Source organism: Citrus clementina, unplaced genomic scaffold (assembly GCF_000493195.1).
Source record: "Citrus clementina cultivar Clemenules unplaced genomic scaffold, Citrus_clementina_v1.0 scaffold_2, whole genome shotgun sequence".
In the NCBI taxonomy this organism is placed as follows: Eukaryota; Viridiplantae; Streptophyta; class Magnoliopsida; order Sapindales; family Rutaceae; genus Citrus; species Citrus x clementina.
The window spans coordinates 13,893,664-13,963,759 of NW_006262688.1; the positions used below are offsets into that span (position 1 = coordinate 13,893,664).

General features: G+C 34.7%; 7 protein-coding genes across 13 annotated transcripts; 3 read left to right on the plus strand and 4 right to left on the minus strand.

Annotated features, from left to right (window-relative positions):
- The first annotated feature begins 7,407 nt into the window (after positions 1–7,407).
- LOC112100908 lies at positions 7,408–8,075 on the plus strand. The gene is made up of 3 exons (XM_024190778.1): positions 7,408–7,789; positions 7,912–7,937; positions 8,025–8,075. Exons 1-3 carry the CDS (start codon positions 7,408–7,410, stop codon positions 8,073–8,075), a joined length of 459 nt encoding a protein of 152 aa, XP_024046546.1.
- A 4,997-nt stretch (positions 8,076–13,072) lies between these two features.
- Positions 13,073–15,373, plus strand: LOC18052974 (probable adenylate kinase 7, mitochondrial). Its single transcript, XM_006447045.2, has 4 exons — positions 13,073–13,536; positions 14,233–14,373; positions 14,526–14,720; positions 14,995–15,373. The coding sequence occupies exons 1-4, from the start codon at positions 13,204–13,206 to the stop codon at positions 15,145–15,147; spliced, it is 822 nt and encodes a 273-aa protein (XP_006447108.1). The 5' UTR covers positions 13,073–13,203; the 3' UTR covers positions 15,148–15,373.
- LOC18052975 lies at positions 15,274–24,021 on the minus strand. Of its 3 annotated transcripts, none has more exons than XM_006447049.2 (10): positions 23,924–24,021; positions 23,003–23,044; positions 22,009–22,796; positions 20,424–21,676; positions 19,743–20,040; positions 19,404–19,628; positions 17,254–17,427; positions 16,764–16,958; positions 16,562–16,675; positions 15,274–16,279 (listed from the first exon to the last, which is right to left on the minus strand). In XM_006447049.2, the coding sequence occupies exons 3-10, from the start codon at positions 22,711–22,713 to the stop codon at positions 15,941–15,943; spliced, it is 3,303 nt and encodes a 1,100-aa protein (XP_006447112.1). In that variant the 5' UTR covers positions 22,714–22,796; positions 23,003–23,044; positions 23,924–24,021; the 3' UTR covers positions 15,274–15,940. The 3 variants fall into 3 exon arrangements, with proteins under 3 accessions (XP_006447112.1, XP_006447111.1, XP_024046118.1); XM_006447048.2 differs by lacking the exon at positions 23,924–24,021 and adding an exon at positions 23,641–23,911; XM_024190350.1 differs by lacking the exon at positions 23,924–24,021 and adding an exon at positions 23,588–23,627.
- A 1,798-nt stretch (positions 24,022–25,819) lies between these two features.
- Positions 25,820–29,955, minus strand: LOC18052976 (probable inactive leucine-rich repeat receptor-like protein kinase At3g03770). The gene is made up of 7 exons (XM_006447050.2): positions 28,485–29,955; positions 28,204–28,337; positions 27,594–27,837; positions 26,885–27,096; positions 26,755–26,780; positions 26,553–26,664; positions 25,820–26,397 (listed from the first exon to the last, which is right to left on the minus strand). Exons 1-7 carry the CDS (start codon positions 29,836–29,838, stop codon positions 26,173–26,175), a joined length of 2,307 nt encoding a protein of 768 aa, XP_006447113.1. The 5' UTR covers positions 29,839–29,955; the 3' UTR covers positions 25,820–26,172.
- Positions 29,956–34,644: 4,689 nt separating this feature from the next.
- Positions 34,645–42,136, minus strand: LOC18052978. The gene is made up of 6 exons (XM_006447051.2): positions 40,770–42,136; positions 40,586–40,657; positions 39,560–39,639; positions 37,753–37,850; positions 37,530–37,664; positions 34,645–36,158 (listed from the first exon to the last, which is right to left on the minus strand). Exons 1-6 carry the CDS (start codon positions 41,961–41,963, stop codon positions 34,930–34,932), a joined length of 2,808 nt encoding a protein of 935 aa, XP_006447114.2. The 5' UTR covers positions 41,964–42,136; the 3' UTR covers positions 34,645–34,929.
- Positions 42,137–45,756: 3,620 nt separating this feature from the next.
- LOC18052980 (protoporphyrinogen oxidase, chloroplastic/mitochondrial) lies at positions 45,757–55,582 on the minus strand. Of its 4 annotated transcripts, none has more exons than XR_002907092.1 (19): positions 55,465–55,582; positions 55,302–55,341; positions 54,324–54,459; positions 54,067–54,132; positions 53,639–53,689; positions 53,434–53,490; positions 53,279–53,355; positions 53,126–53,162; positions 52,943–53,008; positions 52,334–52,374; positions 51,708–51,840; positions 50,563–50,739; positions 49,862–49,936; positions 49,210–49,333; positions 49,023–49,131; positions 48,800–48,874; positions 48,545–48,651; positions 47,085–48,109; positions 45,757–46,677 (listed from the first exon to the last, which is right to left on the minus strand). XR_002907092.1 is itself a non-coding variant. In XM_006447054.2 (18 exons), exons 1-18 carry the CDS (start codon positions 55,493–55,495, stop codon positions 47,982–47,984), a joined length of 1,530 nt encoding a protein of 509 aa, XP_006447117.1. In that variant the 5' UTR covers positions 55,496–55,582; the 3' UTR covers positions 45,757–47,981. The 4 variants fall into 4 exon arrangements, 2 of the variants coding, with proteins under 2 accessions (XP_006447117.1, XP_024046291.1); XR_002907091.1 differs by having other exon boundaries at positions 45,757–46,791; XM_006447054.2 differs by having other exon boundaries at positions 45,757–48,109.
- A 9,800-nt stretch (positions 55,583–65,382) lies between these two features.
- Positions 65,383–69,936, plus strand: LOC18052981 (ankyrin-3). Of its 2 annotated transcripts, XM_006447055.2 has the most exons (4): positions 65,383–65,826; positions 67,315–67,590; positions 67,756–67,893; positions 68,277–69,936. In XM_006447055.2, exons 1-4 carry the CDS (start codon positions 65,527–65,529, stop codon positions 69,807–69,809), a joined length of 2,247 nt encoding a protein of 748 aa, XP_006447118.1. In that variant the 5' UTR covers positions 65,383–65,526; the 3' UTR covers positions 69,810–69,936. The 2 variants fall into 2 exon arrangements, with proteins under 2 accessions (XP_006447118.1, XP_024047706.1); XM_024191938.1 differs by lacking the exon at positions 67,756–67,893.
- Positions 69,937–70,096: the final 160 nt, after the last annotated feature.

Here is a 70,096-nt window from a genome sequence, read left to right on the forward strand (position 1 = left end):
ATTAATAATTAAAAAATGCGTAATATGTAATAACCTTTTTGGACTTTGTCAACATAAAATGGGTGGACTATTTTTTTTTTTAAATCGATTCTTAAAAGTAGGAACTAAATATTAATTTCCATTGATTGTTATAAAATTAAAGGGTGCTAATGATGGAAATGGCCATTGGGCTTTCTTTCATTTGAGATGCTTTTGTGACCTTTGGATGTGATTCTAAAGTTCACGGTTTTGCTGTACATGATGACAGCAAAAAGTTAAACAAAAATAAAGTAAAGGTCATTGGATTCAATCCAACAGCTCCAATCCGTTTCCAAAAAAAATTATAATCTAAAAAAATCTCAGATCAGATGATTTTCCCCATTACTGAAACAAGGCTCCAGCTAACTTACAACCTTGATTTGATACTTCATTTTTTTGTCTATTTGTGATCCAACCATTAAATTCAACTAAAGAGTTACAAAATTATTCGAACGGCAAGGATGCAATTATTTGGTTACTAATGTTGTAGCCCCTTTTGTTTCATAAAAAATTTAAAAAAGGGTAGGTTTCAAGATTTTGGCACATAGATCCATTAAAATATTTTATGATCTTTATATGGGTCAAGGATAATTTGGTGAGATGAATATATGTAGATATTAAAAATATGGATGGATTATTTTAACTTGCTAAAATACTTTCCACACCCATTTTATCTAAAATATCAATTACAAAAAAATTCAATTTTTTAGTATAATTTTTTTAAAAATAAAAAACCCATTTAAATGTTTTACCACTTAAGATAGTATTTACTTATAATGATAAATAATTATTTGAATCAGATAAATCAAACTTAACTTTTATTTCTATATACTTTGCTCCACATCAAATAACCTTATAACTCTCATCTCTCTCATACTTTTTATTTAAGATTTTTTTTCTAAATCACAAAAAAAACTAAAACCTTAATCCACTTAATCCTCCATAGAATTAAGGTAGTATGGTGCCAGCTAATAATTTCAGCAGAATATATAATAGTTTATTTGAATAAATTTACCTTTTATCTTTGGTTATGCATTTGATCGATAATCATTTTTACCACTAATGGCATCTGCATTTCTACATTTACATGATTAATTTGTGTATTATTCACATGAAAAATGAAATTATTCTAGCAGGATTGATGAATCTGTAAATCAAAACCTTTTTTTTTGGTAATTTTTTTCCCTTCTAGAGAGATGAATTTTAAAACAAATGTTGAACTTCCATGAATGTTATGATCCTTATTTTTTTTCTTATACTAGAAAGATTAGTTAATGAAGAACAAGAAGATGGAGGGAAAATTTATGGATCTAACCACATTAAAAAAAAAAAAGAATAATATTTGGTGGGCCTGTAGAGGAAATTAAAATCTATAGACATTTTTTAATAGAAAATCCCTTTAGAATTCTTATAAAAAATCTAAAAGCTCGTGTAGAAAGCTTCTTTTCGCTCTTAGTTACATCACTCAAATAAGCCAAGCACTATAATTGGAATGCAAACTTTGTAGATTGGATTTTGCAGTAACCCGCCAATGAATTTCTTGATCATATTTAGAATATAGAAAGTAAACTGCAAATATTACCAATATCAGTTTTTGAAAAGATTAACTAGATTAGTGAAATGACATTTCTTCTATATGTTGACAAAAGTGCACTAAGGGCTGCTGTGTGTGCAAGATAAGATATAATAGGATGGGATGAAATAGGAGATATAATTATATTTAATACTATCTCATATTTGGTGATTAAATTAAATTAGATTACAATAATGTTGTTTGTGTTTAGTTTAACACAGGATAGACAAGGTTTTATGTAAATTTTGACAATATTAAAATGAAAAATAAATATTAAATAAATGCTTGGATAGTAATTTAAATTTCATTATAGAGTTTATAAATAGTATTTTAAAATAATAAATTTATATATTTAAATTTAAAATTATGTAAAATTACTTATTACTTATCACATATATGGAGCTGAGATAATATTTGAGAAAATGTTATCTCAATTATTTATCTAATGTGAAAAAATAAATTGTATAACATTTATTCTATTACTTATATTTAATATATAAAGAATCAATAATAACTTAAATTAATAGATTAGGGAGAACCATCTTTCTAAAAAAAATTAAGATTAACTAATTTTTGGGATTTCCAACATAGTCCTTTTATCTCATGTTGTTAGCATAAGATATAGTCTAAAAAACTCATTCCAAGGGTCCCTTAAGGGCAAAAAACATTATTATCAGATGATAATTTAGTAGGCACAACCTGTATTATTCTTAGTTCACTTATTCATGACAAACGCTATATTGGGATTAAATTTTAGTAAAATAAGTCTATTTCACCATCTTTAACCGCATTCAACATGCCCTAATCATTTAGATCTTGTCAAGTTGTCATAGAAAGCAAGATATACTTCTTTTCTTATTTTGTAGTTAAAAAAAATAAACACAATAGATTTGTTTTAAGAGAATGCAATCATTATTTTGATGAGATTTTTTGTTTAAGAATTAATCTAATTATGTGGTTAGAAGACTATCTAATTGTTTTTTGGTATTTTAGAAGAATTATATGTTTGATAATAAATAAATTAATATTAAAGTAGAACATAATGATTGAGAGAAAATATTCTTTTAGAATTTTAAAATTATCATATTTTAATTGGGGTTCATTATGTAAAATTATTGAAATTTATAGTTTTTAATATTATAGAAAACAATAGAAACTGCTGAAGAAAATGCCAAATGAATTTTTTAGAATTCTAAAATTATTTTTTTTAATTAGGACTTATTGCATAAAATTTTTAAAATTTATATTTTTTATTATTTACCGAAAACAATGGAGGCTATTAAAAAAAATACTAAAATTGAGTGTCTGATACAAAGGGGGGGCAAGATAATTTTGTCCCAATGTAAACTAAATCAAGTATAAGCTTCCGTCTCTGCAATATCAACAACATCAGAGTAAACTGCAATATCAATACATGCTGCTGATTTTATATTGCAGCTGCTGAACTAAACATACCATGATGAACATCCACACCCGCTAAACCAACCATACTAAAATATAAATTAAATGAAGGTTCAGTGATAGTGACGGCTGAAGTCTCTGTTGGGAAAATGTGCTCTTTAAAAGCATATGTGTTTATTTAATTGTAATAAATAATTTTTCTGATTAATAAAATAAATGAGATATTTTATTCAAATATCTTAATTGCATTAATATTTTGATTAAAGTCCATTTAATCATATTATATGTATTTATATGATCACCATGTGGATTCACAGAAGACATAAATACAAGTTATCTTATGATTAATAAATTTAGTTCGCAGTTGATAAATAAAGTTGGGCATTTTATTTAGGTATAGACTGTAATAAATTCATGGAATGATTTGTCTTAATCATGTATGAATTTATTGATGTAGTACGACTACATTGAACATGATCACATATGAGATTTAATTAACTTTGTAATAACTGTCAGACTTATTAAATCTCATAGGCATTGATTTTACTGTAATCTTAATCTTCAGTTAATTATGATTTCATGATTGTAATTGTTATTCCATTTGAGTTACCAATGGGCATGACACATACTTGTAGTATAGATTACCCGGTATCTTGGTGGGAGCATTTATGAGTATTGGAGTTATAAATTAACAATATAAAATTTGTACAACACATTTCTTGATGGGATTTCGGCACTTGATCATAGAATTCTCTGGTCAGAGTGTGTCAACATATTTAGTATGTTGAAAATGATCATTTGAGAAAACCAGTAAGTATCAAGGAATAAGATGTAATTAAATCGATTGGACAGTTGAGATGTCGATTTAATTAACGATGTGGTACAAAGGATTATGCAGTAAAGAAATCGATGTGGCTTGGGACGAATTATTATTCGAGCATACAATTATGGAGGTCAGTTCCAATCTTTTAGTGGAGTAGATTTAGAATTAAATAATTGAGATAGTTTAATTACAGGCCTAATTATTATAGCCACTATTGTATGTTCCCAAATAATCCCCGGGTTAGCTCATTTAATTGACTACACCGCTACTAAATTAATAAGTAAGATAACTAGCTATTTGGGTTAAAAGCCTAAATATATTATTTAGTGGGAGGCTTCATGTAATGTATTCGTGTCTAAGGGGCCTTGTGTTATTTTACAAGATGGGCCCCTATGACAAGAAAGAAGTAACGTTACTTTTGATTTATTATTTTTATTTAAATCAAAATTGATTTAATAGAATTAAATAATATAAAAAATGGAGCCTAGGGTTTCCACTAGATAGAGATATAAAATGGTTTATTTTCTCCCAAAAGAAGAGAGCGGCCACTTTATACAGATAAGAGAAAAAGATTTTTCTCTCTAATTTTGAGAGAAAATTTTCTCGTGCTAGTTGCTTTGGTAGTGATAAAAGTGCCCACACGTCAAGTGTAGATCAAACCTGAGTCATAACCTAGAAGATCATTGGTGACAGTTCGTGATCTAATAAGCGTGGTGGTGACAGATCGTGATCTGCGAGCCTAAATCACTTCAGCGAAAAAAGTCAAATCGGATTTTCAAGGTACGATTTCTAAATTATGTATTCCTATATATTGTATGAGATCGGTCCTAAAAAATTTTATAAAAATTTTTAAAAACAGATTTTTTTCCAACAATTGGTATCAGAGCCATCTCATATTAATATATAAGAAAATGGTATGAAATCAATCTTGAAATTTATATATTAGAGTGGCATAATTTATTCATATATATTCTTTGTTTAATAAATGAAGGGAAAATATTCACCGTCCACCCATTTTTTACACTTTTTTTAAAAATACACAATTTCTTCATTTTTTGGCTGGAATCCACCTAAAGTTACATTTTTTTTTCACTTTTCCACTTCCGTTTGGAATCCGTTAAGAAAACTAACGGAAACTTAAAAAAATGACCATTTTACCCCCAAAACGAAAATTACAATTTCACCTTAAAAATTACAAAAAATAATTAGATTAATTATTTTCCCCATCGGTCAATAAATAAATTAATTCCACAACCATCAAATGCAGGGTTTTTTTTTTAAATATGTCTGTAATTAGAATGCTAAATTATAACAATAGTATTAAAAATAGCCCAATCTCACAAATCATCAATTGAATTTAAGATAAGTAGAGTTTTATTATTAATTGAGTTATAATCTCTAGTAGTTAAGATTTTTTTGTACTTCATTAAAGTACCAATAATGATATTCATCATTAAATCTTATTATTTTTGGTATTTTTTAAAGTGAAATTGTAATTTTCGTTTTAGGGGTACAATTGTCATTTTTTTAAGTTTCCGTTAGTTTTCTTAACGGATTCTAAACGGAAGTGGAAAAGTGAAAAAAAAAATAACTTTAGGTGGATTCCAGCCAAAAAATAAAGGAATTGTGTATTTTTAAAAAAAGTGTAAAAAATAGGTGGACGGTGGATATTTTCCCATAAATAAATAAAACATGTTTTGGTTTGTCTTAATTCATGGTTAGATTCTCTATTGTATTTTTCTTTTAGATCTGTAACAAGAAAGGTGGTTTATTATCACCATATTTCCCTCTTGATTTAGTTTACTGTTATAAAAAAATTGTAAGCCAAAAATTGGCGTAGGAAATTTGTAAATCGCTGGAGAATAATCACGAATGTCAGATCGGAGGAAACGAAGGCCGAAAATTTCAACAGTGGCAACTAACCAGCGCACGCTACAGCAGCGCGAGCGGTCAGAGTGGCCAGCTGCGCGGCCGAGTTTGGTTGGTTTCCGGCGTAACGGCGACGGAAAACTCGACGTTGATGGTGGCTGTCCGGTGACGTGGTGACGGTCGGCTGGCGTCTGAACAGTGGTGGAGGTTTTTGGAGATGGCGGCCGGAGAAGAAAGAAAAGAAAAATATGGATTTTAGGGTTTCATGGTTTTTATCATTGAGGTTCCTATAGTTTCATAATTGTTTTCGTTGGGCAGTCAAGTTTTAATTTTTTACATTTAAGTCTAAAAATAGTTTTGGTCTTAAAGAATCATAGTTTTAGGCCCAATTGAAATTTGGGCTTAATGGATTAAAATGCATATATAAAATTAAACACATTAAATTTATTTTTGATCCAAAAGTTTTATTTTAATAAAAAAATTTAATTATTTATTTATTTCCTTTCAAAATTAAAAATGGACCAATAATAAATTTAAAAGCTCAATTTCCCGTAGTCCATTAACAAAAACAAGCTTATGGAAGATAGACATTGACAAAAATCCCATTGAAGATTAGGCTTAGGGTTAATATATTTTTCATTTTAGGAAAGCTATGAATTAAGATTATTTAATTATTTTTCTATATGTTATGTTTTGGATGATAACATACCATGATAACATGTCATATAGAATAGGTAGTGTCACTCTATGCATAATGATGCATGTCATTCATTAATAATGAATCTCATTATATTGTTTGAAATTTACGTATGCTTAATAATATTGGATATCATCTAGATAATATTATAGGAAGCATGCAATTAACAATATGTATGTTTTAAAAGGAAAAACTAATTTTAAAATATTGAGTGGGAGAGGTAAATTTCAAGATAATTTTTCCCACGGGCTCCATTGTTAGTTCAATAATAAAATTATATATATACATCGACTTCATGATACGGTGATGCTCCATACGGAGGGTATATATATTAGATATTTTATTTGATGAACTTTTTCAAAGATAAAATTGAAATATTTTTTAATCAATTGTTCACCCCAACGGTGACTATTGATATGAAAAATACGTAGATTGAAATAATGGTTATACACTCAACTAAAATTTGTTATTAACATTCCCAACGAAGCTCTGTTAACAAATTTAGGCCCAAAAGGATAACGATAATTATTTATCACGTCTCTATATGAAAGTAAATAATCCAATGGGTAATTGGGTCTAGTAAGTGTAGACATGACTTCCCCAACGGATAACTTGTCAAAGCGGAACTAAATTATCGTTACAATAAATTAAAATGCATTTATGATTTTATGCATTTTTGTCATTTATTGTGAATATTCTTTCAAACTATTTATGTATGGATGTTTTATTTTTCAAAAAATGTCTTCCATGAGCCCACTTACTATTATTTTGAGTCAAAACAAACTCACTGGAGAGAACTATATAGATTGGAAAAGAAATATATTCATTGTCCTAACTGCTGAAAATTATAAATATGTCTTAACCCAGCCATGCCCTCCAGTTCCAGCGGATAATGTTCATAGAAATCAAAAGAGGCTTTATGAGAAATGGCAAAAGGCTAATGAAATGGCAAAATGCTACATTTTAGCCTCGATTTCTAATATTCTGCAGACCAAACATTAGAACTTGGAGACTGCCACTGAAATAATGGATAGTCTCCAACAGATGTTCGGGCATAGTACTCGCTCCGCGAGACAAGCAGCGCTGAAAGGAATTATGAACAGTAAAATGGGGAAGGGCACAAGAGTTCGTGATCATGTCCTTAAAATGATGGACTATTTGAATGATGTTGAGATTCAGGGAGCACAAATCGATAATAACTCAAAGATTGACATGGTGCTAAAATCTCTGCCAGAAACATTCAAGGAGTTTAAGGTCAATTATAACATGAACAAAAGAAACATGACCTTAACTGAATTAATGAACGAACTCCATTCTGTTGAAGAGATCTATTGTTCTGAGAAATCTTTGAGAAGCATAAATATTACTGAAAAAGCTTCTTCTTCTAGACCTAAGTCGAAAGGCAAAGGTAAGAAGAAAGCTGGGAAAAAGTGACCGTCTACCAAGCAAGATGGCAAACTAAAAGGCAAATACTTCAAGTGTGGACAAAAAGGTCACTGGAAAAATGATTGCTCTAAGATTGTGAATCAGGTATGGGAAATCTTTTTGTAATTGAGGTATGTTTAGTTCAGAATTCTATTGACACTTGGGTGTTGGATTCAGGAGAAATTAATCATATTTGTAATTCACTTTATTGGTTTCAGAAAACCAGGAAAATAAGTGAAGGAAGCGTCAAGATGCAGTTAGGGACATGACAGTTCGTGTCAACAGTGAAGACTGGATCTGTTTTATTATCTTTTAATAATGAGACTTTAGTTTTGAATAATTGTCTTTATGTTCCAAACATTAAGAGGAATTTAATTTCAGTAGCTTGTTTGTCAAAGAAATGGTACACTATAAATTTTGGATCCTCTGTTTCTATTTTTTATAATAAAAGACTTATTTGTTTTGGTACATTGGAAGATAATTTATATCATTTAAGTCCAATGATCCATTCTATGCATGACACAATGATCAATAATGATGAGCATACACATTTATCTAAGAAAAGAAATATTTCTTCCAACCAATGTTACCTCTGGCATTTACGCTTGGGTCATATAAACCAAAATAGGATACAGAGAATGATCAAAGATGAGATTTTGGGTCCATTAGAAAATGAATCATTACCACTATGTGAATTCTATTTAGAAGGAAAAATGACCAAAAGGCCATTCTCGGCCAAAGGAGTATGTGCAACAGTACCACTTGAATTGGTACATACAGATGTATGTGAACCAATCAATGTACAAGCTCGATGAGGTTATGAGTATTTCATCACTTTCACTGATGATTACTCAAGATACGATTATATTTATCTAATGCGTCACAAGTTTGAAGCTCTTGAGAAATTCAAAGAGTATAGGGCTGAGACAGAAAAACAATTAGATAAGAACATAAAGAAACTTCGATCTGATCGAGGTAGTAAATTTCTCTCAGGAGATTTCAAAGAGTATCTGGTTGAAAATTGGATTATATCTCAATTGACTGCCCCGGCAACACCACAACAAAATGGGGTAGCTGAAAGGAGAAATAGAACTCTTTTGGATATGGTGAGATCTATGCTTAGTTATTCGTCATTACCAATCTCATTTTGGGGACTTGCACTGGAAATTGCAGTTTAACTCTTGAACTTAGTTCCATTTAAGTCAGTGCCTAAAACCCCAATAGAATTATGGTCAGGTCGCAAACCAAGTTTACGACATATCCGTATTTGGGGATCACCAGCACATGTGCTGAAACCAAAGGCAGAAAAAATGGATTCATGTTCTGAGGTTTGTATGTTTGTGGGGTATCCCAAAGGAATAAGAGGAGGTTTATTTTATAGTCCTCAAAATAGGAAAGTGATCGTGATCACACATTTCACTTCCCTCGAGGAAGACTATATGAATAACTTCAAACCTAAGAGTAAGGTAATACTTGAAGAACTGTCAGGTGATCAGGTTGATGCTCAGCTTTCAACACATGTTACAGAATAGCAACAACCAGCTGATCAACACATGATTATCCATGAACAACCATTACTTTTAGAACCTCGTTGTAGTGGGAGGGTAACTAGGTTACCTGTGAGATATATGTTATTGGGAGAAACATATACATTTATCTCATATGAACATGTACAAGATCCCACTAGCTACAACGAAGCTCTAATAAATAGAGATGTTGAATTTTGGAAAAAGGTCATGAATCAAGAAATGGAATCTATATATTCCAATAAAGTTTGGGAACTTGTAGAGACACCAAATGGGGTAAAACTTATAGGGTGCAAGTGGATTTACAAGAGAAAAAGAGGAGTAGATAGAAGGGTGGAAACATTTAAAGTAAGATTAGTAGCTAAAGGGTTTACTTAGAAAGAGGGAATCGATTATGAGGAAACATTTTCTCCGGTTGCTATGCTTAAATCCATTAGGATTCTACTCTCCATTACTGCAGTGCTAGATTATGAAATTTGGCAAATGGATATCAAGACTGCCTTTCTTAACAGCCATCTTGAAGAAAACATCTACATACAGCAACCAGATGGATTTATACAAAAAGGCCAAGAACACATAATATGTAAGTTGCGGAGATCCATTTATGGATTGAAGCAAGCATTCCGGTCATGGAACATCAGATTTGATCAAGCGATTAAATCGTTTGGATTCATTCAGAACATTAATGAACCATATGTGTACAAGAAAATTCAAGAAAAATATGTAGCTTTCCTAATTCTTTATGTAGACGATATTCTCCTAATTAAAAACGATATATAAGTATTGACTACAATAAAGAGTTGGTTAGCAAAATAATTTGATATGAAAGACCTGGGAGAGGCAAATTATATTCTTGGTATCAAGTTACTACGAGACCGGAAGAAAAAAACTTTAGCCTTGTCTCAATCAGTCTATATCGATAAGATATTGGCTAGATTTAGCATGGAAAATTTCAAGACTGGTTTATTACCATTCAGACATGGAATTACATTATCTAAGGATCAATCACCTAAAACATCTGAAGAGATAGAGAGAATGAGACGAGTTCCCTATGCAGAAGCTGTGGGAAGTCTCATGTATGTCATGCTTTACACTCGGCCAGACATCTATTTTGCTATATGGATGGTTAGTAGATATCAATCTAATCTTGGACTTGAACACTGGACAACGGTCAAACATATAATGAAGTATATGAAAAGAATTAAAAATTATATGCTTGTGTATTCTGGTGATGAACTCATTCCAGTGGGTTATATTGATTCTGACTTTATGTCAGATAAGGATTCCAGAAAATCAACTTCTGGCTATGTGTTTACATTGGGAAGTAGAGCTATTAGTTGGAGGAGTGTGAAACAATCTTGTATCGCAAACTCCACAACTGAAGCTGAATATGTGGCTGCATCCGAAGCTGCAAAAGAAGTTGTATGGCTCCGCAAGTTCCTACAAGATCTTGAGGTGGTACCTGCTGTAACTGCACCCCTTAAATTATTTTGCGATAATAGTGGTGCGGTAACTCAATCTAAAGAACCAATGAACCACAAGAAACAAAAACATATTGAGAGGAAATATCATCTTATAAGGGATATAGTGCAGAGAGGTGATGTAGAGGTTACTAAGATTGAGTCACAGCAAAACTTGGCAGATCCTTTTACTAAGACTATTCTTGGGAAACCTTTTAACTTGCACTTAGAATCCATGGGCATGCGTGAGATGCCAAATATGTTTTGAGAGCTAGTGGGAGATTGTTGGGGAAATGTGCTCTTTAAAAGCATATGTGTTTATTTAATTGTAATAAATAATTTTTCTGATTAATAAAATAAATGAGGTATTTTATTCAAATATTTTAATTGCATTAATATTTTGATTAAAGCCCATTTAATCATATTATATGTATTTATGTGATCACCATGTGGATTCAAAGAAGATATAAATACAAGTTATCTTATGATTAAATAAATTTGGTTCGCAGTTGATAAATAAAGTTGGGCATTTTATTTAGGTATAGACTGTAATAAATTTATTGAATGATTTGTCTTAATCATGTATGAATTTATTGATGTAGTACGACTACATTGAACATGATCACATATGAGATTTAATTAACTTTGTAATAACTGTCAGACTTATTAAATCTCACAGGCATTGATTTTACTGTAATCTTAATCTTCAGTTAATTATGATTTCATGATTGTAATTGTTATTATATTTGAGTTACCAATGGGCATGACACATACTTGTAGTTTAGATTACCCGGTATCTTGGTGGGAGCATTTATGAGTATTGAAGTTATAGATTAACAATATAGAATTTGTACAACACATCTCTTGATGGGTTTTCGGCACTTGATCATAGAATTCTCTAGCCAGAGTGTGTTAACATATTAGTATGTTGAAAATGATCATTAGAGAAAACCAGTAAGTATCAATGAATAAGATGTAATTAAATCGATTGGACAGTTGAGATGTCGATTTAATTAACGATGTGGTACAAATGATTATGCAGTAAAGAAATTGATGTGGCTTGGGACGAATTATTATTCGAGCATACAATTATGGAGGTCAGTTCCAATATTTTAGTGGAGTAGATTTAGAATTAAATAATTGGGTTAGTTTAATTACAGACCTAATTATTATAGCCACTATTTTATCTTCCCAAATGATCTCCGGGTTAGCTCATTTAATTAACTGCACCGCTATTGGATTAATAAAAAAGATAACTAATTATTTGGGTTAAAAACTTAAATATATTATTTAGTGAGAGGCTCCATGTAATGTACTTGTGTCTAAAGGGCCTTGTGTTATTTTACAAGATGAGCCCCTATGACAAGAAAAAAGTAATGTTACTTTTGATTTATTATTTTTATTTAAATCAAAATTGATTTAATAGAATTAAATAATATAAAAAATGGAGCCTAGAGCTTCCACTAAATAGAGATATAAAAGGGTTTATTTTCTCCCAAAAGAAGAGAGCAGCCACTTTATACAGATAAGAGAAAAAGATTTTTCTCTCTAATTTTGAGAGAAAAATTTTCTCGTGCTGGTTGCTTTGGTAGTGATAAAGGCGCTCACACGTTAAGTGCAGATCAAACCTGAGTCATAACCTGGAAGATCATTGGTGACAGTTCGTGATCTAACAGGCGTGGTAGTGACGGATCGTGATCTAGGAGCCTAAATCACTTCAGCGAAAAAAGTTAAATCAAATTTTCAAGATACGATTTCTAGATTACATATTCTTATATATTGTATGAGATCGGTTCTAAAAAAATTTATAAAAATTTAAAAAAAAAAACAAAATTTTCCCCAACAGTCTGCACTAGGGGTATCGATATCTTCTCATTAAGATAACTATAAGTGCACTTTTATTGAAGTAAAATTTCAAATTACGCCCTCCTTGGATTTACCTTAAAAAAATTCGGTAGGCTGAATTTGTAAATACATAAAAGCGTGTTATTAGACGTTCTGGGGTGTCATTAGTAAAATCCGTCATGCATTAAAATAAATTCGAGAGCCCAACCTCTTTGCTCTTAATAAAGCCCACCCTCGAATCCCACACGTGGCAGAACGTCAGGCACGTAGAAATCCTAGAGGCTGCCAACAAGTTCCACGCGTCGGGCATTTAGTCGTCAACTCTCCCTCTCTCGTGGGGTTCAACGTGCCTCTCTCATAATCACCGACCACGTGGCACGCAGGAATTAAACAATGGCAATATCGTAATTCGAAAGCCCTAGCCCTACGCTTGTGACTGCCGTTGTGTGTGTCCCTTTCTCTAAAACCTCGTCTTTGTAAAACCACTAAAGCCCTCTTGCATTCCATAGCTCGCCAGCTTCTCAACTTTTCCAAAAGCAAAAATATCTTTCGAGCGCCGACACGCCATGGCCGGACTGAGCCGACTGAGAGCAGCCGCCGCCCTGCAGCTGCGCCAGCTAGCCAGAAGCCGGGCCTACGGATCGGCGGCTGCGGCTCAGCTGCAGTACGACTACGACGACGAGTGCGATCTCCACGGACAGGCGAGCGAGCCGATGCTGCGGCTCGACTCGGCTGGGTTGCCGCCGAGGAGAGGAGTGCAGTGGGTGTTAATTGGTGACCCGGGTGTGAAGAAACACGTGTACGCCGATAATCTGTCGAAACTTCTAGAAGTTCCTCATATCTCAATGGGAAGTCTTGTTAGACAAGAGCTTAGCCCTCGATCTGCTCTCTATAAACAGGTTTATTTTCTTCTGTATTATTACCTCCAAAACAAAGTAAAGGGCCTTCGCTTTATGTTTTATTTACGTCAATTTGTTATTAATTATTTTAGGGAAATTTTATTTATAATTTGATTCTCCTAAACATGTAAAATGATGGGAAGAGATGAAGGTTGGGGAGTAAGCTTCCTGTAAAAGAAAAATTAGAAATGAGTTGAAGTGAATGTTAGTTACATTCAATTGTTGCTGATCATTTTATTTTATTTTTATATGATTTATTTACGCTGAATTTCCTTGGTCAATGATAATCGAAATTCGTTTCTTTGTAGACAGACAGACGGTTTGGTGACCCTGTTGTCAGTGAAATGAAATTATATCAATAGGGTCAGTTCAATGAGTGACATTGAAGTTTTATCAATGGTGTTAGTTCAATGCAAAACTAAAGCATATTCCATGATTTTTCGCTTTCCTTTTTCTACCTAATGGAAGTTGTTATGATTGCTTGTTTGTCTCTAGTAATTTTTGTCTCCCCTAGTATGTCTTGTTAGTACGACATGCCTTTTTTTCCACTAATTAGAGTGCGAAATATTTTATTTTTCCAATTATCATGATTATATATATATATATATATTTTTTTTTTTTTTCCTATTATCGAGATGGGATATTTTATTTTTTGTTCCTTGTTTTTCTCTTTTTTGCGGTTGTTTGCCACTTTAGATCGCGAATGCTGTAAATGAAGGAAAGCTTGTGCCAGAAGATGTAATTTTTGCATTGTTGTCAAAGAGGCTGGAAGAAGGATACTACAGGGGAGAAAGTGGGTTCATTCTGGATGGAATTCCTCGGACAAGGATTCAAGCCGTAAGTCTGGAGTTCCGTTATACCATGGCTTTAGCATTTCTTTTCTTGTTTCTTTATGGGTGCTGTGTGATTATTGGTTCTGTCATTCTTAATAAGCCAGTAGATGGTTCTTTGTGTCTTATGTGTCCTTGCAATACTGGATGGCTTTGCAGGAAATTCTTGATCAAATTGTGGATGTTGATCTAGTCGTCAATTTTCAGAGCACTGAGGACCAATTGGTTAAAAGGAATCTAGAAAGTGAAGCCTTTTCTCCTCATAAAGAATTTCTTAGCTTGGGCGGTGCCAGATTTTCTGCTGCTGATGCAGCCAGTGCCTGGAAGGAGAAGTTCCGTATCTATGCAGAGCAGGTGCGTGATGCTACCCTCTTTTATTTATTATTTATTTATTTCTTTTAATTTTTGAATCAAAGCTTAGAAGAATATACTTTTGTGTATACAGTAAAACCTTATAAAATAATTATTTTCATACACGTGAGACTGTGGATTGTCTATAAGTTTGGTGATGGCCATTTTATCTTAGTATATGATCTTATTAACGAAGTGCTCATTTATGATTCTGAATAAAACCAGTATGACTTCTAATTTGAAATTTTTATTAATCAGATAAATTTAACCATTTCAGGGTAAGTCATTGGAAGATTATTACAGTAAACAAAGGAAACTTCTTAACTTTCAAGTGGCAGCTGCACCTGGAGAAACCTGGCAAGGATTGTTATCTGCATTACATCTCCAGCATATGAATGCTGTTAGTTCTTCTCAGAAGTTGACAGCATGAAATAGTTTCCATCTGATTCAGAGACTGCTCTATTCTTATTCCCGCGTGATAGTAAATATGTATAACATGAGTTACAGAGCGAATTAAAATTTTGATTTGGTTGATTTGAAGTTTTGTCATTTAGTAGTTGAAGGATGCTCAGTTTGTATTGTAATTTTGTTTCAGAGGTGAAAAGTGGAGAAAACTGCTGGCATATATGAATACTATTATACCAAGACTGCATTTTCCCTTCGTTTTTGGTTCCACTACTCTCTACCTTTTCCCTTATATGAATCCATCTACAATTCTTATATACTCAATTAAGCAATTGGTCTTGCTTTGAATGTCACTAAATCATCGAGCTGCTCTTTAGCTTTTAACTTTGGCAACTGAATGCAAGAATACTTGTGGCCTTGCGGGTGAAATTTCTATAGGAAACGTACCGCACTTCAAAATATGAAAAGTACCCGTATCCATATGCATTTCCAGGCTTTCATTTTCCGTGGGAAGTTTACACATTCTCGGAGGCTCAGCACGAAATATGAAGTTTCCTTTGAACTTTCTGGATTGAAAAGTGAAAAACTGTAAAGACCATACATTCTGCCTCAGGATCCCTTCAGTGACCATCAAAACCGAAATTATCATACCATTCGTACGGGTTCTCCACTTATGAGGGATACAGCTTTAAGTCATTCTCCGAATGCTAAGGTAATGCAAACTTCTTTGTACAGAAAACAGAAAAATCCACAAAACCAAAATTGGACTACAGATTTACATACAATATGGATTATTCATATGTACTAGAGAATCTATATTATATATATTCGCTGGTCATCCAAATGTCTCGAAGGAGTTCATATCTGACAGCACTTTGATTGTTATTTCCCTTGGAAATCCGGCTGGGTCTTGTAGGAACAGGGAAAGACCGAGAACTGCTAATAAAGATTGAAGCCAAAGGAGAATTCAGTTCATCCAGCTCATCATCACTTGTGTAGGATTTTCTAACCACCGAGGATCCACTTCTTCTCAGCTGAGAATTACTTCCAAAATCTCCAATGGAACTGGCAACAGAATCAGCTGAAGGTGGTGTATAGAGTGGTGGAGCTGCAATGCATGGGAAGCTTGTGATAGATTCCTCACCAGCTTCAAGATCCTGAATCAAGTAAAAGCCAGAAGATTAGTTCCAACCTTCACGAAGGCTAACACAGATTTATCAAGTGGATTCTTTGAGGCAACAAATGCAACTGAGATTGCACTCCAAAGTCAGAATTTTGGTCTGGTCTACCAAAATTCATTGCCAAAGTAAACCATCACGACATTTATCTCTCCAAATATTTCATCATGTCACAGGGAATAATCAACCTCCAGCATATTACAGATGAGATGAGCAATTGGAAAAGCAAAATGTTGTAAGATTCATTTAGAATGGACTGACCTCAGAGTCAAGGGCTTCAAGAACAACACGTGGGATTGGGTCAGGACAAAACTCATCCGGGACAAAATTGTCAAGAACCCTCTTTATCAATGGCGCACCAAAGGTGGGGCATACCTTCAAAAAGATGAAATACAGCTATGTGAACAAGGATAGCAAAGTACCGAAGATACACAATTAAGGCTAAAAGAAACCGGGTGCTAACCTCTTTTCTGATGCTTCTACTTAACAGCAGGTCCTTTGGAAGCATCATGAGATCACTCAATGCATTGAGAAGATGGAAAGACTTGAATGATGAATCTTGCCTCTCATCATCAGCATCATGTTCATTTTCATTGTCAAGTGAGTCATCATCATCCATACCAAAAAGGTCACTCAGCCATCTAGACCAGTTGCCAATCTGGGATCCACAGTACCAAAGGAAAGAAATTATGATTAATGTTTCTAAATTTTGTATTAGTTTAAATGTACATAGATAATCTTAAACCCTACCCTCTCCCCTACAACCCCAAGAATAATCATAATTGCATTATTGGACAATATAGGCGTCAAACAACATTGCAGAGAAATAACAAAGAGAGGTTGCATGGAAATGATATCTTGACAAACAAGTCAGAGAACCCCGACCTGTGCACCATGATGTTTGACGATCTGGCATTAAATTTAGGCCAAAAACGAAAATTTGTGTCACTTACCGCATTTTTCAGCTGTGCACCAGCCCCAAAACTTGATTTACCAGCTGGAATAGGGAGCACCTTGGAATCGCTAATGGGATCAGAAACAGGATCAGTTGGGATCTCATCAGCAGATTCACGAAGAATGGCATTGAACATAGCAACATCTAATCTAGCCACACATTGCTCCATTATCTAGTTACAGCATAGAAAAGAATTCTAATGTTAAATTTTTAAAAACTAAAAATCCTCAGCTCAAAAACATGATATGATAAACTTAGCAGCTCGTAAACACCAGAAATTGTGGAAAGGTAAGAATCAATTTAAACAGAAGTTTGCCAGGACCCATGAGACAGCAAAGGGAGAAATTTTTAAGCTCACTAGAAGAATCAAAACTGAGACCTCGATACAACCAAGCTTCAGATCCCAAGCCCTGAGCCTACGGGGCTGCCCCCTTGGGGGTCTAGAAATAGGATGATCAAACGATAGTTGCATTACTCTTTGCATTCCTCCGTTATTTTAATATGTACAGAAAGATTGCATGTAAAAAATTTTAGAAAACAGAAAATCCTTAGTTGAAAATATAACCAGATCACTTAGCGGTTAATCAACAGTCTGAACATTGGAAATATTGTTAAAAGATGCTAATCAGTTTGAACTAAAGTTAGCTACATTAATTTATGCAAAATGCCTGATCTATGGTTGAGCAATTTGGGATCTTGTTTAAAGTGGCACACAAGTGATTTTTCTCAATGAAGAAAAAATAACATAGTTTTTTTTTTTAATCGTAAGAATATGTACCATATAGGCTCTAAGGGAATGGATACCATCCACTGCAGGTTTGTCATTACCAAACCCGCACCTACAAAAAATTTAAATGACCAAACCAGTCATAACCCGCTGCAGGTTTGTATTTTCTTTAAAAAAACTCACTCACTGCGGGTTTTAACAACCACCAAACCCACCCGCAACCTACAACAGGTTTTTTGTGGGTCCTCACATTTAATCTCACAAATATTAAACAAAATACTTTAAATAGTACATAAAACTTTGAATTATATGATTCAATCCATAAATTCATAACAGCAGCTTAAAATCCCCATAAAATACTCAGTTCTAGATTTTAGTAATGTAAATAAAAATTAAAGTTTCAATATTAAAATAAATAAAATATATATATCAATCTAACGCAAAATGTTTTTGTTGGAGGCAAATCATCATCAATAAGATCAATGCTCCATCTTTTTTAATCAAAATTAACAAGTAAATTTTGGACAACTACCGTTAACAATTAATTAAAAAAATAAAAACCCAACTTTAGTAAGCAATCATTAGGTTCAAATCATTAAAGCAAAACAAGAAAAATTAATTAAACTAATATAAATATTAGTAATATTAAACTTAGAAATTATAAAATTTCTACTTATTATATATATATCCACACACACACACATTCATATGGAAAGAGCAGGGCATACGACTACAATGAGTTAGGTTAGGTTTAGAAATTAGGAGGACTAAGCCATGACTAATAACTTTAGATTACATATATTTATAATTAAATTTTTTTAATGTAATTTCTATTATTAAAATTCAAAACATAAATAATTAAAAAAAATGCGGGTAGGCTGATATCCGCATCATTTTTTCTCAATACCAAACCCACCCGCAAGCCGCAGTAGGTTTAAATTTGAAATACCAAACCTGCGCACCCCACAAAATTACTCACAAGGGGCAGCTTTCTACCAGTTTGCGGGTAATTTTGCCATTCTTACTCTCGGTAAACTCAATCATTAGGATTATCAGATCAGTCAACCTAGTTTTATATTTTTAGTTGGTAATATGTAACCACTTTTATTGCTAAAAAACTTTCCATACCATTTTAGCACCTATAGATAATAATTACAAAACTTCAGAAAGAACTAAAAAGGAAATGTCAATAGAGTAAGAATCACTTCTTACTAAGAGAGAGTCAGAATCTTCTAAAGCTTCAAAATTGACTTTTATCGAATTCAAAGATAATTGTAATGGTAAATTGTTGGTATGTCAAAACAAAAAACACCACGACCACTAAAAGAACACCAATGACAAGTTACGCAATCTAATGTATCATTCACCTCTCATCATTGAAAGGAAATAAATGGTAAGAATTAAACAGATTATAAATTTACCAATCTAGCCAACAACGGCAGGCAGCCACATTCATGCCCCCTGGCTCGAACAGGACAAAGTCTTTCACAGGCGTCCTTGAAAGCCTTCTTCCAATGGTCTAATGAAAAGTTTATTTGCTCTTGATCACCTGAACTAGAAGTCCTTTCTAAGTTTTTCCTTGAGCAAGAACCAATGTCTCTATCCATCACTCTTTCAGCAGCAGACTGCATGTGTGGTGTCAGAGTCTGGATAAAAGCAGGAACCAGAATCAGCTGAGAACTATAAAACCACTTGTAGAGGTGCTATTTGTTGTCTTACATTTAAATTCAAAAAATGTGGGAAAAGAATTAAGATACAACCTGCCACCAGATTGATTCAACGATTCGGGAGAAGATCCAAGCTTCAACCTTTTCCAGTGCAGATGGCAATGTATGTGGGTCCTCCCAGTCATCAAAACTACCACGCATAACATTTCTATTATCCTTTTTTCTGGAAGCAGATTCCTTCCATTTTAGTGGAGATGTTATATTGTTATTTCCCCTTTGACTGCTGTTCCTTTCTAGAGATTGTCCAGCGGCAAATGGTTGCTCTAGTCTCCCAGTAGCTTGACTTATAATTGCTCTCAACACAATAGAATTAGACAACCAAAATGTTAACCTGTCATCAGAGTGCCAAGACTATTGAATGAGCTCTTAACAAAGTTCTAGAATTTTTCTCAAACAGTAAATGAACACATACAGCAGAAGCAGTAGCACAAATAAAAGGAGCTTAACCCAAAAACCTAACACATTAAGTTGGAGCTTTGTCAGATGTTGCATTTATGTGGAGTATAAAGCAGCCATCCGCGGACTTATCTTAGAGTTTGTATAATCAATGTCTCATTTAGTAAACTTACAGACCTGAAAGAATGTTTTTAAGGTGACCACAAAGAGGAATGAAAATATTTGAGGAAATTTTCAACTTCACATGCAATCAAGTCTAAGGAGCATCACTCTAGTCTCTAAAGCGAGCAAAGAAATGCATAATGTGATTTTACCCACCTGGGAACATCATTTCCGCAAGCTTTTGCAACCAAAACTAATCCTGACACAGCACTTCTTGCTGCACTAGCTCTCCTTGATTGGAAATCTTCTTTGCAAGCATGAAGATACAGCCTAGAAAGACGGCGAGCTGGAGCATGGACCTTACTCATAGAACTTCCATGCTCAGCTACTACTGAGTAAAGAGAAGCCTCGATAGCAGCAGCTTCTCTCAACTCTGTCTCAAGCATCTTTATTTTGTGTTCCAACTGTTGGATTTTGCTCTCTGCAACGGCACTTCTAGAATCCCTTGGGTAAACCTTATAATCTTTTCTTTCTGGGCTCCCGAAGCTTCCTGCGCGATTCGGTGCATCTCCCAATACACCATTTTCCTTCGCTTCTTTCTGATTACCATTGCTCCTAGCTATGTCTGATGATGACCTAACAGACCTAACATTTTTTAATCTGTCACTTTTTAATAGATTTCTCTTCGTTCCAAAATTTACCGGATCTTCCCTGATTGGGGAAGGTGAATCACTTCCCAGTGAGACTTGATTTCTGGTAGCATTTCGTGAACAAAAATTTAATGGTTCATCTCCAGCAGAATGCCTTCCCTTTTCAAAGATCTCTCTTTCCAGCCCGTTGTCTTCCTGTTCCATTCTATACTTCACAAAATCATTGCAATAATCATCCAAGTATGCACCCTCCTCCATGGAAACTTTTCCCATTCTCCAAGTTTTTCCATTTGCATCATTCTCCCCATTGACTTGAGAATCACTAGAGTTTGAAGAGCCAATCTCCTGAATTAGAGGGTGTTTCTCATTCAAAGATGCTAATTTTGCTGAAAAATTATTAGACGCAACTTCCTCACAGTTTTGTTCAGCATTAACACTAATAGCAGGTTTTCCAGTAGGAAGCTTTCTTTGAACTTCGGCCAAATTTTCATGATCATTGCCCCTCAGACAAGGACTGTCCTCTTCTTTACCATTTTCATTACTGATGAATGATGAGGAAGATTGAACAGCATGGGCTATCACTTTTTTTGAGATAAATGGACTAGAATTAGGAGAGTTGCACACAGGAGCATGACAATTTACATGGCCCTCAAGTTCAGAAGATAAATCTATTGATGACGAACGAGATGAACCCCCTTTCAGATGTTCGTGTGGTGATATCTGTGCCTTTATATTTGATTTATCTGGGTGCGATTTTGATGCTAGGGCCTGCTCCTTTTTAAAACCTTCTGCACTATCTGACAATGTGACTGATCTAATCTGCAATTTAGAGCAAATCATTAAGCTTCCAGTACAGTGAAATTAATTTGTCAATCCAGGATAATATTTGTCTGAACATAAGGCCATAACAAGGTCAGTACAGAAAAACGCTCATATTACGGGTGCCACCAAGGAAAACAACTATGAAAATGTGTATTGCACCTAAAATAATAGCTAATATTAGTTACTGCAGGGAGAAAAAATTTGCACAGAACAGGAGCAGAAGTGGTATAAACAGGTTAATATAAATCAAATTAGCTCAGTTCTAACAGGATCAAAAGGAGGAACTAATGTTAACAATAATAGAAAAGAAGAAGGAAGGTATTAAGGACCTCTTCATTTTGAGGAAAACCATTATTCATCTCAACTGTTGAAGAAACAGTTGGAGAAGAACGTGAGGAGACATCATCATCAGTGAAAGAAGCACTCTCAGCTTCCTCAGTGTACTCTTCGTTCATTAGCGCTGAAACAGATTCACCACCATTCTTATCCAATGAGGTCTCTCTTGAAAAGCCTTCCCTCAAAGAGGAGCTCGTACGACTCACAGACTTTTCAGCGGGCTGGATTTTAATGAACAGCACCGGTTGAGCTGTGTTCCTAAAGCTCCTCTTGCTGTTCATAGGAGCATTAACACTTAAGGTCTCTTTAACAATGCCATAATCTGCTAAGTCTATGGTAGCAGTGGCCAACAACTGGGTCTTATCCCTTCGAGGCTCATACAAGTTGAACTCCAAACAGTTCTTCAGGAATGTATCAGCATCCTTGTTTTTAACATTCATATCCCTTAGCAGAGTAACACGAAGCCTAAAAGACTCGTTGAACTCAATTTTTCCCTCACCAATAACTGACCCCAGTGAGGGGCCAACCGTTTTAGTAGACCCAGAATTCCGATCACCATTTTGCCACTGAATCATCACAGACCGTAGGGATCTCAGCGACTGTGATGGTGGCCATGGCTTAATATCCTGAATGTGGATTTGATAATCAACATGAATTGAGGCTTCTTTCCTGTTCTTTGCACTTAGGCCTAGAACCATTGTTGGACAAACACACAGCTATTCCACCTCTTACACGCCGCCAGAAATTCTTTACACTACTTCAATTGTAAGAGCTCAAATTCCTAAAATCCATACACAAAAGGAAGAACCATGTAATTCAGAAGATTAACAGCAGAATTTAAGATATGCATTATGAGGGAAAAAAAATGCAGAACTTCCAGATGAACCTGAATGAAACCCAGAACTTCAAATGTTAAAATGTTCATTTATTTAGAACTCAAAACGGGAAAATTTGCACCCAGGTGAGGTTTAAATTTAATATGATTACCTTCCTTAGCTGAATTGAGCTTTCAATTCTTTCATCAAACCCCTAAAATAAAAAAAACTCAAAATCAGTTTTAAGCTTACGAATTAAGGCAACACTGTGCAGTCATCAAATGATCCACATTACACCACACCTAATAAGTAGAAAAGGCAATAAATGTACAAATCCTAAGCAAGCTTAAAAGTAAAACAAAAGAAAGAAAACAAGAGATATATATTTTTAAAAAAATGAATGAGCCAAAAAAGTAAAAAAAATAAAAATAGAGCAAGCAAGAAGTGAAATCAAAGTACATTAAGCCCATTTAATGCAATAAAACTTGAACTAAACAGCTAACACTGAAACAGCAAAAACTGAGCTTTAAGGAAAAAAAAAAAAAAAAAAGCTAGCGAATCCAATTAAAATAAAATCGAAATGATTTCTCATTTACTTAAAAATTTTGTTCAAAGCTATTATTTTCTTTACTGCTCACCATCAACTTAAAACCAGATCCACAGAAGATAAAAGTTGATATAATCAGAACCGTCCATTTTTTTGAGCTCACAGTAGCAAAAGACATAACAGATTATTGCAATGCAGCAAAAAAATTACCAGACGAAAGTACACAAATGACAAAACATAAACTGTTAAGACATCACATGCACCTGTGTAAACTGTAATGGAAGCTACAAAAATTGGAGAAATGTAAGAGAATAAACTGTGCCGTTTTGGAAGTAATAAAGAATGAAATATCTGAGTTTTGTTTTGAGGTTGAGAGCAGAGAGAGAGAGACTGTGAGTGACTGAGAGAATCAGAACCGAGGATGTCTATTAAAATAAGAAAAAATTGAAAAAAAAAAAAAAGTAAAGATGACGACACGAGGGACTCTCTCGTTGATAAAATAATTAAACGAGCGTGGTGACTCATATCAGAAGACAGAAACGGCACCGTTTTTATAGCCTCGGTTTGCTCTTTGCTGCCGTTCGGTGCTTGTTTGGAGTTTGCCGACAGTGATGCCTTGCCCGAAGTGGTTCCGCTGAGAAAAAGGAAATTTAATAACACACGCTCTACTTAAGAGTGTGTGTCTATCACGCTCCATTCATGATTTCATTAGAATGTACATTGTCTAAAATTGCCGATTCCCACTGATTTGTTTTCGAAATGGTGTTTTTTTAAATTTATTTTATTTAATAAGAATGATTTATTTGAATGAATATGAAAATATATTTTGTAACTTGTGTTGAAATTAGTATTTGAAAATAAAAAAAATGGTATGGTGATTTATTCGATAAAAGTCATGTCTTATAATCTAATATTGTGAAATAATGTTTATTTTGAATTTTCGGTAATTTTTTTATATTACCATAATAGCATGTTTACTACAATTAGTAATAAAAAAAAACACATAATGACATCAAATATTGTCTCACATGGGAATAGGGAGCTATTGCTTCACTTTACCATCGACAGTAAATGCCCATTATTTATGAATTGTCTTTAATACAACATTGTCAAAGTTCAAATCTAAATAATTAAGGCAGGTGAAAGGCGTGAAAGTGTGTTGGATGTCTCTAATTTCATTAAGAACTGAAGATAGGAATGTACATATTGGATAGATATGTAATAAGTTTAAAACCATATAATTTAATTGATTATCTTGTTTAATTTTTTAAGTTGACAAAACATATTTGGTATTCTTTTTAATACTGATTGTAGTAAACATATTATTATTGTTTATGACATAACTATATAATAAGTGAGATTCACATAAAATTCAACTATATATATTATATTAAAAGTAAATAAAAAAATATCATGACAATTTAGAAATTGAAGAACCCCACATGGGTGTTCTTCACTTCATTTAAAGAAAGCAGAAATAAAAGTGTTTTATTTAATGTTTATTTGACAGAAACACAGCCCAGTCAAACACGTTTTGCATTTTTCTATTCTTGTAAAAACATAAAATGATTGTGGGAAAACGGTAACGAAAGCACCCTTTGATATTTTATAATTTATAAATGAGAGGTGACGATTTTAATGCGCGTGGAGGTTACCCTGTCGAGGTGTTCGCGCGTCGTTTTCAGGTTCTGTGGTAGGCGTTATTCACCGACATTGTGTTGTTAAACACGATGCCCGCGAAAGTGGAGCACACTGCTCACAATACCATCAGCGGGGACTCTCTGTTTTGGGCTTTTCTCCTCATGGGCCGTAAATTGTCCAAATTAGCCCACTATTTACTCTTTTTAAGCCACTAAAGCATGCGGAAAATTAATTTAAAAAATCAGTTGAGAATATTTTTAAGGAAAAAAAAGAGTTAATTAAGAATCCAGATCTAACAGCTTAAGGTAGATTATCCATCAAAATCATGATCTGAGGCACGATTATTAAACTACTTAAAAACAAATAAGATGTTAATTAAACTCAAAGCAAATACAAACAAAACCGATAAAGAAAGAAAAGACTGGAAATGGTTGACAGAAGAGGAGAGAGGGAAGGTTGAAATGTCTTTGTCCATATGACCAAATCAAATCTGAACACTGATCCTTGCTGGCGAATTAAAAATTATAATATTATAATCTGAGGAAAGATTTCCTAATATTTTTAGAAATGATTTAATAGATTTTTGTTGATTTATTTTTCGGGTATGATTTCATTTGACTGCAATCCCTTGCCTTGGTTTTAAAGCTTCAGAATATGGGAAGCTACCTGACAATTCTGAACAACAGCCATTAACGAATAAAAGAAAAAAGATTTCATAACCAACACAACGCCACCAGAAACATAAATCAAGCAGGCAACTTTACTTCAAAGAGTAACAAGAACCACTCTGGTCTCTGCTCTTGGTGGGTTTCATCTCATGATACAGATAAAGAACTTGAAAGAACTTGTTAATGCAACTACATCCTAGTTACCCCACATCAACCTTTCTTTCATGATTGTATCCTTCAATGGAACCAACTGCGAGTGTCACGGATTATGGAAATAGGACATTCAATTTCACATGCACGGTAGGCAACAATGAGTGTTGATGCATCCATAACAAATACTAACCATATACACGGTCAACCAAATCAAAGCTGGCATTTACAACTATACATAAAATGGGGAAATGCTGACAAAATATTGGCCTATATTTGAAACTAACACGATGCTGCACAAGCTCAGGCCACATCACCTCAATCCCAAATATACCACTATGATGTAGAATCTGATTTCTGATCGGCATCAGCTGTGGCCTGGACTTGAGCAGCATACTGTAAGTTCCAAAGGACATCCTCAAATGAGGGACGGGATGATGGCTCAGGACATATGCATTTGTTTGTGATAGATACCACGATAGATAATGACTCTTGGGAGCAAGTGGTTAACACAACTGGATCTACAATTCGTCTTCGACCATCCTGGCTGCCAAAGGATGCCTGTGAATTGTGAATCAATTCTCAGAAATGAATCATCTCAAGCAAAATAAGACATTAGTTATATACATTATCCAAAGAAACAATAAATAGAGTGTAAGCCTTTGCTTTAATATTCCATGATAACACAAAATAACTAAAGGAAAACTTTAGCATACCATTTCATTTAGCAGAAAAGCCTCTCCTTTTCCAGTTACAATAGGCCCAACAAGTGATTCAAGTAGTATAAACCCAAAGTTGTAAACATCATCCTCTAGTTTGGTCTTTTGGCTGCCATAACAATACAATACAGTTAACCACATATCAACAACTATAACCACATTCTCTGCTGAGGTTCTACAAATAAATAAGAATCCATACCTTGCTTTTGGACCTTCTCCTTTTGCCTACAGATGACAAAAGTTAATACAATGTCAGAAAAAAAAAAAAAAAGAAACTATGATATCATTGCTAGGCCAATGGGTTGATATACAGGACTAGGAAGTTTTACCTCCAGCTTTTCATGTTCTTCCATAATGATAGATATCCCATAGTCACTCAGCTTTGCAATCCGATGCTCATCAAGCAGTATATTATTTGTTGTTAATCGATTGCTAAAAGAACCAGAAATTACACTGGAATGCAGAAAATGTACAGCCTTGGCAACACCGATGAGAATTGCCAATCTATCCGACCACTTAAGAACATTCTCAGGACAATTTTCTGCAAAATGTTACCATGTCAGAGGTTGACAACCCTTGATATATAAAGTTACAGTTAGTTAGGGTCATAGACTCCATCATCAATTTATCATGCACAGGCAAATACCTTAAAAGCCTATTCAGTAAGCCTGCTGCTACGAGTCCCTAACCCCAGGATAGAAAAGAAAATTAAAGCATCCATTTCATATATTCAGTTCTGTGGTTTTCGTTTTCTAATTTTTTATCATTACACATTTTTTAAATATATAAAGCTATCTTATCAGAAACTTGAAAGCTGTCTGTTCCATCTTTCCAATGACATCAATTAATACAACTAACTTAAAGCATTATATTTCTAGTTGTCAACTAGTGCATCCTCTCATTATGGTCTTCATATGTATGAATTCTAGGAACCATGTAGAAGACACGTCTGAGGCATCCGAAAGAACACTTAAATCTATGGCTGTCTCTATGGCTTTACATCTATATACTCATCAATCCTCATAGTGCTACACTGACCTGACAGGTGTGCGCGATAGCTCCCATTAGGGATATATTCATATACAAGGAAGACCTTGTTGGTATTGGAATCATCTTGACTGCCACTCTCAATGCAGTGACCCAAAAGGCTTACTAAGTGTGGATGTTGAAGCTTTGAAAGAAAATCCAGCCGAACTTTAAGGTTTTGAATTGAATATTTCTTCAGAAATGTCAGAGATCGGATCGCAACATAGGTCCCATTTTCCAATCTTCCCTTGTAAAGCTGCAAACAAGGAAAAGATGAATTAAAAAGTATGAGGCAATTATCATACACAATGAGTTGACAGAAGTATTGCTGTGTATATTGGTATCAGAAAGGTGGGAGAACATGTGTACTCGACCTGTGTAGTTTCTTTGAAAAGGTGATGAAGGAACCGTGCGATAAAGTGTTGCAGACATAAATGGTGCTCTCTTGCAAGCATATCATAAATTTCTCATAATTGCAATCTCATGATCGAAAACTAGGTTTAATATAAAGAATTACCTTTTTGAACGAATGGTTAATCAATCTAATCTCCCAAGTTGAGATCAAGAAAAGTACGAGTATATCATCTAATTCTCAAACTTTATAATAGCTACTAGAAAGTACCTTTCCCCTAGAGCCTTCACCCATTAATGACAATGAATCAAAGTTATTTGTGGCTTCCTTCAGCTCTTCCAAGCAAAACGTCCTGTATGCTGGAGAACCTTGGGTCCCAAGCTTCACTGCTTGAGAAATTAACCCTAAACAGAGTAAAAGGCAATACAAGCACTGTTTACACACTCATGCATAGCTTCTATTAATAGCTCGTATGAAATTGATGCTGTCAGATCTATGGAGTTGAGACAATTAAAACAATAACAAAATAATCAGACCAATGTACAACTTACTGGCATTTGCAAGGACTTCAGAGGAAACCCCAGTGGGAGCATTATCCTGAACAATCTTTGGTCTCGTACTTTGTTCTTGTCTCCCTTTTGTGCAGCATCTTTTACAGTAAATGATAACCCCAAATGCCGACAGCACTAGTACAAGAACTGCCCCAAATGCAATAGCAGCAATCAGTCCTATTTCTCTTCCTCTGGATGATTTACTTCCATTGGTTTCTTTACAAAAAGCCTCTTTGTGTTGACTTGGGGTGTCATAGGACAAGCAATTGCCACCAAATTTAACAACCCTCTTATCTGAAATACTGTCTAAGCAAGGAGGAAGCTCACCTATTAACTTGTTATTAGAAATATCAACAAAACCAAGTTTGCTGCCACAACCAAGATCTTTCGGAAGTGTCCCACTCAGCATGTTAGATGCTAAATGCAAATAACTGATGTTTGGCAAAGAGAACAAAACAGAGGGGGGTATTCCACTCAGATCATTGAATGATAAATCGAGATGTTGAAGCTGCGCCAATTCACCAAATTGCTGGGGAATCGCACCCGAGAACAGGTTCCTGCTAAGGAGAACCGTAACCAACCCTTTTGGCATAAGAGGAAGTCCAGAATCCAGCTTATTCTCTCTTAAATCCAATACATGCAGGCTGGTTAAGGCACTCATATCAGGTAATTTACCAGAAAGCTCATTGTTAGACATCGCAATATCAGTTAGTGTAGCAATTCTGCAAATTGAGGAAGGAAACTGACCCTTTAGTTGATTACTCTTCAAGCTTAGTACTGTGAGGTTTGATAACGAATCCCACCAATCAGGAACATTATCATCAAAAAAGTTCTCATCCATCGTCAAAGTTTGAAGCCTAACCAACCTCGATATCCCAGATGGAATAGCACCAAACAGAAAATTTGAGCTCATATCCAAAAGTTCAAGTGAAGATAGCCGATGAATTTTATCCGGAAGTGGCCCCCATATCCCCAGTGAAACTAAGCTAAGAACCCTTAAAGTCGTTAACCTTGTCAATGTAGTAACAAAAGAATCAATAGAGAAACTTTCGGACAGAGTTTGGTTGGGAATGGGATATCCATTGTACGCAGTATTCTCCTTAACAGGCTTATCTCCCATGATTTTAAGCCCGGTGACAGAATTGTCCTGACAAGTAATGCTCACATGTGTTGTTGAAGTAAGATTACAAAGGTCTCCTTCATAATTTCCCCAAATATCTAGTGGTGAAGGGAACTCTAAATGCTTTCTTAACTGAAGCAGTACTTGAGTTTGAGAGGCTTGCCGCTCATGGGTACCAGGGAGAAACAAAACCCAAGAACAAAACACCAGCAAAAACTTGTAGAGATATCCCATTGAACAAAATCTTATAGAAACCCTAGAAATTAAGCTTGGACACTAAATTTGAAGAGGAGCAGAAACAGACCCAGAAAAGATATTTATCTAGAATGGTAAAAAATATTAACTCCACAAGTGAATTTACCTCAAAAAAAAAAATAGTTGGATTAATAGATTTGAAGAAGCCCAAGAAGAAGATTCAATAGAGTAAAACCTCAAAATCCTGCCTTTGAATTTGGATGCTAATGCAAAATAATACCAATGAAAAGTTTCAGTCTTTAACTGTGCATTCGTTAAACAAATTAAAGAATGGTCCCATACAGAAGTGACCAAAAGCTGAACTCCAAGCAAATGTTCCCGGTGAGTGCAAGAATCAGCAGGACACACGTTTCGCAAAACAAATGCTCAATGGCGAGCGAATATCTCACACGAAGTAAAAACCAAAAAACGGTAACAAGAAACAACAATGCAAGCAAAGCTCATGATCCAAGGAAAGCCTAGACACAACTTCCTAACACGGTCTGGGAGACCGAGCTAGCATTAGCATTTGTGTTGTTTAACTTGTTATGAAGTTTTGGGGTAAGGGTGATATTATTGTTATGAACTTAACGTGCCTTCGACATTAACAAAAAGATGGGCCACATTATTAATAATGGGGATAGAAGAGAGAAACCGTACAAGAGAAGAAGAAGAAGAAGCCGACAAGGGATATTAAGTGCAGTGGTGGTGGCATTAATGGGCGAGGAGCAGGACAACGACAGGTACTGGATTTTGTATTGTCAATTGTGTAGCAACTACAGCAGGGAAGGAGGGAGGGAAGAAAAGAATGGAAGATTGTTGTCTGTCGCTGCTGCGTTTTTGCTTTTGTTTCTGTTTGTATTCGTGCGTGTGATGTGACAAAGCTGAAATTGTCCAAGGATTCTGCTGCTAATTTCAGTTATGCCATCACATAACATGGGTTCTCCTTTCCCTCTCTATCTTCGAACTTTGAATGGGTTTTGGTATGTTATGACCAAAATAGCCATGGACTTTTCTTTTTCTTTTTTTTCTTTTTTTTTTTGTGTAACTACTAGCTTTACCAATAGGCAAATATTATAAAATCATACAAAGTAATGTAAATAGTTTAGGATGGATAGGAATATTATTATAAAAATTTAATAAAAATAAATTTAAATTAAAATAAGAAATAACAATGTATATAGGTGAAAATTTTATTGAAACTGAAAGTAGAAAATCAAGTATAGGATTAGAAATTTTAAGAATAATAAATTTTTTAAAATTTATTTTATTAGTTTTTAGCTAAGGATTAGAATTCAGTATTGAGCTAAATTTTTGCTGAGCACTGAATTAATGGTTAAAAATTTTTTAATTTTTTTTATTTATCTTATCTAACAACCATCGATTCAGTGCTCAACAAAAACTCAGTTCAGTACTGGATTTTTATCCTTCAAATAAATGCATGTTTTGAACATTTCATTTTGATGAGAGATAGTTATCACCAATAATAATAGTAATAAAAAAAATTTAAAGATAGGTTGGTGTAAAACAGTAATATGAGTAATAATTTGTTGGGTGGACATTTTCGAATTTGAATTCAAAAATTTTGAACTAATCTTGACATGTAGACAAATTCGAACAAAATCTTAATTATTTTTAATTTTCTTCAATCTTAGATAATTTTTTTAATTTGGTGCGTAGCCAGTATTAAAAAAAAAAAGTACATGCACGTTTTTTCTCTTTCAGATCTAGAAATTGTGGCCATATGATATTTCAAGGGGGTACTTTTGTCATTTAAATGACAAAATCCATAACGGTCAAGTCCAATAAAAAAAAGCTCATTAGCTCATTGGAAAATGGATTACTGCTAAAAGCTGAAAGCCCAAATAACGGGACCCATTACCCCGTTTTGACAGCCTGTTCCTGAATGCAAGGCCGGACCACGTTGTTTGCGAACCTTTTTTTGTTTAGGGACGTAGGAATCCCGTGAAATCACCACTCGCACCAATATGTCGTGAAACACAACTTCCTACCAAACCTCCACTACTAATTGTAATTAGACTGATTACTTTAGAAATTGGTGATGGATTATGAGCACGCGCCTTCAAGGGCAAGTGGAGCTGCAAAAGTCTTGGCCTAAAATAATAGCACCATTGTACATTTCTCTGTGTTCTGTTACAAAGCGAAGACAAAGAGGCATGTTTGTTGGATTTTTTTTTTTTTAATTTTTTCCTATTTTCATTTCTTTTTTAATTTGGATTTTGGAATCTTTACTTGGTCAATCCAAATTCATGAAACCAATGCAAATCCTCCATGTAAAAGGAAAAAAGATGAGAGCAGCTCTGGAACCCCCCATTTTGATAAGATATAATTCTCTTTGTCGCCACATCGAATATGAGGTTTTATAGAGGATTTTTGTTTTTTTTTTAGTTTCAACAAGCGAAGAATTGGTCACACAGACACATTGATTCTTACTACATGATTGTGTTTATGATTTGTTCATCATTGGAAGGAGGTAACTTTATCAAAGGTGAAAGTAGAATCAATGACTAATTGAAGACTTTTTAAAATGTCTATTTGAATATGACATATGCTTACTTCTAAATTATGAATAATTCACACATATCCACAGCTTGTGATTATGGGGTTTAGGAACTTTTTGGCATCATTAGTTCATTGATTGTTTTGTTTCACAAATGATTAGTGGTACCCACTTGCATAAATCATTCATTAATCACAGGCATAAACCGGACAAAATCGCATCAGTTGCATTAGATTTCTAGAAAGGAAATTGTGAAGCACCACGGAAATGACTTGGCAAATAATTAGGAGTAAGGAGGGAAAAGGACAATTTGCTCACCTAGATTCTCTCAATCACAACAGTGAAACAGAAAAAAAATATTAATAATCATTTGGATTAGCCTTACCATCTTTCAACTTCCAATACACCCCATTTTGTATTATACTCAACTCGTCCCTTTTTGTTTTGGGTACCAAAAATAACAACTAAGTGACTAACAAACAATTCTAAAAGCAATTGGATTCATAAAGCAATGAGCCATTACAACTTACGAAAGAAATGAGCTACATAATTCACTTGATTTGCCATTTTCTCTTTTGACCCTGCTTTTCGTTCATCTCCTTCTTCTTTCCTTGGGTCAAAACAATCCAACAATTCAAAGGGTCTCAAGCAAGTCAGGATAACAAAATGGAATCACTGCAGTTCCTTTCAAAACTTCAAAATGATTAGAAGCGTGCACTGTTTGCATAGATACTCATTGGCTTCTATGAATAATTCTTCTATTTTAATACAAGGAGAAGAAAGTATATGCAACTTTTCCCAGTGTTTGGAGAAGAAAGTATATGCAACTTTTCCCAGTGTTTCTCACCTATAGTGTACTTTTTGCAAGATTTCTAAAGTATTCAACTAATAAGTTCATTCCAGTTTGAAGAACAGTCCGCTTTTCACAATAAAATCAGTCAGTGAAACTAATTAGACTATGAAACTAGTACCAGTCAAAAGTAAAAACTCCATATCAACTCGAGCCAACCTTGAGTAATCAATTCCAAGTTTGTAAGAAAGTTCAGAGTAGTGATATAAGTTTCAGTGCCAAAACTTTTCAACAATTTGAAGGAAACCCAACAAAGAAACTTGCATCTTATATGGGATACAATGGTTTCAAATCTGGCGCTTTTGACAGCAAACCACTGCAATCTAACTAATCATTCAGAAAAGCAGAAACATAATACATTCTGCAACTAAAACCAGTTTTATATCCAATAGAGCCAAGACAGGAATCAAACAAGAAAACAAAACTTATCGTACCAAAAATCTGGAAATACAACTTCCTATTTGTATAATGTTTATCCTTACTTCGGTCTGTTGTTAACTCTAAGAGTTTTTCTGGACAAATAATTACAAGATTATTCGTCATGGTGAATGACAAAGCAATGTCCTGGGTAACCTAACAAAGTCCATAAATCAGAGAACAAAACAGAAATTACGAAACTGATAATGCAATCAGTTCTGTATCAAATTATGTGGAAGGCAGAAGCCATTCTCATACAAAAACACACAGAGCTGTGAGTATTTTTTACCACATAACTTAAATTTCAAGCACTAATTGACATCGGGTCAAGTTTCTTGACCAAAAGCATACTTCAACGAAAAGAATTAATAACAATTTATTCTTCAAAACAAATGGCATTGTCATTAAAATGTCAAAAACCATTCACAAAATGATAGTATCAAGTCAACAACCATATTATTAGTGAAGGTGTGAGCACTTCCTGTTTCTTCTTTTCCACTTTTCTCCATTAAACAACTAGATTTTGAAATATTTCCTGCACATCAAACTTGTTTGAAAAGACAAAATTTCTATCAGCATAGAAACATAAGGTATGAAAGAATAGAGTTCTGGGCTAAAGATAGGAGCTTTGATTAAAAATTTTCTAGAAACAAAAATAAAAGATAAATTATCTACAAGTGACTGCAAAACAACGGTGGAAACCACATCATAAAACAAAATTGCCGATGCTGCTGGAAGAACGAACAAATTAATGAACAAACAATTGCAAGAAGATAACACTGGTAATGTTCATACTATACATAATCCTTTCCAAAAATATGTTCACTGAGAAGCACAAGCTGAGTTATCAATTTATAAACTCTAACTGTAAAAGCACGATTTATAATAATAATAATAATAGCAATACTACTGTAGAAATAACAAAATGATTGACACAAAACACTGGTAAGGTTCGTAACATTCTGTCAATGCTGAAAAAAAAGTCTATTAATTGTTGACTGAGAATCATAAGCTGTGTAATCAATTTATAAACTCACTCAAAAGTAAATAGAAATTTCACGACACTGTTGTAGAGCTTTCAAGTTAGAGCAACTGGAAAGGTCAATGTCATCTTCCCAAAACACATACTTCAAAAGCTCTGCCAAAGTCGTGTCAATTGTAAATGTCTAAGTCAGTACAAAGGCCAGACATCTCTTCCCAGATTGAAATCAATCTGAGTTGTCAAAATACCAATATGAGTACAGATACAAGTTGCTATGTCGACCAATGCCTAACTATCATGTTATTATCCCAAAGTAGTTGCTTATGTTTGGGAAAGTTCAGCACCCACTCCACCAACCACAGCCTGTACTCCCAGCCCACCCTGGTATGCCGTCATCACTTCAGGTTCATGCATATAAGAAGTGACAAACCTTCTCTCGAAGACTTCTTTGGTCACAAATAGAGCCAAAGATACATTTACATCCTTCTTTAACAAATTTTTTGACATTAACACTTGGAGGACAGACCACCTTGGCAAGACTTTCTTCTCCAAGCTACCAATCAACAAATTAGGGTACCTTGCGATATCTGAAGGCTCCAATCCTATCTTATTCACAAAGAAATCCATCAATTTCCTAATCTTCTTTGCTGAGGCCATCATGAATAGTGGTTGTCTTTTAAATACCATACGAAATTCATCTTCAGACCACCCAAAACTAATCAGAATCTCTTTTTTCCTTTGCCAGGTTGCTTTGCTCGACATTGCCATGGACCTAACAGCCAGAATGAAAGACTTACTAGAGGGTTCAAAGCCCATTTCCTTGATCACATCAACCACATTCTTAAACAACTCAGCACGCAAAACAAGCGATGGCGGTTGCAACATAATTAGTCTAGCAATATGAGGTTCAGGCACGCCATGTGCCCTTAGAGTGTTCATATTTGGCACCACCCGCTTCTGAATATCGGAATTAACAACACGGATTGATTGCTTCAAAGCATACACAAGGTTCCCATTGGCTTGAAAAACCCCTTTAAGGAAATCAAATGTGGGTATAATGTGGTTCTCCAAACTACGGGACAACAACTCAGGATACGGACACAGAATCTTAGCCAAGTCAGGACCTGAAATACCCAGTGATTCTAAGTACTCAATCTTGGGTTTGAGGACCTTCTCTGGATCATGCGAGAGTATACGAGGGTATTTGGAGATTAGAGTAGCGATTTGGGGTTTGGTAAATCCACGAGATGTTAACAGTTGAATCGACGAATTTGGTTTCTCTGTGTCTTGAATCTTAACCAGCTTGGAAACTGAAATTGCTTTTTCTAAAGACAACCCACATGAGTGTGTGAGAAAAGAGACTGTTAGTGAACGCTCGTCACTGGGTTTTGAGACGGAGTTAACAGATGGTATTATTGTCTTCAGATTTCGGGCATAACTGATTTTTAAATCTATGCTTCCCGGTTTTTCTATAAGGGTTTTGCATATCAAACTAAACATCGCTTCTGAAAACAGAAAAAAAAAAAAAAATTTGTTTTGAGTAACAGACACTCACCAGATTTCAGAAGCTGAGTTGAGCCCGATAACGTTTTGAAGTTCCAATAACTTCGATGTTTTGCCCCTTTTATTTTATATTTTTCCCCGCAGAGGAAGAGGGCAGCTTCAAAATTAATTTTTAATTTTTTTTTTTTTTTTACAATCGGAGTTTTTGAATTAAAATGAGGCAATCACTGAGTTACATTCAAATATCACACACTGTTTGTGTGTGTGGGTGTAAGTTTCACGAATTGCAACTTAAGAACTCCCTTAAAATGGATAGGACATTATCCTTCTCATTTCTTTTTAATAATTTTTTTTTAATTCTTTAATACCATTGTTGACTTGTAAAAATACTCTCATATTTTAGTAAAATAGTCAGCCACAAATAAGAAACCCTCTTATTTTAAAAAATTATCGTAGTATCTGTAGCTTGTTAATTAAATCTTAGAGGTGTTTTTGGTGTCTTTTTAATATTCTGTTTGAAAAGACAAAACTATCACAAAACTTTAGAAAATAAAAGTGTCCCTTTTTTGTTTTAATGGACTGAATTGGTTTGCTTAATTGTTGTGATGGTGACTCAGGTAAATGAACTTTGCTTCGTAGGATAGTATTTTTTGTTATGTTAGAATTAAATCTACTGTTTGGATGATTGAAAAATGTCAATGCAGGGGGGGGGAAGGAATTGAACCTAAAAAAAAAATGTAATCTGATAATTACATCAATATTGAGAATGATATAATTGTATTGTGGTGATAACATGAACAGTGCATAGTCCAGAATTGGATGGGGAACTAGTACACACATAGAAGCTCAAACAAACAGCAATTGTGGTTTCTTTTTATATGAAGAAAAATCGCAAGCATGCCTACTTCAACATATGATACTCCATTAATCCAAGTTCATTCTGGGTTTAGAATAGTCAGCTTTTCTTTAGGGGTAGGCAAAATACCCGATCCGATCCGACCCAAAAAATTTTGGGTTCGGATTGGATCGGATGGTGAATAAAACCCGATCAGATTAAATCTTTGAAACCCGATCGGATTGCAATCGGGTCGGGTCAAAACCGATTCGATCCGAAAACCCGATCGGGTTGCTTAAAAAAAAAAACCTAAATGGCTATGACGACAGGATCTCCATGTTCAACACCAACACTCTCCGTGTTCCAAGCAAACACCACAACTCCACTTTAGAAAAAAGAAGATAAAAGTAAATCACAAAAATGAAGTTTGATTTCTTAAAGTAGATATGTAATATCTCCCAATCAATCATGAAATATCTATCTATGGTCTTAGTAATAGTTTAAGAAGGATTAAGGTACTGAGATTCAAACCAATCTGCATCGACCAAATCTTTAGCTATACCTTTATTCTTAATTATATTACCTGATTTGATTTTTAAGAGGTAACACTTAGGAGTTATGAAGTGAGCCCTATCTACAAAATGCTCCAACTTTAATTTCCCCAATTCTGTGGAAGAGATTCGATCTTCTGGAAGAGGACTTCCTAGAACAACGGAGTCTGTATCAGTGTAGTAACAGTCAGATCTAGAAATATATGGATACATATGTATTCGAGCACAAGCTGTAATAGCTGCGAACAAACAAACAGCCGACAACATAGGAGGATCCCACTCTGAAGTCCATAGGAGTTTGTTCAATCTCTTCTTTCTCTTCTTTCTCACAACTCACACAAACAACTACAACTCTACAAGCAACAACAGCAAGTCAGCACAATACTGACAGCAGCGAGCCAGCGGCAGCACACCACTCGACCAGATCTGCTGCACTGACGACAGGATCTGCTTGCTGCATCGACGATTGCTTCACTTCACTTTTATCAGATCTGCTTTTTCGATAGCCACCAACGAAACCCATGAAGCCATCGATGAAACCCATTGCCATTTGATCCATCGGCTGCTGCTTGACCCGTACGAAGCGATCCATGGTTGTTCTTCCAAGTTCCAACAAGACCGAGACTGAGATTCACGACACCAAGTCCTCCAAGCTCAACTTTTTCAATTCTTTTTCAGTTTATAATTTATATATGTATTTTTTTATGACAGTTACCGGAAGAAAGTGGAAATGGACTAAAATGAACTAATTGCATAAAAGTGATCTTGTAATTATTAAATAATTATTAAACAACCCCAAAATTAACAAAAATGATCTTTTTTGTCCTTAACCCGAATTGACCCGAAATTGATCCAAATTGTAGATCCGATCCAATCCGACCCGAATACAATCCGATCCGACCCGATCCGATCTAAAATTCGGGTTGAGTTCGGATGAGTTTCTCTCCAACCCGATCTACCCGAAATCCGATCGGGTTGACCCGAACCCGATCCGAACCCGATTTTGCCCACCCCTACTTTTCTTAATAAAACTAGTCAAAACAAAATCTCTCACGTCAACTTGAGCCAACCTTAAAGAGTAATCAATTTTCCAAGTTTGCAAGAAAGTTCAGAAAAGAAACTTGCATCTCTGATATGGGGTATAATGAGTTCAAAATGTTACGCTCTTAGTAACAAAAGCATTGCAATCTAGCTTAGGATTGAGGAAAGGGAGAAAAGCTTATACTTGCTGTAACCAATCTATGATGTTACTGATCCTACCATCAGCATCTTGTCGCTGGTAAGATTTTCTCCAGAAAGTAATTACAAGATCATCTGGCTTGCCGACAGACAAGCGACTGCACCTCTAGGGTTACCTAACAAGTTCATTGATAAGTCCCACTCAAAGAATCGTTAACAATAGCCAAGGATAGCAAATATTCTCTTAGGGTGAGAACAAACCACACTGCAAATTGAATTGAAAATACTCGATATATTTTCTTTTAAAGATTCCAAAGAGCATAAATACAAATCATTCCACTACCCAACTTCAGCAACCATAGCCGAAACTAAAGGTCCATATCACTATCATAAAGTGAAAAAAAAAAAAAACAACATATACCATGAACGTTCCTGCACATGGTTATTAATTTATTCCTAATTGCTTGGACATAATGGAACAAACTTGGCTAAGTGGCCTTGCATGCTTGCATGCGCGACTTCGGGCATGATATTGCCCTTGCATGCAAACGTAACTTCATGCATGATATTTCGGGTTCCTCTTGATGGCACGTTGTGAACGTCGTGGCACATGCAAAGTCGTATCATTCCCAAATCAAACCACAAAACAAAACCAATGAAACATAATGCATTGAATTCTGAAACTAATAATGCACTATACAGAAGCCATTCTCGTACAACGCCATACAAAAAGCTGCAAGTAATTTTCACCGCATAACTCAAACTTTTCAATCACTAATTGAAATCTGGGTCAACTTTGTGGACCAAAAACATATTTTAACTAAAAGAATTTATAACAATGTATTCTGTAAAACCAACAGCATTGTGATTAAAATATCAAAACCTATTCACAAAATGAATGCAATCGAAAGGTCCAAAACAATGCAGATCAAGTGACTGCAAAACAACTCTGGAGACACCATTCTGCAGGACAGAAAAATTTATGAATAGTGTAGAAAGAACAAATTAATGAACAATAAATTGACGCATAACACTGATAAATTTCAAAATATGACTGAGAAGTGTAAGTGCAGTTATCAATTTATCAACACAAGCAAAACTAATGAGAAAGAGTCAGAATTTCTTGGAATTGTTATAAAGCTTTAAAGTTACCATCATCTTCACAAAACACAAACCTTCAAATGATCTGTCCAAGTTATGTCAACTGTAAATGTCTGATTCAGTTTGTGAACCAAAATCACATTTCAAACTGTGTTGATAGTGGTGGTGGTAATGGTAGTTGTTGGGTAGTCAACTATGTTGATACCGCGTCCACTTTGAGAACCAAAACACATTTTTAGAGCCAAGTTTAATGACAACTAGATATTAAATATCTCCTGCACATCTTTTTCATTAATTAGAGCCAAGATTAATGACAACTAGATATTAAATATCTCCTGCACATCTTTTTCATTAAAACTTGTTTACAATATTATTCACAGAAAAGCAACAAAGAGATATAAGAAGGATGCAGACCTGGGTTAAAGATAGGTGAATATGTAAAGAATTTGAGAAACAAGAAGAGAAGGGTAAGATACTAAATTTGCATACAAAACTCAACCAAAGTCTTTCTGCAATCGACAATAAAGCTGCTGTGAAAACACAATTATCCAACACAGAAAAAATTATCAATACTGTTGGAAAAGTTAAACTGATGAACAAATAATTGAAACACATGTAAGCTTCTTAAAATACAGTTAATGTTTAAAACAAAATTATTGTTGACTGAGAGACATAAGCTGGGTTATCATTATTTCAATTAACTCAAAATTAATCAGAAAATCAATTGGAAATATCTTGACAACGTTATAGGACTTCTTTTAAGTCAAAACGACTAGAAAGGTTCAAGTCAGCCTCTCAAATAACAGACCTCCAAAGGATCTGCCCAAGTCATGTCAGCAGTAAAGTCTGTCCGTACAACAGCCAGACATCCCTTCTTAGACTGAAATCAATCTGATGCAGGGAGTTGTCGAAATGGAAATACAAGCACATAAGCTAGTTGTTATGCCAACAAGTGCCTAAATGTCATATTCTCATCTCCATGTAGTTCCTCATGTTCTGGAAAGTTCAGGGTCCCCTTCATCTGAATAGTTCTTACAATCTGCAACTACAGCCTGAACTCTCAGCCCATCCCGGTATGCCATCATCACCTCAGAGTCATCCATATAAGATGTGACAAACCTTCTCTCAAAGACTGGTTTTGTCACAATTAGAGCCTGAATAAAATCTATGTCCTTCTTTAACAAATTTTTTGACATTAAAACTTGGAGAACAGACCACCTTGGCAAGACTCTCTTCTTCAAGCTAATCAACAACAAATTAGGGCATCTAACAATATCCAAAGGCTTCAATCCTATCTCATTCACAAAGAAATCCATCAACTCCCTAATCTTCTTAGTCGAGCTAAGCATGAGCATTGGTTGTCGTTTAAACGCCAAATAAAACTCATCTTCAGACCAACTAAAGCTCATCAGCACATCCTTTTTCTTTTCCCAGTTTGCTTTGCTCAACACTGACATCGACCTAACAGCCAGAATGAACATAAAATTCGTTGGTTCAATACCAATTTTCTTTATCACGTCCATCATAGTTTTAAACAAATCACGTCTCTTAATAAGCGATGACGGATTGATCATAATTAGTTTGGCAATAAGATGTTCAGGCACACCATGTACCCTTAAAGTGTTTACATTCGGTGCCAACCGCTTCTCAATATTGCAGTTAATAATACGGCTGGATTGCTTCACAGCACGGACAAGGTTCACATTGGTCTGAACAAGCCCTTTAAGGAACTCAAATATGGGTATAATATTGCTCTTCAAACTAACCACCAAGAGCTGCTTATTTGAACAAAGAAACTTAGGCAAGTCAGCACCTGAAATACCCACTGATTCAAAGTAGTCAATCTTAGGTCTAAGGCTCTTCTCAGGATCAGCAAGAAGTAAAGTAGGGTTCTTGGAGATTAAAGTAGCAATTTGGGATTTTTCGAACCCACGAGAAGTTAATAATTGAAGAACTGAGTTTGGTTTCACTGTGTTGTGAATGTTAATCACCTTAGCGACGGAAATAGCTTTTTCTAAAGACAACCCACATGAATTTGTGAGGAAAGAGACTGTTAAAGATTGTTGGTTTGTGGGTTTTGAGATAGAGCTCAGAGAGGACTGTGTCTGGATATAACGCACATAATTGATACTTAAATCTACGCTTCTCTGTTTATCTACAAGGGTTTTGCATATCAATCGAAACATTCGCTTCTGAAAAACAAAAAATAAATTATTGTTTTGGGCAACTGAGACTCACCAGCTTGTTTGACCCTTGAGAAGACGAGTTGAGTCCCAGTTTAACGTCAATTGCTGCTCTCACGGCACAAGCTCTGCCAGTGCTTTCTTGTTCGTGTTTTTTGCCGGGCAAAAGCAAAAACTGATTTAATTAATTGTGTTTGGTAGATGAATTGGTGTAATTAAATTAGGGTTAGTAAAAGAGTCTGAGCTTGGCCCACGCCTGCAGGATTTAGACTCGGCCCGTATTGTGAGGCCCTGGTAAGGGTTTAAATTTCTTAAGTCCGCTGTAACTAGGACCAGCTTATGAAGAAAGCCTGTGCCAAATTTAAAATTAAATGCACTAATAAAAATGGAAAACAAAATGCAAATCGCAAAGGCGAAAACAAATTTAATAAACCCCAAAATTAAACAACTTTTTACTCGAGAATAATTGAATGATGAGGAAGAAAATAACCTGCAAATATTAGATTAGTTTATTTTCAATATTAGCATTTGTGGTTTATCATAAAATTGTGTTGTTAGTATTTGTGTGGATTATCAATGTACTGTGTATTGGATAATCCTATTTAATTTATTTAATTTTATTACTTTTAGCTTTGTTAAAAAATTACTTAGAAAATTTGTTGAAGCCCAAACCCCGCCCATGCTTAGCCTGTCTAAGTTTGGAGGGACTTACAAAGGGCCTAGGGCTGCTGTCAATGATATGGGCTTGAGCTTAGACTTGAAAAAGCTCACAATTTCTCAGCCCTTTTAATTATAAGAATTCATCTACCATTAAATTGTACAAGATCGATGGTAGGGATGGCAAAAATTCCCACGGGGACAAGGTCTCTTGGGGATTTTTCTTATTTAGGGAGGGTACGAGAATGATTTTATACCCAATTTTTTATTTGGGTAAGGGATTGAGACGATATTTTACCTAATTACTTATTCGGAGAAGGGACGGGGATGAGGTGGAATCCCCATCCCCTCCCCATTTCCTTATTTCATTTTTTAATTTTTAATTTCTTTTTCTAGAATTATTAGTGAATAAATAATAAATTTTAAATTGTAAAATATTAAATATTAGTGTAAATAATAAATATCAAATTATTTATACAAAAAATATAAATATTAGTTAATATAAAATGTTTAATATAATTTACACTTAATTACAACCAAAAGTATACAATCTCACAAGCCCATAACTCACAAATCACACTCTAAATCACTCTCTCACAGTCTTGCTCATCCTTTCCGAATTATTCGTGCAATAGCAAGCACCTAACTTGTCTTCATTTCATCATAACCTTGTAGCACATCGCGTTGCCAATGGCCAAGTAGCCTAGCTCATATCAACGTCAACTAGCAGTCACACATGCGGTTTTGTTGCACCATAGTCGGTGATCAGTAAGTATCATTATTCATGGACAACAATCACGTCAATAATATATAAAAATCACATTATTTAAATTTTATTTTGAAAATCATTATTTGAATAGTATATATAACAAAAGTTTGAAGGAGTAGAATGAAATAAGGTCCATTGATGATTATTCTCATTTTATTTTATATATTTTTAGGTTAATATGATTAAATTAAGTTCAAAAACTAAAAAGATATCACTTATTCGGGGATCGGGGACTCTCGAGGATCCCCTGTTATTATTCGGGGAGGGGACGGGGATCCCCTCAAGTAGTTTTGATGGGGATGGGGACATATACATAACATCGGGGATGTGTACTGGGATATTGGTCCCCTCCCCTCCCCTCCCTATTGTCATCCCTAATCAATGGTTCAAAATTTGTATTAAAATTTTATGTAAAAATTTTAAATTCAAATAATCTTTCCCTGAAATCTATCACCTAATGTATTAAAATATTTTTTTTTTGTATTTTAATGGCATTCTTATTTTATTAAAATGAGAATGTTTTGTTTATATAGTCATTTTTAGGCGCGGGTACTCACATTTTTTAAAATACAAATTTAAAGTTTTCCATTAATGTATGTAGGTGCCATACTTCCAAAGTACCAAACTATGCCGCGAGTCCATAAGAAAGGAAACTATTTCGGGGGATAACATCCAACTCATTCTGAAGGAATAAGACCCAAGGTAAAATTTCAAGTATCTTATGAAAATGAAAAGAGAGGGAAAGCTTATTCCAATCCCATATTCCATGATCTAAGGAAAACTACGTCCAAAGTCATAAGAATAAAAGTAAGAAAGTACATAGGCACAAAATAAATGACGTAGGTATAGAGTAAGTATGTTTATTTCTCTATGATCAAATTCACATCTACGTAACAATAATGATAGGTAACACATGTCAATAAGAAGAGAGCCCAAGGCAAAACCTTAAATCTATGTCACCTATCATAAAAAATAGGGACCATCTCAATAAGACAAGGAATCCTTGCCCTCCAAGAATATTATTCTCTCTTAAAGAAAGAAAAACTTAATCTTATTCATTCTTCTTCATCTCTTAAATTTTAGTCAAACACTGAGTTGGAGTACCTTTTTAGGTACTCACCTCACTAGATTCAAGATCAACAAGCATCACAAGTTCTCCACAAACTAAAAATACACGTGAAGGTAAATTATAGCCCCTTAAATGCCAAATGCCTTTACAATGTTCTAAACTGTTAAAAAATTATTTCACACCATTGTAAAAGTATGTGACACCACTTTAAAACCCAAATCCACATGAAAATTCATGCAGATGAAAGACTATGTGTGCATGTGTGTGTAATAATTTTCCAATAAGGGATCACTTACGTTGTTAAAGTAAGCGATAAGCTAGTCAAGAAAAAAATTAGTAATGTTACTAAAGTTTATTACCTGGAGCTTGTCCTGCTTGAGAACCCGTTTGGAAAAATTTGGATTTTCCTCTTGCATTCTTCTGTTTATCATTCTTTCATGAATAAAAAGAAGCTCCAGACACTTAAATACATTACAGGGCAGAATACATTACCTTTTTGAAGGGCTTGGGCCCCATTATATCCCATGGCGTCAAGACTGCGTTGGCTCAATTGACTCATGATTTTGTAGTATTTGATTTTAATAGTGACTAGCTATACTATCACCGCGAATGGCGCCAATCTGTTGACAAAGATTTAAGGTGAACTAGAGAAATAAATAGGTAGGACAATATAATAAATGAGACTTAAATAATTTACGTGGTTAAATACTTAACCTATGTTCATAGATATAGAAAGAACAATTTTACTATTGTGTGATGATTACAATGAAGTTTTTTGTTTAGCTATTTACTCATGTCTCTCCTATATATCAAGAGCTCTCTATTTATGATACAATTTAGATAGCCTAAATCCTTGATAACTCCTTGGCATGATAATCTTTATCATTTAATTATAGTTTTCTCCAATATTTATCTCCAACACTTATCTCCTTCTCAAAGTCACGCTTGTGGAGCTTCTAATTTTAATAACCATTATTGAAATTTTATTGGACCCGAATAAGACTTCCAATTTTTGATCTTCCATATTTCTTGTTACAACAGGTGCAATACTCACAACAATATTTGATTAAGATTGGTCTCAATAGCTTTTTTTTTTTTAAAAAAAATTTAGAATCCATAACCCTCAAATTGTAATATCCATAATGATTACATAAACACCATAGGGTTAAAAAGTTGGAATTTGGACCCGTCTGCATAGAAGCTCAAACAAACAGCAAGCATTGTCGCATCGTATGACGAGTAAAACCCCATCTACTCTTCGAATTGAAGATCCTTGCCGGAGCAGACTTCGCCACCATATCTAATCTTGAACAATACAGCTTATTTGTATATTCAGACGAAGAGTCGTAAAACATTACACAATAAAATAATTGGCTAGAATCCTCAAAGCCATTGCAGCGCGTGTGCTGCCACAGTTACAATTCACAATCAAGACAATTCCGGATACTTTCACTATCATCACTGATCATCCCCAGCTGCACAACTGCATTTCATACAAACCCGCTCATCGTCACTCCTGCGGTCACCTTCATAGCTCAATTTCAAGTTTGACTCATCAATCCCTTTTCCCGTTATCGAAATTCGATTAATTGATTCTACTGCTCAGTTGAACTCTCTAGAATCATCAATGTTTCTTGATATGCCTAGAAAAATCTGTTGCCTCAAAATTTTCTATATTACAGCAAGTATCGTTCAATGCCAACCCCTGCAGCTTTCTTGACTTGCAAGTATTTTGTAAATACGTGGAATGCAATGGAATTCCCATTTCTTCACGAACTGCTTGTCGTCAAGAACTGTCTGTGCTGCCTTCGACCATGGCTCTATGTCATCACCATAGTCCCATGCCGGGTAATTCAAAAGGACATTCTTGCACGTAAACCAGGTCACGCTGTAAACATCAAACTTCCTCTGCAGGGTCACTCTGGTTTTTGGCTTTGAAATAGCCCTGGCAGCCACAATTGTTTTTCTTTTGACCAGCAGCTTTGCCATTCGCTGAGGTGTCATTCTGTTTGAAGGCTTTGAGTTGGCCAATGAAGTAACATCATTCACCACAGACAATGCACCGGTAGCAGCCACATTTGCTGTTTCCCTTTTCATCAGAAGCAACATTTTTTAACATATACTTGAGAAGATCTTGCAGCTTGCCCATCTTTGCCTCATTTCTCTGCCCTGATCGATCCGTAGGACTGGGATCTTCAATAGGCTCGTCAAGTTTCAGTGACCTGAGAATTTCGATCGAAACATGATAGATTTCTTTCACCACCCCGCAGAACCTAATTCAAAGGCATTTATACAGAGCAGATGACCAAAGCCACCACTATCGGAGTATGAACCTCCTTCAACAACAAATGATTATAGAACAGAATAGTTATAAATGGTCAGTCAACTAGAGCAATATCATTCTTTGCAATATTTGAGCTTTATTTGGTTTCGCAATCGTTTACTATAAGTGATTAAGTTTTGCTGGTGTTTGAATGCTCTATTTGAATTTTTAGTTGGGTAAAGTGCATTCCATATGCACTCAGAAATCAACCAGAACAATCTTGCTTTTGTTCTGGGATGCACAGGAGATGTTAAAATTTGGCCGCATCAAATATAACAAGGCAGTTCAAGAAGAAGACGAGCTTACCACCGGAGAAGCTTGTGATTGCTAATGTCGGAAGGCAAGATGTTGAGAAGCACCTCGAAGAACATTTCTCAAACTTGATGTCTTCAAGTATTGTTCAAACATTAGAAACCTTGCTTGATACAGTAGTTTTCTGGGTGTAATATTAGTACTTTTAACCATATCCTTTTGTAAGTATGTTCGTAAATCTTTGACTATTTGTATGGCTTTTACATAAGTTTTGCTCTTAGCTGCAGCCTATAGAATCTGATAGTTGCTGCTCCTTGTTGGCTTTTACCATCATTCTCACAAGCATGTAATGAGCACCGGGACCTGCTTGTTGCTGCTTATAATCATTCAGTACCATGCCCATACTCAACAGGGCAGCAAAAAGAGAAAAAAAAAAAAAAAAGGCTGGTAATTAGTAATTATTGCCAAAAGCACTTTGTTAGCTTTCAAATTCAAAAAATTTAATTAATGTACAAACAACTAAAAGATAAACTGGTTAGCTTCTCAACACACAATTGAAAAGCTTCCAAATTATATAATCGAATGGGAAGCACAAGCATAAACTCACCAAAAATTGATCAGAAAATGAAGCAGAAATTTCATTAAATGCTTAAAACAATTTCAATCAAATGGAAAGGTTGCTGTCAGCTAATAAGGCTTTTTTTTTTCTGCGTCAAAATTTTTTAGCAATTTGAAGGAAACCCAAAAAGGAACTTGCATTTTATTATACAGGTATTTTGAACAGTGAACACTCTGCCTTGCTAGCCCTTCAAATGAGAGAATGGTTTGCACAGAAATAAAATCCATTCTTATAAAAAAAAAAATCCACTCTTATATCCTACAGAATTAATGCAGGCAGCAAAGCAAGAGAATTTAAGGCTTTATACTACACAGTCCCTATGTCCGTACTTCCTACTTTGATGATCCTTCTTTGAGCATCTTGTCATCTGAAGAATTTTCCAGATAGGAAATTACAAGCTCAGCAGCTTTGCACCCGGAGGCTATTGATTTTCCCACGGACAATCCACCTTTGTGGTTACCTAACAAGTTCATTCATAACATAAGAAATAAGAAATGATGAAACTGATAATGGATTAGCTCAGCATCTGACATTGCCAGGGAGAGAAGCCACTCTCATATATGCATAAACTGACAAATGCGTATATCTGCAAAGCAGTTTTTAAGGACAAAGTAACGTGAAGAAACCAATTATAGTGTATTGCTGATGACACCATATTTCATTAGCAACATGACAAAGTCCCAATGCAGAATTATTTCAATTCTCGTAACCTTTTTGACAAAAGTAGAAACCTTTGTCCAAAACCTACAAGGTTGACAAATTATTCAACTTTTAAATTCAAAGCACTAATCAACTTTCAGATTTTGTCTCTGAATTAGAACCATTGAATTCTAATAAAGTGGATTACTAAAAGATCTCATTAAGAATTTACATCTTTCAATTGATAAGTTATTACCTGCATAAAAGAATCCAGGAAGATTTTTCTCCATCTTTTCAATTGCTTCTAAAACGGAGTCATAGTCACGCCCATACAAGGGAAACGCCTTACTCCAGAAGAAATGACTGCCATAAAATATACTTTGAGCCATAAGAGAACGTAAAGATATCTATATTAACAGTACTCTATTTCTCTTCATTGGTTGATCTCCAATCTATCATCAGAAAAGAAGGGTACGCTATGTGTGTGCGTGTGTGTGTATTCTTCACATACTTCACAAACGTGGGTTCCCCTTCCACTCCCAGCAACTGCCTCAGGTCAGAAGTAACAATCTGCTTCAATTCATCCCTAAAACAATAATTTGATCAAGAAAAAAAATTAGATAACCACAAAGTTCCTGACAAAAACGATAAGAACAATGCATAAATTAGCGGAGAAATGAAGGACAAATATGCAGTTGTAAGTAGAAAATTATAAGCATTGACGTTTCTTGTACGTTGAAGCTTTTGCCAATTCCTTGTTGCGACTTCCTCCAACAAAGGTTGTATAGAGAAACAAATCTTTAGGTGCTCGATCAGGAAACATCATAGAGGAAAATAGTGTACCTGTACAGCGAGGTATAAGAAGATCATTAGGAAAAGGATGAGTTATATAATTGAACACAGCCAAAAACAATGCATTACCAAGAGTTTTTAAACCATTTTGCTGCTCCTTAGAAGGTACAAGAACTCCAAATCCTTGAAGAGGCTTCCCGACATTCTCTTTCTTAAAGGCGGTGATGAAGACTGATAGCGGCATGTAAATCACCTGAATAATGAATGGAAATACATTACGGTTGCTCAAAATTCTCAAAATTTAACAGTAATTTTTTTTTTCATACTAGCTATTTCTTCATCAGTGAAGGCATTAGTTCACATCAATCAACATCTGCACAGAAACCTTCTTCGATCCCCACCACTGAATTTTTGTAAGTTGAAAAACCAAATGGCTTCATTTAATGACCATGTCCACGGTCATCAAAAGCTCAGAAAAATATAAGTCCCAGATGAAGATCCTCTAACAAAATACATTTAGTTTAAAGATTTTCACTTCAAAAGGCAAGGCTATTCCAGAGCAACGACCAAATGAAATTTGAAAAAGAAAAGGCCGAGGAAGCTATCACCGGTTTCGTTTTACATGTTTCTCAAAAAAGCTTTCATGGATATCATGCATGTAGCTATTGTGAAATCATGATACAAATATTTTCTTAACTAAATTAAGAAAAAAAATTCTGAAAACTCCAAAAATATAGATAAGCAATTGAACAGATGTTAAAATGAACTGTTAGAAAAATACCTCAGGAAGAAAGTCCAGTGGAAAAAGATTTCCTCCCTTCGTAATCTTCATTTCTTTAACATTGCAGAGTGAAGCCTATCAGAAGAAATTCCCAATTAGTTAATAATAATGATCTTTTAGAAGAGCAAATAAAGTGTAGAACAAGTAGGTAGGCATATGTGCATGCATGCATCTGTGTGTGCGTGTGCGTGCATGTATGCGAGAAAGAGAAAGAGAGAAAGAGAACAAGATGCCATACAATGTTTTAAGTAACAAGTGCAACAAATAGCACACAAGAAAGTATTTAAAACCACAATTAGTTGTCAAATTTGTCTATTGCCCATATTTTAGGAGGCAGCAAAATGGAAGAAGCGTTGATAGTGCTCTAAGGTATAGGTCTCTGTTGACAAACATTTCTTACTTTCAGTATGTGAACTAATAATACCAGCAGGTGAACTAGTATATTTTATCACCCTTCATTTCGTTATATTGATCATGTTTTGATTCTCATTAGTCAGTTCAGCTGTAGCAAGTAGCTAGCTTATATGCTTTCAGCAGCAAGCATTTCAGAGAGCGTATAACTCATTCCCATTAGGCGTGTGCATGCAGTGATTCTCTTGCTGAGCATATGCAAATTGACACCATTATACAAGTATGAAATTACGTTTCACAAAGCAGGAATAAGTATCCAAATAACTGTCTTAAATAAAAGAAATACCAACCGTCATGATTACAGCATCAAAAGATAGGCCTTGTGATTGCTTGTCTTGGTTAGAACTAGAGAGTGACCAATTCTCTAATGCTGATTTCCCATCATGACTATAAGATAATGACAGAACCTTTGATTTCAGACAAACCTCATCCTTGCCAAGTGCTTTGCACAATGCATCAGTGAGGGTCTGCAAGAGAACAAAAAACAAGAAAGTGAAAAAAAATAATATTAAGAGAGTAATAAAGATCAATGAGATTATCAGTATAGAGGACACATCTGACTCAAGATATGTTTGCTAGGATGTAAAGGGAGAAAGAGAATTCTGATTAGAGCTGACAAATGCAAAATGATAGCCATCAAGTGAATAGATGTGATCAGCATAGACGCCTACATAAATTTGAATTAGAAAATGAACAGGTGCAGGCTAACAATAAGAAGAATTAAGAAACCACTATTTCCGTCAATAATACATTAAATAAAAAATTTAGAAGTGCCCTTCATTGCGAATCTTGGTAAAATAAGTAATCTTTATTCTCTGGGTTACACTTTTCATAATTCAAGCCTACATTTCATTTAAAACTGTTGGCTGGAACTACCAAAAGAGATATTTCAAATTTTACAACTCTCCAAGCCTTTTCAAATACCTCAAGAAGCACAGGGCAATAACCCTTCCAATTACCTTAGAGGCACAAGGCAGCAACAGACAGCAGAGGCCAAAATAAAAACCAGAGGACATACGATCAGTGGTTTCCACATCAAAAGCCCACATATCAGTAATAAGATACTCTAGATATGACATCCATAATTCATTAAAATGTGAGTTGCAGCAAGTAGGAGGAAAGGAAAACTTTCCCACCCACTATTTAACAGACAGGTATATAGATAAGATACTTTCCTTCATGACCAAAGTGTGGAAGGGTATAATGTTGGCGCAGATGAGGCAATTTATAGCGCATGTTTAATTCAGGAAAATGGAAACTATACAAGATCAAGAATGATCAACGATCAATTAAAGGATGTTGAATCATCAGCAATTACAGAACTGAAGTTCATGAATACCCTATAAGCACTTGTATATGAAAAGCATGCAATATGCCGCATACGATATGGAAACTAGATTGTCTCCTTTCTGGAAGAGAATTTACAGAGAAATACCTGCATTCCACCCAAAAAAGAAAATGAACCCCGCTGACGATGTTTCTTTTCTGAAGAACCCTTTGCTTCTGCGCTTTTTTCTTTTCTGGCAGAAAACTTTGATTTAATTGCTCCAGCTATGACTGAACCATACCTGAAAGGATTTTCATTCAGCTACCATTATTAATGTCCAAAGGACATTAGTTCATAAAATACAATGTAAAATTGTACAAATTTAACTGTTTGGCAGACTGCTATTAAAGTACATTTAAGCATCTCTGAGAACAATGACAAATTCTCTAGCCCTCATAGTCCTTTAACATTATGACATGGCAAAATTTTCACATAAAGCATAAATAAGAAATGAGACCATCCATATACAAAAAGTTTGGCACCAATCTGCAACTTTGATAAATATGGATCATGGATTCACATCCACAACCAGATATAATTGCAGCAAGTTCAAGAGATGATAATCAAGGTCACATGAATCATTGAGGCTGCACTTCACAAATTTTATTAGTTCAGAAATACATATCTATTTTGCAGATCGCTTCTCTTCAATGTATGATTCATAAAGTACACCAATAAATGCATGCATTGCGAACAAATGTTCAGGAGTGGCAGGAAAGTTGTATGAAGTATACCTTTTCTCTAGATTCCAAAGCTCTGGGAATGAATGGCGCATCTGTTTTAAAGTATGGCAAGGTAATCAACAAAACTACTGAAGAAATGAAATCAATCAGTGCTAGGAACTCCCTGTCATCACTGATAAAATATGACCTTAGACATCACTGATAAAATATGTCCTAGCTCATAAGGGCAGCTCATTAAAACAAAGAGTTGATACATCACAAATACACTGGGAGTTAATTCACAATTTTAATTAGGTCACACTAAGAAAGATGTATACTAATGAAAAAGTTTAGCTCAATTGTCTTTGCTGTTATAGCAATTGGACAATACAATGCACAAACTTTCCAAACAAACTCTAGCATACAAATTGATGGCCACTATTATATCACCTATAACAACATCTAGTCATTTATCTCATTGAATCGTGTATTTTCACTCTTCCACTGCTTCTATCCGGTATACATTTGTATAGGATAGTTTGTAACTTTATATGGAGTTTTAATATGTCAATGTCATTCTGTGTAAACAGGGGGCAAAAGAAATGGAGGAAAGAATAGCACACTTCCAGTGTATCTTGCATGAGACTTTACAGGTAGCAATGGATCAGATACGTTACTCACAACAAGAGATTCAGGATCTGCAGCACTCGTGCCCGCAACAAAAGGGTCAATGAGGAAATCAACAACCTGAAATTCAAAAAGAATAATAAGCAGTGATATAAAACTACAATTGATTGATCTGACAATTCTATAAAAATCAAAATAACATATATTTTTCAAGCATGCAAATCATTAGCACAATACCTCTCTCCCAAAATGACGCTGGAAGAACCCACCCACACTGCAGATTAAAAAAAGGGGGAAACCTGAATATTAAGAAGCTTACTCTTTAAAAACATAAAAAGAAAAGCCATAAGAGTGGAACAGTAATTTTGAGTGATCAGAAAAGTTTATGACCTTTCTTTTGCATCCTCAGCAGACACTTTCGCAGAGTCACTTTTCTTCCACAAAAAGGGCTCAAGAATGATCTGAAACTGAAATCATAGCAATGCACTCCATTGGAGAATTTTTATATTATTGAATGAGCCTCAAATACATAGTGATAAACAAACCTTTGATTGAGCAGAAAGAAAGTTACTCGTTATAAGAGCAATGGGATTGGTGGGGATCTGGCATTAAAATCAAGCAAAGCTTATGGTCATAAAACAGCTACATACATAAAGAAAACAAAGATCTAATGAGAAATTGCTTTCCCCGTCCTCAATGTTACAATATGTAAACTTAAACTGTAGCATAAATAAAGCAATCAGGACATACCAGAAATGGCACCCCATTTCTCACAACATACCGTTTGTACTGTGAAATTGGCTGTAAGGATGGACACAAAAGCTAAGTTAGCAGAGAGATACTTCATTTATCATCAACCATAAAGTCCCAAATTTCAAACATGGGCCAGAAAACATACATTCCACAATTGAAAAGCGAAGAAGTCTAAATGATTTTATAGAAGTTAGCACAGAGAGAGTTTCAGGATGAGATACTTCATTTATCATCAACCATAAAGTCCAAAATTTCAACCATGGGCCAGAAAACAGACATTCCACAATTGAAAAGCGAAGAAGTCTAAATGATTTTTATAGAAGTTAGCACAGAGAGAGTTTCAAGATGAAGTCCCTCTTTACTACCAAGAAAAGACAAATACTGTAGATTCACTCATAAATTTGAAATGATGCAGGAACTCTTACAAATTGTTGTTTTTCTCGAATTCCAAGATCATCGAGCAAACCTTTGACTTCCATCTCGCTCTCAGTCTGCACACAATTAAAAAAAAAAAAGTAAAACAATTCATAAAACTGGCATGAACATCAGTATACATAAGCATCCTCCCAGTCAGCAAAGAACAGTGTTACAGTCATTTGCAAAAAGTAATAATTTATACTTGTCACTGTGCTACCAACAGACAGACTCTGATGAACATTTTGGTATGTTGAAGTAAATCTACCATTGTGTTTGCTCCCTCATCCCAAATTAGACCATCTTTTGAGATACTCCTCAACTTCCCTCCAGCTCTTTCATCAGCTTCAAATACCATGACATTTACACCATTTGATTTTAACTTGTAAGCAGCTGCAAGCCCGCTGCAACATCATGTTACATTGTCAATCTCAAATATTGGATGCAAATGGATGTACATACATACAATCAGAAATCTGAAACAGGTAACCCTTGTATGCATTTTAGTTAAATTACTTCCCAACTCCATATGAGCATTGTCCTTGCTTCCACAAGTTTGCCACAAGTTCGAAAATTGTAACCACTTTGAATTCATCTTACTCAATCACTCAATATTGAAGTGCCAAATGTATAATGTGGGTCCCTTCCGTTGACTAGAGTTTCATGTCTTGCAATGTTGTGACGCAAAATATGTCTGTGTCTAACTCAAATCTCCAACAATGGAACTGGGTTCATTTGTAGCATATAGATGGAACAGATTCCATGCTTCTATAACAGGTTAATATATTTTTTTTTTCCCACTTCTACATTTTGGTCAAATATCATACAGACTAAGCTGATTTTACAATTTGTCAGAAATGAAAATTAAATTGATAAATTCATTTATAAAATCAGAAAAAAATAATAAAAAATATATCCTAAAATTTGTCAAAAACCTCCCATGTTCCACCCGATTAGCAAACAAAATATAGGACAGGTCATTGTTATTAAACCTCATATACCAATTAAACAAACAATATACACTTCTTGTTATCTGATTATCACTTTAGGGAAAAAAAAAAAAAGAATTTGTAAAATGGGTGACCTATGTAGCCGTTATCCAGTCTAAAAACTAAATTGACTGAACTTTTTAAGTATAAGCAGTTAAGCACCGCATGTCTAACCTGAATTAATTGACTTAAAACAAAGAAAAAAAGATTAATAATTCGTTAAAATAAAATTAATAAATAAATTTTTTTTAGCATACCTAACACCAGCACCAACAACAGCCACTCGTTTGGCAGAGCCTGAAAAATCCACACGCCATTTATTTGTCATCTCAATGAATAATAATAACAATATAATTCAATTTTCAAATTAGCTATGATATTTTCATTTTTTATTTAGAGAGCATGAGTATGAGGAGAGACGCTGGTTATCTTCTCCGGGAGCTGACGCCATTGTGTCGTCAAAATCGGAGCCCTGAGAAATGAGAAGTCAGAGGGTGCTGCTACTAGTCAAAAACTGTGACTCTGAGCAGGTGCAGCACACAGATGGAGATAATGGTATTACTGAGCAACTGATTTTGCCATTTATAGTTTTTTTGTTTTGGGCCTACAATAAAAGGCCCATTTTCGGTCCAGTTAGGGCATATCTAGAAGGATAGTGATATTTGAACCCTTCTTTTTATCTCCCGAGTCCACTTTCATTAATTTTTTTTTTATTACATGTTTTCAGCTAGTAAAATTATGATAATGGATGCCAATGGGCTCGAAGCCCATCATTGGGCGCATGGATTTGAGTTTTAGTGTTAGCACAGTATTGAGACTCGACTTCCCTTTATAATAGGAGTTTATTTGTTTCTTTATATTAGGGTATAATCGATATCGCTTTAATATTAATAGTGAAGGTAGATCTCCCTCCAACTTTAAGTGAGGGTTGACCTTCGGGCTGTGCTGTAATAGGATTATTCAGGAGAGTCTCGATTGATCTCTAATTGTAAATATCAATAGAGCTCTTATTGTAATATCTATTAGTGTATAAAAAAAAAAATCATAATGGATAGTAAAATAAAAGGTAAGCCAAGTAAACTTTTCAGAACCAAAAATACTTCTAACCAAGGAAAAATTTCATAAATTTTATTTAATTGTAATTCTCTTTGTCATAGAAATTAACAGATGAAATTTTATAATTCAGATATTTGGAGTTGATTTCATATGAAATCAACTCCAAATATTTAGAAGAAAATCAAATTTTAAAATACATAAAAAAATATTCGAATTTTAAGTATGAGGCAAGGAGGTACCTATCACTCAAGCGAGGGAGTAGTTTTCCGATCAACTAAGTGGCTGGTAGGATAGCTCCCAGCCTGGAGGTAATGGAGTGAAGATTTAAGAGTCCACCCACAATAGGGTTAGCTTCTTCCAACATTTTGGTATAAATTATATATTTGGTGCTAAATTAATCGGTAGACTCTTGACCAAATAAATGTTAGTTAAAAAAAAAAATGATAGTTTTACATCAAATTAGTTGAGTCGAGCTATCTAAGTAAAATGTTTTAACTCAAACCATGGGGGTGTGCCCAAGTTCTGATTGCGTTATCAATCCATCCAAGCAATAGACTAATAGAGTTGACTAAAGTCAAATTATGGCATTCGTTATTTAAAAAAAAAAAAAAGAATTAAGTGCATGTTTGGCACACCATAACGATGTATTAGAACCTTATATTATATTAAAATATTACAATCTCATGTTTAGATTTGTAACACATTGCATAAGCAAAAAATTCAATGTGGCAAATAGATTAAACCCGAGTGAGGATCGGGTTTATGCGGGTGTGCACTACAATTTGAAAACACAAATTTAAAAAATATATATATATATTGATTTGGCTTGTTATTGAAATGGATATTTTGTAGCTACTGCAATTCAAAGATCAACCTACCATGGTGACATAGCTTTTTCAGTTCATTATCCATATATTTAGATACTTTAATTACTAGTAATAAAAATAATTAGTGGTCTAATTAATTAATATCGTGATATCTAATTTACCTTTTGCTCATTCATCTATCATGATTACCAAATTTAAGTTAAAAACTTTTTAGTTTAATTCGCTAAAGAGTAAAGATTGATTAGGTTATTGACTTAATTAAAGACTACTTATCAATATTTGGCTGATCAGGTTATTGTTGTAATTAAAGATAAACTACTAATTAATTAGTGGTCAGATACTGTTGATGTTATTATCATATTATGAAGGATAAAACATAAAATTAGGGGAAAATAATTTTATTTCCAGAATTGTTGATTAGTTACGTAAACGCATATCGAAGCTGCTACCTCCTAGAGTTCGTGGCATTAACATCTAACTATATATGCATGTAGCTAGTCATTGTCATTAAACCAACATTCTATAGTCTATATATACTTTTTAGTTCGATTCACAGAATTATATATTACTTTCAGTAGGCCCGCAATTTGGTGTTTGATTGAGATGCATGCATTTCAGTACTATATTTAGCTATGAAAACGTGAGAATATTGATGTGTGGATAATACCAAACATCATCAAGTTTCATGTGTTTCAGAATTAGGAGCTGCCATATACCCAATCGTTATTCATTCGTAGAGCACGAAATTTCTTGAATGGCAGGTATGGTGTCGATTTCGAGGGAGATGGTGATGAAGCAGAAGAAGAAGAAGAGGAAGAGAGTGAAGGTTATTGTTTGAACAAATTTTCTTGCGAGTAATAGCACATGCTTGAGTTATAATGCTATATGTTAAATTAATTATACTACTTATATCGTGGCTGCTGCTGCGGAATAGCGAAACATTAGAAGAATAGAAACATTATAATGATGGATGCTAAATTTACTATATTTATCAATAGCTGCTGTTGAGTTTGATTATTATATGGTCTGTTGCATGTAACAAATACTAGTGTTTCGTATACGCAGCCAGTTTCCTGTTTGTTTGCATTTAAGAGCTGACTCATAATAAATTTACAAATGTCTAGCTGTGTTTGGTTACTATGACCTTCAAGATTGATATTTTGTGGATGTTTCATAAATTTGATCCATGAAGCATGAAAGGTGTACTGAAGATTTTTCTTTTGTTGTTCTTTAATTTGGGATGTGGGAAGTGAGGCAAAGGAGGAAGGTGTCTTGCACTACTGATTCAGAGTCTTGTAGCAAGCTTTCCCCCTTGATTGACCTAGGATTCATTTTGATTATAAAGATGGGTTTTCAATGCCTAAGCCAACAATAATTATGTAATGTCGCACATTGTAGCTTTATCAAGCCTGTTTTTGGTATATTAGCCATGACATTTTTTTTTTTTTTGTATTCTTGGACATGCACCTCTCAGTTAAAAATACATGCAAATGTTGTGATATTTTCTAGTTATTTGATTGAATCATTTTCTTGTATTTTTATTTTTTTATGTATACATTTAAAAAATATTGAAAAAAATTTGTTATACTTCCAAAAATTTTAGAATTTGTTGGTTTTACATAAATTTTATGAAGATTTATGATTTTTTTCCATCCATATTAAAGTAATTGATGAAAAAAGCTAAAATTTAAGACTTCTGCATTTAATATTTCTCTAAGTACTAATGAAAACATATAATTTAAATTAATTATTAAAAAATTAATACAATATAATATAATACAGTAAAACATCACATATAGTATAACTAAAAATTAATACAATATAGTATGGCAGCAAACTTTCAACAGTATTAATATAATATTGTGCTAATATAATGTACATATGGATTAAATAATATAAATATTGTAATACAATATAATTTGTCAAACACAACTATAAGTAGAGAAATAGAAAGAGAAAAACACAAGGCTTGACATCTTTTTTTTTTTTTTTTTTTTGCGAATAAGCACATAATGAAGTTATTGTCTTTAGGGTTCCTATCTCGTGGCACTTTAATTCCTTCAGTAGATTTTAGATAATGAACGTAATTAGTTTATTATTATTTATTTAATTTTGTAAATTCGGAGAAGGGAATGGCAATGTTTTAAAGATTAGATTTTGCTGTTAAAATTTGTTACTGTTAGTGAAAAGGAAGAAAAAACAATGAGTTTATCCGAAGAAGAAATCCAAAGGCTATTCAGAATCCGAAAGACGGTGAAGCAAATTGTGCTGAATGGAGTGTTCTGTTCTGTCTATCTCAGTTTGAACTGTTAGATAATAGTTTAGGTCATCTGGACATGATTCCCAGATATTCTACGTGTTATGAGCAAATACTGCCTCAGGAGAGTGTAAATAGCAAAAACTTCTGACTAAATTATATATATATATATATATATAGTGGTGTGAGTATTTGGGACATCAAAAGAAGATCGAGTATTGCTATTTGTGGCATTGCCAAAGCATTAACACCATTGCTATTCTATACTAGTAGTGTTGTTGCATTAACTGTTACATGGCTGCATTTGGTCTCTTTTTCTTTATGTGCGTTCAGGAGCTTCTTTACAAGTAGATTTTCCATATTTCTGTTTACCAACTCACGATGTGAATAACGGTAACTAACGCATAATCATAATATTTCTGAACATAAAAGAGGATATTAACGCTTTTCAGTATTTTCTTATTCTCTTATATTAATTGTAGAGGAGGCAGAGCTAGCTTCCGGTCAACATCAACGATCACGATCTTTTTTTTTTTTAATTACATGAGACTAATGTTCAGATTACAACTCATATTATATGAAATTTACAACTGATATTTACAATCAGACAATTACTGGACCTAATTTACATTAATTCTTATATAGCACTGTCCAGATTTTACCCTCTCTAATATTCGAGGGGTGTCTACTCCACTCACAGTTGGTTTACGATCACGATCTTGTTCCCATGCATTAAATGTTTACAAATAATTAAAGAGAAGATGACTTTGCTGAAACGGCATGCAGCGGAGGTCAGAGGTGAAAATCTTTATGCCCTTTTTCTTGTTCAAGATGTGCTTTTTGTTCAATCTAACTGCCAGAAAGCCTATGTTTGTACAAGTTCGACATTTCGGGTTGGCATGTCGAACTCAGGACCATATGGACCGAATGAATTTATCGTGTCGAGAATCTCAATCACTAACCCTTTTCATTTTGTAACTGTAACATACATAAATTTGATACACCTTTTTTTTTTTTTAAAGAAAAAATTACCAGTCCAACATACTGTAGTATGCTTTCTTGAATACTTGTAGTACAATTGACTCAAACCGTCATCACTTTTGTTTTAAAAATAACCAAATAAATTTTAAAATATGACAAATATAACATAGTTCTACTCGATAAAAAAAAGTCAATATAATATGATTAATTAGATATTCGGTTCATAATGTTATAAATGGGTTTATCTTTTGAAACTCTCTAAACACGATTAGTTCGTCCTAGGTTCACCTTGGGTTAGTCGGTCGTGTAAAAAAACTGCCACCAGATTTTATGCACGTGTCTTACGTCCACAATTTTTAGACCACATTAATGCATCACTTGACTGGAATTCCTTCTCAATTAAACACTTTTCTTCGTCCCTAAAGATGCTCACGTGTGAACCGAGCTTATCCCTGTTTATTACCGGCATCCGTTTTGCATATGCAGTTCTGTGTGCAGCTCAATTTGGTTTTTCGTTTGTAATGCTCATCATTGATGTTTTTCTTGGGTTGACTGGATTTCGGCTGCCAAGTATACTAGTGACTGATCCAATTGCAAGAAATTATGGGATGAGTAGTGGACACAAGTTAATTATTCAGTCAAGTGAGAGTGCCGGTCATCGGAGATATTTAAGAATACATCAGAGGTAGTATATCAATCATACAATAAATAAATAATACTATAATATATATGTATTTATTTTAAAAATTCATCATATAAATAATAATTATATTAAATTCAATTACAGATGCTATGCATGCATCAATTGTTATTGTAAAATTTCTTCGGTTGCTGTGGCACCTACCGATTTATTGCTTAAGTGCGCTTTTTTCAACAATTTTAGACTTGTAGCTGTCGGAAGTAGTTATTACTTATCACCCGCCGGTGTTTTACAATTAGGGACTTAAAAGGCAACAGTGAAATTTGTTTGAAAACAGTACACAATTTTTCTAATTTTTGTGCCAAGTCAATTTCATTCCGTACTAATTTACGTGCTTTTAGCTGCATTTCTTTGGATCATTAATATTTAAGCAATTTGCTTTCCATTCTGTCTCTTTCTTGTAATGGAGATTGGTTACCATCTTAAAATGGAAATTAAATAAGGAAAAAGAAAAAGGAAAAAGGATGCTCTTTCTTTTAGAGATTAAATGCAACCGAATCATATTTGCTTAATTTTGGGAACTTTGAGGCACAAGCAACTTTACAATCGAATGGAGGTTAGTTGTGAATCTTGGGGGAAAAGATGTCTTGCTACTTTATCAAGTGAACAAATGGTCCAATAATGCAGTGCGGTTTGAAAAATCCAAGCTTGTATGGACCATGAAACTTCGATTTTTTATTTGGGTTCGTTAGGTTATTGTAATTGATTAGAGTTTAATTTATTGGAGAATTTGAACTAAACCAAGGAACCCTTAAATATAGACATAAAGTAAAAGATGGCCCCTTCTGTTTATTGAGTAATGATAACACATAGATAATTTGTTTGGATAGAAAGTTTTAGTAACCTTCGCGCCAAAGGAATATAAATTCCAAGTGCTGTGTTTCTTCTTCGGCACGATCTAAATTTGAATTGAAAAATAAAACATCAATAGTGAGGCCATTTAGGAGGATGAAAAAAAAAAAAGAAATAGTTTGAAAATTCCGTAAAGTCACATGTATTGGTTGTTTAATTTGAAAAGAACTTGAGGTTGTTAAATAAAGAGAAGAAGGTGGATGTTAACAAGATTCTCCACTGTCGCAACCATGGAAGACCATTACCAAGTCTGCAATGATTCGTTCAATCGATGGGGGTCCAAAATTTGGTGGGTATCCAAAATTTGGAAGAAAAAGAGTTTAATTTGTGGACTATGATTAAGAATGGAAAAAGAGTTTTAAAAATTAAGTAACGTTTTAGAGCAAGAGTAATAAAGGATTAATCTACTTTCATCAAATCATATGCATCAAGTTGTCGCTAAATGATTTTTGAAGTACGCAATTCAAAAGATAATGATTGCGTTATGATTCAAAGTTTCAAGAAGGGAAGCTAACTGTAATAATAATTTTTATAAAATTAACTTCATATCAAAATTTGTCCCCACTCGAACATAATTTTTTTTTTTTAAAAAAAAATTAATATGAAAATAAAGGTTTTCTTTCGCCCAAACGCCGTGCCATGCAACAGTTAATAGCTTTATACCTATGTGTCCGTCCGTACCTTCGTCGAAACCACGGTTGATATTTACTCAAAAGTCAAAGGTCTGTTTCAAGGGTTGTTAAAGGATGCTTCGCACGATGAGTACGTGCTACCGCCTGCACACAATTCTAAGAATGCATGCATATATAATTGTTATAATATTGAAAAAATAATAATTAATTAATGAAATACTAAAAATAGTCATCAATGAATGGACAGGCCATGCACTCAGGCTCACGTGCAGGGCCACACGCCTTGGTTTGTCCTTGTAGCGTATCCCGTCGACAGGCCCTGCATGTTAGGCCACTCCCTATGCGGCTACATGCCCACAACGCGACAAATTCTTCACATTTCCCCCCAACACTACTACACTAGTTTGATCCCCTAATATCTATTATTGCCTTCTCTTTTTCATTCATTTTTTTTATTATTATTATTTCAATAAATTATTTATACTGTGGTAGTTAAAGGGGATTAATTTTAACTTTTGCGTGGCTAATGGCTGCTAGCTTCGTTAAATTTAATTGTTGTGGCCTTTACTAGCTGTCATTGAGTTCTAGGATACAGCAGTTGGATTCGCGAAATCGGAAGAAGGATCTTTTTGTCTTGAAGCTAAATATATTTAATCCCTTTCTCCCCCTCCAAAAAAAAAAAAAAGAAAAAAAAAGCCAAATATTAGTTATATAAATTATATTGAGTTGCATGGAATTGAGGGATATAGAGTAGAATCAAGGTTCAACTCCCGAGACTTCCTTTGGTCTCTGTATATTTTTAACAAGGGGGGCAATAATTTCTAAATAATTATTAAAAGATCGATCAAAATATATGAAAGCCATGCTGTGCCTGTGCTGCTGTCTTGAGTTGACAAAAATTTTAACATAAAATTTGTTGGTTATTTTGGCTGTTTGGACAGCGTTCGCAACTGAGTTAGCGAACTCAATGACATCCCGCCACGTGGAATATGACGTGACATAAACTAATGGTCATCTGAAACATTGTCGTTTCACTATGATAGGAGCCAAACAAAATCTCCTAGGATTCCATCCATATTATTCCCCATTCATCCCTCTAGGGGAATGGACGTCTGGTACATGATCCAGCTGTACCGTGATCTGGATAATCTTCAGGTTTGATTGATTTAAGTTTAAAAATAGACCAAAAAAGGAAATTTTATGTTTGAAAAATATTCTACTGCTGCGGATAACATAACACTGCAATTTGGTTTTGCTCGACAGACTCAGAGCAGGTACAGATAGGATGAAACAGCATGGTTTTATACAGGGGGCAGCAATTTCAGTTGGGATTTTGTTTATTCAATTTGGTTTGAGTCAAATTAAAGGAGAATGAGTCTGGAAAAAATTGTCTTATTTAATAAACGAGTGAATTCAATTTAATTTATTAAATAAACGAATTGAATACTAGTTTAAGATTATTGATTCATTTAGAATTAATTTAACACGGTTCATAAATAAATTGAATATAAAAGTATTAATTTATTATTGGTTTGATTAAATTATTTATTTATTTTGGCATCCATGAATCTTTATACAGCGGGTTCAGAAGAATAAGAACTGCTATACATGCCGGACAGAAAGTGAAATTATATTGGTCAAAAGTCAAAAGAAGATCGTCTAAGGCAGGGTAGCTTCTCAAGTAAGTAATAGTTTTGACTACAGAGTAGGGAGCATGAAGTGTAAATACTATACCTTGATAACTTTTTTACGGTTTGCCTGAAAAAGGTGAAGAGTAGGGGACTTATTAGTGAAGAGATCTTTGACCTTGTCAACATTTTTGATAGTGACAGGAGATAAAGACGAATCCGTAGTATTTCAGACCCTATGCGCCTGCCTTCCCTTCCACTCTCACTTCCTCATTCTTCCCCTCCTCCCCCCACCCCAATTCTCCTTTTAATTTTCTTTTTATTGCGGGTTTGACTGATTCGTATGACACAAGCTTTTACTTCTTTACGTGCAGCACTAGCCCGACCAGTCGCTCCGCCCCATATAGAAAATCAAACACGTAAAAATTCGGTCACAAAAAAAAAAAAAAATAGGGTAAATCTCATGCCCTCATAATTTGTTGATAAACTTCATTTATAGGATTCAGTTTTTAATTCTTTAGTTTGAATAAGGTTACGAAGAAAATAAGGAAGAAATGTAGAGTAGAAAAAAAATTAATTATTGTGAATGAGGGTCCAGCTATGGTACCACAGTGATACCATACTACAACTAAATTCAGTTATTGGATTTAGTTATAAAGACTATTATAGGTTGGATCCAACTGTGGTATGATACCACTGTAGTACCATAGTTTTACCCTGTGAATGATATAATATTCTTTTTACAAAATTAACTTTGATCCAAAAATTCCAGTTTTTGTGAAATTTAGGTTTATAATATTGTAAATAGGTAATTCATATCTAACAATTAATGTAAGATACATCTAACAATATGTGAATCCCACACATACAATTCTTGTAAATATGTGATAAAGCTTAATAAATTTGAGATTCTCGAATTTTTTTTTTTGCATATTTTAAAATTATTTTGTCTCTTTAACGTGGCATTATAACAAATAGGGGCAAAAAAAAAAAAAAAGGATAAACAGAACATTTTAACGGCGGAGACTGAAGAGTAGTAACAGAGGTGTGGCCTGTGGAGTCGTAATGAACTTGAGTTTTGAGGGTACGTCCCTCTTTCAATTTCAACGGCCGCGATTGAGTTTTTACATTTGATCCACGGTCCTGATTATTTTGAACATAATCTCCCCCAAGCCAAAGCATCATCAGGGCTCATCCATATAGATGATACATCTACCCACCATTTTGAGTTTGAAATTCAACAGTCCCAACGGGTCCCACATTTTTAAATAACACCGTAATATACTAACAACCATCCATCCAACTGGTCTTCTTTTAACCGTGGTTTAAAAAAACTCGAGTTAAAATACCACCACAATAAATAAACAAGCCATCCTTCCCTCTCTCTTTAACTCTGGCTGGCGCCCTCTTATTTTCAAGTTTCGACTTCTCTCTCGAGCTCCGCGTCTCTCGTTCTTCTTAAATCAAACTCAAAACACACTCATCCGAGGCAGCACCAACAGTTTCTTACACTTCATTTACACGCTCAACGCGTGTCTGCTTCGACAAAATGACTGTGTTTTCCGTTAGGCAGGTGGTGCCCGTCGACTACGAGGCGGAGGTATCGCAGAGACTCCTCGAAGCGACGCTCGCCGGCGATCTTAAATCGGCGACGGAGTGCATTGCCGATCCGTACGTGGACGTGAACTTCGTCGGCGCGGTTTCTTTGAAGACGAGGAAGACTGAGGTCGTGCTTCGCGAGGGAAAGCCGAGCGAAGTCCGCGTCGAGTTCGAGGAGTTCAAGAGTGACGTCACGGCTCTGTTCCTAGCTGCTCACAGTGGAAATGTCACTCTTGTGAAGAAATTACTGGTATTGATCGGATCATTGCATAATGAACTCAATAAATTTGAATGTGAACTACTGTTTTATTTGCGTTGTCGTTTTGCTACTTGAACCGTCTTCGTCGTTTTTTTTTCCTGTTTTTTTTTCGTAACATTTGAATTTTTTTTTTGTTTTGCAATGAGCATTGTTGATTTTTTTATCATTTTTTAAGGTTTTATGATTAACACAAAAAGAAATGGAATATTTGAGGTTTACAAGTTTCAGATCACTAAAAATAAAATAATTTGAGATTTGGACTGTTTCACTAACGTTTTCGTTTTGTCGTTTGTTTTAATTTTTTAAGTATTTTGTTGATTTATCCTTTTTTTTTCTCTCCTAAAATAAGTATCGAGAGACTGTTGACCGGATTACTACTATTGAACTCAAGATTCAAAACTCTATCTAACCACCTTGTTAGACTTTTAAGTTGAAAGTTAAAAAAAAAAAATGTCTGTTAAGTGTGATTTGCGAAATTTGGATAGTTTCGCGAGTTCTCTACTTTATGGTTTTGTTATGAACTATGATTTTAGTGATTTAAAAATTTGAAACAAAGGTATTTTTGTAATTTTTTCTTGGACCACTGAGCTGAATCTAGTTTTCTCTGCTTTAAGAGTTACATTTGCTGACATCATGATGCCTTTAACAATTTTCAATCCTCGGCTTCCAACTTTGAAGAGTCCAAGGTTTCATGTTATGTGGGAATTATCTTCAAAATAAAGTTCAGATATCCCTTTCGTATCTTTAAAGATTCATTGTCTTCTTTGCTTTATTGCTTTTTCCTGTATTGGTCTCCTTTTTCATTATCTGGTTTACATTCATTAATGAAAGTATTTGCTTTAGTATTGTTTTAATTCTGTTTCGAAAGGCTGGATTGGATCATAGGAATCTGACTCATAATCTCTAAGAAACCATTCTGCTGTTCCTGCTTGAAAATTTGCACAAGTTATTATCTGCTTGATACGAATACATGTTTAACAGAAGAAAATTTGCACAGAGAGATAGTGATATTTGTTAAGAGAATAGTCAGGAAGTATATCTGGAGCCCATATAATTAAAGCTTAATATTTATTTATTTAATGGAATCAAATAAGGCAAGGCCCATGTTGAGTTGTCTGACTTTGACCACTGGCCAGACCTCAAAAGTACATTATTGTACTCATAGATGCATCCCCCTTTCAGCTTTCTAAAATGAGCATTCATTCACTCTTTGGTGGAAATTCCATGCTTCTTTGTCTGCTGCATATTTGCACTGTTGTTGTCCCGTAATTTTGTCAGCGTGTGGTCATGATTTTCGGTTCTGAATTAAGAATCCTAGATAGTTGTTACTACTGTAGTATTTTTGTTCCTTATCGATAACTCTCATTGAAATTTGGAATAAGGGGAGAAATTTTATGAAAAGAGCACAGTGTCACATTCTGAAGTCTTTAATTGTCTTTGTAATGTACTAAAAAGATTTGAGATAATGTCAAATCACAGAGCACTGGAGCTGATGTGAACCAGAAACTCTTCAGGGGCTTTGCAACGACAATAGCAGTGAGAGAGGGCCATCTTGAGATTCTGGAGATCTTACTTAAGGCCGGGGCTTCTCAGCCTGCATGTGAGGAGGCTTTGCTGGAGGCAAGCTGTCATGGTCAAGCTAGGCTTGCTGAGCTGCTTATGGGCTCTGATTTGATAAGGCCACATGTTGCTGTGCATTCTCTTGTCACAGCATGTTGTAGGGGATTTGTGGATGTGGTGGATACTCTCATGAAGGTAAGTCATCTTGCTTATTTAGAGGCTTTCAAAAATTAGAGCTATAACTGCCTTAATGTTGCATGTTTCATAGTGTCTTTCAGGGAGTTAATCTCTTATATCGTTATAGCATATTATGTATGACATGATTGATTTGCCAATCACATAGTTGGTTCTCTATGGCAGTGTGGAGTTGATATAAATGCCACTGATCGGTTGCTGCTGCAGTCATTGAAGCCTTCTCTTCACACAAACGTTGACTGTAGTGCACTTGTTGCTGCTGTGGTTAGTAGGCAGGTCTCTGTTGTCCAATTACTGCTACAGGTGACCTTTTGTAATCTTCCTCATTTATCTTTTATCATTCTGGTTGGTGAGGACTCCTGTTTTTGGTGGTTGGAGCCATCTGATGGTGTAGGTCCCCTCTTTGAAATGAAAAAGTGTAATAACAGTGACACAGCTGAATTTTGTATCTTACTATGGCAATTCTAGTGTACTATTTTTGGTGGATGCATGGGGATCTCAACAGAAATTCTCTATATCCTCGGCCCTACATTAGAAGATAATCTATTCTACAAAATAAATATGGATGGGAAAATTACACATTTCTTGCCTCTTTTTTTTTCACTTATCAGTGTTTTTCTCCTATACTTTTTTTTTTTTAATTTAATACAACTCAACCCTTTTTTGGTCTCAAAATGATTATGCAGGCTGGTGCAAAAACAGATATGAAAGTAAGACTTGGAGCATGGTCATGGGACACAACTACAGGTGAAGAGTTTCGAGTAGGTGCTGGATTAGCTGAGCCATATGCCATCACCTGGTGTGCAGTAGAGTATTTTGAAATTACTGGTTCCATCTTACGCATGCTTCTGCAGCACCTCTCCTATAATAGTCCTCACTACGGAAGAACCCTCCTTCACCATGCCATTCTTTGTGGCTGTACAGGAGCAGTCGCTGTCCTCTTGAGCTGTGGTGCTGATGCTCAATGCCCTATTAGAACCCAAAAAACCGAGTTCCATCCAATACACCTGGCTGCCCGTCTTGGCTTTTCTACAATTCTTCAATCCCTAATTGATTCTGGTTGTGATCTAAATACAAAGACAGAATCTGGTGAAACAGCTCTGATGATCAGTGCAAAATATAAGCAAGAAGAGTGCGTCAAAGTTTTGGCCAAGGTTGGTGCTGATTTCGGGTTAGTTAGTGTTTCTGGTCAGTCTGCAAGTTCTATTGCTGGTTCAAACTGGTGGTCTGTTGGTTTTCAACGAGCAGTACTAGACACAATCAGGTCTGGAAATATTCCAAAATCTAGCAATGTAGCAGTTTTCTCTCCTTTGATGTTTATAGCTCAAGCCGGTGATATTGCCGCCTTAAAAGCTCTTATTGGGAGGGAAGAACTTAATCTTGATTATCAGGATGACAATGGTTTCTCAGCTGTCATGGTTGCTGCCTCAAAGGGTCATGTTGAAGTATTCCGTGAGCTGGTTTATGCAGGGGCTGACGTTAAGCTGCTTAATAAATCTGGCAAAACTGCAATTATGCTATCTGAGTTGAACCAGAATTGTGACCTATTTGAGAAAGTAATGCTTGAATTTGCACTTGAAAAGGGAAACCGCAATGCTGGAGGTTTCTATGCTTTACATTGTGCTGCACGTCGTGGTGACTTGGATGCAGTTAGGTTGCTGACAAGTAGGGGTTATGGTGTTAATGTCCCAGATGGTGATGGTTATACTCCATTGATGTTGGCGGCAAGGGAAGGCCATGGGCCCATGTGTGAACTCTTGATCTCAAATGGAGCTGTTTGCGATATTAAGAATGCTAGAGGTGAAACTGCACTCTCGCTTGCAAGAAAAAATTCCAGCATGAAAAATGACGCTGAACTCGTGATTTTGGATGAAGTTGCTCGCATGCTGGTATTAGGCGGTGGTCATGTACTAAAACATACCAAAGGAGGTAAAGGCACTCCACACAGGAAAGATATCAGAATGTTGGGGTCTGAAGGTGTGCTGCGGTGGGGAAATTCAAGACGTAGAAATGTGATATGCCGAGAGGCAAAGTTGGGGCCAAGTCCAGCCTTTCAAAAGAATAGGCGAGGCAAAGGTGATGTTAATGAACCTGGGGTGTTCCATATAGTGACCACCAAGAACAATGAGGTTCATTTTGTATGCCAAGGTGGGTTGGAAATGGCTGAGCTCTGGGTGAGGGGTATAATGCTGGTAACGAAGGCGGCCATGCATGGTTAACAGAGAAACCAAGGACTATGAGTTGCAAGACTCTTGCCTTAATAGTATGTATAGAAATAGCAGCTTGTAGTACTTTGTCTCGAAGTACTTTGGATTGCTAGATTTATGTTAAAAAAGTTTTGCTCCTAGTAGTTGTAAATGCTTTCTCATAAAAAAGAAAAAAAAATGGCATTTTCGTCCACTTCTTAGTCTGGCCATCTCTGCTTCATAGAAGCTTCAAAAGTTAAGGTCATTGAAAACTAACGTCAAGTTAATGGATGTGCTGAAAAGAGAAATCAGACGAAAAC

Excerpts from the sequence above, each read along its gene's own strand:
- LOC112100908 (XM_024190778.1), top strand. The coding sequence starts at position 7,408 with ATGGATAGTCTCCAACAGATGTTCGGGCATAGTACTCGCTCCGCGAGA. Across the intron at positions 7,790-7,911 it reads ACCTAAGTCGAAAGGCAAAG|GTATGGGAAATCTTTTTGTA; the intron begins GTAAGAAGAAAG and ends ATTGTGAATCAG. Across the intron at positions 7,938-8,024 it reads GAAATCTTTTTGTAATTGAG|AAAACCAGGAAAATAAGTGA; the intron begins GTATGTTTAGTT and ends TATTGGTTTCAG.
- LOC18052978 (XM_006447051.2), bottom strand. The coding sequence starts at position 41,963 with ATGTTTCGATTGATATGCAAAACCCTTGTAGATAAACAGAGAAGCGTA. Across the intron at positions 37,851-39,559 it reads TGCATTCATTTTGTGAATAG|AGTTGTAGTTGTTTGTGTGA; the intron begins GTTTTGATATTT and ends TGTTGCTTGTAG. Across the intron at positions 37,665-37,752 it reads ATCCTCCTATGTTGTCGGCT|ACTCCGTTGTTCTAGGAAGT; the intron begins GTTTGTTTGTTC and ends ACACTGATACAG.
- LOC18052980 (XM_006447054.2), bottom strand. The coding sequence starts at position 55,495 with ATGGCGTCAGCTCCCGGAGAAGATAACCAGC. Across the intron at positions 55,342-55,464 it reads TCCCGGAGAAGATAACCAGC|GCTCTGCCAAACGAGTGGCT; the intron begins GTCTCTCCTCAT and ends TGGATTTTTCAG. Across the intron at positions 53,009-53,125 it reads AGCGTCATTTTGGGAGAGAG|GTTGTTGATTTCCTCATTGA; the intron begins GTATTGTGCTAA and ends TTTGAATTTCAG.
- LOC18052976 (XM_006447050.2), bottom strand. The coding sequence starts at position 29,838 with ATGGGATATCTCTACAAGTTTTTGCTGGTGTTTTGTTCTTGGGTTTTG. Across the intron at positions 27,097-27,593 it reads CTATCGCGCACACCTGTCAG|AAAATTGTCCTGAGAATGTT; the intron begins GTCAGTGTAGCA and ends AACATTTTGCAG. Across the intron at positions 26,781-26,884 it reads AAGAACATGAAAAGCTGGAG|GCAAAAGGAGAAGGTCCAAA; the intron begins GTAAAACTTCCT and ends TGTCATCTGTAG.
- LOC18052981 (XM_006447055.2), top strand. The coding sequence starts at position 65,527 with ATGACTGTGTTTTCCGTTAGGCAGGTGGTGCCCGTCGACTACGAGGCG. Across the intron at positions 67,591-67,755 it reads TGGTGGATACTCTCATGAAG|TGTGGAGTTGATATAAATGC; the intron begins GTAAGTCATCTT and ends TCTCTATGGCAG. Across the intron at positions 67,894-68,276 it reads TTGTCCAATTACTGCTACAG|GCTGGTGCAAAAACAGATAT; the intron begins GTGACCTTTTGT and ends ATGATTATGCAG.
- LOC18052974 (XM_006447045.2), top strand. The coding sequence starts at position 13,204 with ATGGCCGGACTGAGCCGACTGAGAGCAGCCGCCGCCCTGCAGCTGCGC. Across the intron at positions 13,537-14,232 it reads GATCTGCTCTCTATAAACAG|ATCGCGAATGCTGTAAATGA; the intron begins GTTTATTTTCTT and ends TTGCCACTTTAG. Across the intron at positions 14,374-14,525 it reads CTCGGACAAGGATTCAAGCC|GAAATTCTTGATCAAATTGT; the intron begins GTAAGTCTGGAG and ends ATGGCTTTGCAG.
- LOC18052975 (XM_006447049.2), bottom strand. The coding sequence starts at position 22,713 with ATGGTTCTAGGCCTAAGTGCAAAGAACAGGAAAGAAGCCTCAATTCAT. Across the intron at positions 17,428-19,403 it reads TGCCGTTGTTGGCTAGATTG|ATAATGGAGCAATGTGTGGC; the intron begins GTAAATTTATAA and ends TGCTGTAACTAG. Across the intron at positions 16,676-16,763 it reads GTAGAAGCATCAGAAAAGAG|GTATGCCCCACCTTTGGTGC; the intron begins GTTAGCACCCGG and ends ATCTTTTTGAAG.